The 60,948-nt window shown below is 36.5% G+C and overlaps 1 protein-coding gene across 1 annotated transcript; it reads left to right on the top strand.

Annotated features, from left to right (window-relative positions):
- Positions 1–868: 868 nt before the first annotated feature.
- On the top strand, positions 869–32,226 carry LOC139739468 (CMP-N-acetylneuraminate-poly-alpha-2,8-sialyltransferase-like). Its single transcript, XM_071650072.1, has 10 exons — positions 869–966; positions 8,598–8,859; positions 10,115–10,213; positions 11,451–11,576; positions 13,570–13,764; positions 16,217–16,262; positions 20,283–20,398; positions 22,456–22,529; positions 27,351–27,668; positions 31,915–32,226. Exons 2-10 carry the CDS (start codon positions 8,660–8,662, stop codon positions 32,148–32,150), a joined length of 1,410 nt encoding a protein of 469 aa, XP_071506173.1. The 5' UTR covers positions 869–966; positions 8,598–8,659; the 3' UTR covers positions 32,151–32,226.
- The last annotated feature ends 28,722 nt before the right edge of the window (positions 32,227–60,948 follow it).

Genomic DNA, 60,948 nt, shown 5'->3' with positions numbered 1-60,948 from the left:
TAGCCTGAGATAAAGACATTCACGCAAATGTCTATTTTCAGATCGACAAAATGGCAGCCTCCATGCAGAAAGATGAATGGATGAAATCGGACAAAAATTAAGGGTTTTAGAGCAGAATTTGTGATTTGTGTAAAATTATCTACGTATTTCCAGCTTTGACATTTAAAAGGCCAGGATTTAAAGGGACCCATGCAGGATTTTTGTTCATATAACAACTGGTAAAAAAAGGTATGCAAGCTTCGATCGTTGTAGGTCCATGCTTCGATAAACGAAGGAAGTCGTGTTGTTGCAGCATTACGTATGGATGGATACAGTATCAGTGTCGTGAGGTAGCAAGAAACGAGAAGGAAATCAAGAAAACTGACACCAGCTGCGAAACGCTTTATCAACAACTTCTGCGAACGGCAAGCGGGGTAGAGGCTACAGGAACGCAGCTAAAGCACTGAATTCAAGTGGGCTACTTGGAAATGGTGTGTCTTTCATTCCACGTCAAAGCCAGTGATTTCAGGAAGGAAATTCTGTTCCCTGGTATATTCGGGCAAAATTATTGTTAGTATTGTGTATTTACCATTATTATTGTACGAATACATCCATCCGGTCATTTTTTCAACGCACCCACCCCATAGTGCGGATAAAATTGCCATATGCAGGTGAGATACCGTTTTTCGTTTGCTTGATTGTCACTGGATGATTTTTGTACTTCCTGGTTTGATGCCTAGAATAGTGGTGACGCATACGCCACTATATTCGCGTATGCATCACAGAGAGCTGATCGCGTTGAGATCAGCATAGTAACGGGTCATACGTTTGAACTTCCATTATCTGATTAACGAACCGCCGGGCATTTTTGCTCGCATTGTACCCGAGGATTGCATTCAATTTCAACGTGATCTAGTTCGGCTCAGGCATATTCGCTCTACATAAAACCAGTAGATGCAAGACAACGATGTACTGATGTAACATTCGGTAAGTCAATTACACACTGTGGATGTCTCATGAATAATACTACATTATGTCTTCTTATTTAACATCATCAGTTTTTAGCAGGATTTCTCCCATTACTTTGACATCTTGGTTTGGTATGACACTTTTTACGTGTAGTTACGTGGGCATGTTCATGGTAATTCCTGATAATCATCAGCACATGTGGATAAAAGACATGTACGGCCGTGGCATCCTTGGACATAATGATTTAACAGACTTTAGACCAAGAGGGTTATGAGATGTAAAATGTGCTCTGAAAGATTAAGGTGAGTTGATATCATAAATCAAAAATCCGCCTGCGTGGATGACGCAGAAATTTGCCTCATATTAAAGCATAATACATTGTACAGTCTCCGAATGTTGGTACCACAAAAATAAGCACAGTGCATGCAAGATGGGTGTATACTAAATTTACCAATGTCGCTATACCCCGGAAAATGCCGCATCGAATCGAAATGATATAATGCCCCATAGCAGCTTTATTGTTTTTTATTCTTCTTCTTCTTATTATTATTATTATCATAATGACTGTGATTATTATTATGATGATGCTGATTTATTATTATTATTATCATTATCATTATTATTATCATTATTATCCTTATTATTAGTACTAGTAGTAGTAGCAGTAGTAAATAGTATGGGTGCTGTTCGTTATTCCGAAGGTTCGTTATTCCGAAGGTACGTTATTCCGAAGGTTCGTTATTCCGAAGGTTTGTTAATCCGAAACACACAAGTTCCCTATACGTAGAGGTTCGTTAATCCGAAAATGAAAAAGGGTTCGTTAATCCGAACATTTCTGGCGTTATTCCGAAGGTTCGTTATTCCGATGGCTCGTTAATCCGAAAATGAAATAGGGTTCGCTATTCCGAAGGCTCGTTTATCCGAAAATGATATATGGTTCGTTATTCCGAAGATCCGTTAATCCGAAAATGAAATAGGGTTCGTTATTCCGAAGGTTCATTGATCCGAAATGAAATAAGGTCCGCAATGAACCTTTGGAATAGCGAGCTTTGTGTCATTTTCGGATTAACGAACCTTCGGAATAGCGAACCTTATTTCATTTTCGGATTAATGAACCTTCGGAATAACGTAACTTATCACAATTTCGGATTAACGAACTTTCGGAATAACGAATCTTCGGAATAACGAACCTTTGGAATAACGAACCTTCGGACTAAAGAACCTTCGGAATAACTATTTGTAACCGCAGTAGTAGTACTATCATTATGGAGACAATGTTCAAACTATTCCTCATTGTGCTCACGTGTGTTTATTGGTAAAAATTAAGAGGGAGGGAAAGAAGATGGTGACGTCATCATTGCCTCTTTTATTTCTTTTCTGGTAATGCAGTTGCGATCTATATTATATACTATTTCGTTCAACTTTACTGTGGACACGCGTCATGCACGCACGCAGAAACTTATGTAATTCTCTGATGACTTTCTAGTCATTCGTCTGATATTGATAAAACATCGTTCCTTCTGTTGATCCGAGTTTACCCTATATCACAAGGTAAACTCAGATCAACAGATTGAAAGATAAGCTAAACTGGACTTCTTAAGTAGGCCTGTATCTGTGAAGGATGCGTCATGTAGTCACACTTTTCAAGCGTGTCACAGGTGTAGAACATTATTATACCAGTACTTTGAATTTATGGGACTGACAGTTCCTGCCTTGCATTAGACCATGCCAGAGAACAGAGTGTACCGATTCGGGACACCTGTCACAGTGGGACCACGTCGCCATGTGGTCAAGAGCCACGGGGCGCCAAACAGAGCAAACCCTATCCTTCCCCGCACTATTGAACTGAACGCAACGGGACGTCCAGAGCGAACCATGCCGCATAGATTCTGTATGATATCTGCATGGATTAGTTGATCTATGAAAGTTTTCAGCGGAAATTTGAAGGAAAGCTTTTACAATGACCTCTCAAATAAAACTGTCAGTTAATTCACTTTTTCTTCAGCGAAAGCAGCATCAACTGGACTGTTTATATGTTATATATCCATACACTCAGCAAAAAAGGTCATATTTTACATAGAAGATTGTGATGAAAATCAATGTATTATGTACCATATTAAAGGTAATTTAATTGACTATTAAAGGGATCGTACAGTTTTGGTTGAGACCTAATTTCAGGTTTCTAACATTTTTGGTGAGATAATGAGAAACCTCTTATGAAATATGAAAGAGCATGTAATTCTATGAGGAATTCAACGTTTATTTGATGAAAATTGGTTTTGAAATGGCTGAGATATCCAAAAAAGAGCGATTCTACTAAAGTGTGGGACCCACACTTTATTACGATTGCTTTGTTTTACTTTGTTTTTGGATGTTTTAGTCATTCCAAACCCGATTTTCATCAAATAAACGTTGAATTCCTCTTAAAATGGTATGCTCTGTACTACATCATAAGTGTTTACCTGGTATCTTGCAAAAAGTTTAAAGCCCAATTCTCATCTCCACCAATACTGTACCCTCCCTTTAAGCTTTTAGGTTGATAAAAAAAAGGAAACTTTACGCATGAGTGAGCACATTCGTTTTTGTCCTTCAAAGCACAAAATTAAAAATTGCAAAAATTGGCATGTTCTCTTTCATTGGCAAATGCCCTTCACAATAACGTTGACAACAAAAGACCAGTTTAACACAATGAGAGACAATACCATGAAATAGCATTCATTCTCTTTATCTCTTTATAACCTCTAAGAAAGCAAAATGGGAAATTAAAGGGGGAAAATAAGAATTTTCTGTCAAATCAAACTTCAAATGACATAGGGAATGATAAGCATATACAGATGATAAACTGAGCAGAATTTCTTTTTATTTCTTTTAATCTAGTGGTTTAAGATTTCATGAGACAAACTCAAGAACCAAAGTTTATATACAATTTCCTAATTTGAAAAAAAAAACAACTCAAATTTCTACCATTTTTGTTAATTATTACTTTTTTTAAATTCATTTGAATTCAAATTTGACATAAGATTCTTTACTTTCCTCCTTTATTTTTAGCCTTCATTGATCATTTGGGCTTAAAAGATATCATACAGATCAAAGATTTATTTTTGCATCCTAATTCATGTTTCCTTTTGTGTGAAATTTGCTGTTTGTTCTTATTGTTCTATGGGAGAGCACATACGCAAGAATGACAACTTGTTCAGTTTTGCAATTTTTACTTTTCTGCCCTGGAAGAGATAAACAAAGGTGTTCACTCATGCGTAAAATTCCCCTTTTTGTTGACCCACCAGGTTGATAGCCAATTAAATTACCTTTAATATGGTATATAATACATTACCTTTCAGCCAAATATTCTATGAGAAATATAAACTTGAAAAAGCGTTTACTTTCTTTTTTTTTCTGAGTGTATAATATTTACGCAAATATCATTACACAGAACAAATATCAATTCGTCAACAAAAGTTAACTCTGGCTTTTGATATAGATATACGCAAACAAAAATAAAGGTACGGGGTCAAGGTACCGTCCAATAAGAATAGACAGAATGTTCCCGTGCTGACATTATGCTTGTGTGGTACATGCGTGATACCGACAAGTACCACACGAGCCTGTGATACAGTACCCCACAGTTCGTGTGGTAACATATATTTGTGTGGTATACATTGTGTGGCCCTGACAAGTACCTCGCCCTACAAGCCTGTGGTACAGTACCACACAGTTCCTGTGGTAACATCGATTTTGCCAGTGTGGTCGTGTACATTGTGTGGTACCGAAAAGTACCACAGGGAGTACCACAGGACATTTTTGTTAGGGTTATACACTATTCAAGCACCTTAAATGACAAAAAATACATGAAATCTCATATCAGTAGGATTACGCAGACAAGTAATCGGAATATAGTTAGTGCAGTACCACACAGTTCAGCTCTTGCTATTATAGGGACCGAATGAGAGCCACGGATGTATCGATGCGAAACGCTTTTGGAACGAAACCTCAGACAGAACACGCCCTTATTATACACTGTGTTAGACCGTGCCTCTTAAATACGCAATGGGTTGATGATAGTACTGTTCGTTTGAAAAGGGCGGAACCAGATCTGACGCACTTAAAGTCAAGTGTTTACCATTGGGAGCGTTGATTTTAAAACTGTTCGAGATATCACACTGATGTGTGGGTCAGTTGTATCACAAAACATCCCACCATTTGAACATATTGCAATAAAGCTTAAAGTCTAAGGAGATATCATTATTTTACTCAATAAACCATATATGTATACAGTTTAGTCTAGAAACATAAAAAAAAAAACTATAGCCACTGTTCGCATTTTGTATATTTTACAATGCTCAACATTGATTATACTGATTCAAATTTTTACATTGGTTGTTTCTATCCCTAACGCACATTTTACAACTATTTTGAAGCACTAAAGCTGGATTTTTGCTTAATCTGCTGATGGTAAATAATACCTTTATTAAGCTATTGTGACTCGACGTCTGAACTTTGGACTCCGCTTTGTCATACCTTGGGACAATCCTTCGGTGGGGGAAGGAGTGGGGTGGGTGCAGGCTACTCTCACACTACATAAGGCCTACAATACAATCACTCTGTTTCCCAAGCGATTATGTTATGATGGATTGTATGGTACGCACACGTGATTTCATCATGATCCTGATAGGAATCATAATAAGAGCACAAAAAGACCATCCAACACAATCTATTTTTCTCTGTTCATATTCATATTTGTTTATTTATTCGTTTTCAATTTATTTGTGGTCATTATCATAATTTTAATTATCATTATCATTATCATCATTATTATTACTTTTAGAGATGTTGAGGCTGCTCAATCAAACAGAATGAATGCTGCCTTCAGATCGAACATTGTTAGATTACCCTGAATTTGCATTTTTTGATACTTTAGAATAATTACTGTTTATAAAGATGATGTGCATTATTTTTTTTGAGTGATCCATTTATTACAAGCCTTGCTTTTTTATGGACCACTCTTATCCATACTTTTCTGTCAACCTTCAAAGCATGCACTCTTCCTCCTTTGCCCTTTTCTCTGTCTTCCTCTGTCTTCCTGTCCCCCTCTGGCCTTTGACCTCTTATTTATTCTTTCCACGCGTATGTAAGAGAGCAGCTTTGTTTTTGTCTGTGTGTGCGTTTTGTGTGCGTAGGCGTTTTATGTTCTGTTTCCCGAGGACTATGTCAAATTGTCTTGTTGCATTATTACTATAATTTTCACGACTCACGAGGGGACTGCATTCTACAAGCTTGGCTTTTTAGCAGTCCCCTCCATTTCCGACCTTTTCTTTCTTATGATTCAGTCACATTTTGCCCATGTATTTTTTTTGCAATGTATTTTTTCAACTAGTATGTTTATTGATTCATGTAAACAAATGTCGTGTATCTAAATTTCATTTGGAAATGTAATAGTTACATTGTACTTAATTTGTTCATATGAAATTGTCATATTATATGCTTTGGTCGGAAATGAAATAAAAATGAAATGAAATGAATGCATAGTAGATATTCTATTCAAGTGTATATGCCTCTTCTACGATTCACATTGCGTTATGTTATTTCAATCGATCAAATAATATGATTGTTTCATGGATGCTTTGTATTCTGTATCACTCTTTTTGTTGGATGAAAAATGAACTGAATCGAATCCAAGTAAATTGAATCAGTTCCAGCCCTGAAAAGCCTTTCACTATTAAAGGCACCCCCTCCAATTAAGCACCAACGCACTGATGATGAAAATGATATACATACTGAGTAACGGGGAAGCCTCTTGCAGCGTTTGGTGTTAATATCATTTATTCATCAGAAAGTATGGCCAAAGCTTTCCGATATATATGATCCCAAACTCGGTGATCGTCATCACAATAAGAAGTAATGTATGAAGCGAGCCACTTTCCGAGGCTGCTGTTATGGCAACGGCATTTGCGTGCGTCGAATTACCGCGCCAGTTGCGACAGTTGCACTTTCTCGTATTAACGGTGCAGCAAAAATTCGTGTTAGCACTATATTAAAAGCTTAGCCGATTAGACAATGAAATATTTATGATCCACAAGACATTGGGCTTTGTTCGCACCTCCAAAGTGATGGCACGTTCAACTCTCTGTATCTTCATTGTCATGATCTATGCGAAGTAATCATGATCCCGTTCGTAATTCAAAAGGTCACAGGGGATATTTTTCCAGTATGCCTGATTATTCCCGAGAAAGTCAATGCCGTCATGTCGACGGTAATGGGTCATTTATCGCATGTTGAGTGTCATGGGGAAAGCAAATTATATAGTTTATAATTCCATTCCTTCTTCAGGCTTGTAAAACATACCAAAATCCAATAAAATCAGACAATAGGGCCTACAATGATGAAGAGCGGTGCATGAGGTTTGGCGAGAATGAGGATTATGCGTATATTATACAGGGTGGCCCAAAAAGAACGGAACACCTAAAATCTCTCATTTTAGCTATATTGTTGCTAATATCTCACTATTTTGCATAGTATCGGAAAGGTCATTTCTTTTCCAATATAATGACACCAAGTTCTTTCATTTTGGTTAATGCGTTGTGATTTTAGAATCATTTTTGTCAACCCTTGCAATTTTCAAAATTTGATTATTTTGGACTCTCAGAGAGACCGAAACCAGCTAGAATTCGGCTTGCCATAGAACCAGATACGTTCACAATGTGTGGAATATGGTTGTCATTGTCCGTTACCATTGTGAATAAGACGACCTGACGACAATAACTTCGTCCGCTCCACCGCAGCGTTCACAATGTGCGGAATGTGGGGCGGACAGTGTTATTGTCGTCAGGTCGTCGCATTCACAATGGTAACGGACAATGACAACCATACGAAGTATTCCACACATTGTGAACGTAACTGGTTCTATGGCAAGCCGAATTCTCGCTGGTTTCGGTATCTCTGAGAGTGCAAAATGATAACATTTTGAAAATTGCAAGGGTTGACAAAAATGGTCCTAGAATCATAACGCATTCACCAGAATTAAAGAACTTGGTGTCATTTTATTGGAAAAAGAATGGCCTTTCCAAAAGCATGCAAAATAAGACATATCTGCAATAATGTTGCTGAAATTAAAGATCTTAGCTGTTCCGTTCTTTCTGGGCTACCCTGTATATATATATATATATATATATATATATATATATATATATATATGTATACATATATATATATATATATACAGTATATATATATATATATATATATATATATATATATATGTATACATATATATATATATATACAGTATATATATATATATATATATATATACATAATTTTTTTTCTTAAATCATCAAATTCTGCCAATCACTGACTATAGTATGTAAAACGTAGGCCTCCTTTCTATTTTTGACTTAACTGAATCTGAGCGGTGTTCGTCATTGTTCGTCAAGTTTGATAGGAAATTTAGGCCAATGCACAACAATCTGGGGTTAGTGATATACATGGCTTAGCGGAAATTTTGAATATCGAATAATTTCCCATTTAATCTCTATGTGTCCGATTGCACATTATGTTCGGACGCCAGTTGGCCTGATGAAAACGGTATGAAAAATGTTGATGTATCTATGCGTTTATGAAGTAACCAATTGCTTATTTTATCTATGTGTAAACAGGAGGATCAATTTCAAGATTCTAGATTCCAGAATCAAAAAATCCAGATTCTTCATTGAGCAAGATGCCTGGTGGTGCCAAACACAACGCGTTGTTCATTGGATATCTATTCTCCCTCAGCTTCATTGTGTGTTTATGTGTGCTGATCTCATCTACTGGCACTCCACCCGTCGTGAAAAAGCCGATTCGCAGCCAGAAAGATGGCGAGCTCGAACAACATCTGAGGGAATTCGGTGGCGACGAATTATTAGTCATTCCAAATTGGTAAAGTTAATGAGAAATTCCTATGTCTTCTCCCTGTGAGAAAAACAAAAGAATTGTGATCCCAAGAGCAGACAAAGCTGAATTGAATTGCAAAACAAAGCAACGCACATGATTAGTATCCTTCAAACTACTACAAAAATATTTCTTTCACCTTTACCCCCCCACCCCCCACCCCCCCCCCCACAAACTAGGTGAGTTTGCAATGTAACTATATGTATTGAGTATATTCAGCTGTAACTGTATCCCTATAGCTGGTGTTGTATTAACACAAAATAGAGGATAAGAAACTGAAAATTCAAAATAGAAAATAACATATAGAAGAGGTGTATTGGTTTTGATCATATATTATAGATAACAAGAATCATTCTTACAATAAGAATAGCAAACATCAGATTACAACGGCAGGTGACGCATTGTTTGAAGGATATCGAAGTAGGTTACTAGTATTGTATCATAATTTAGGGGCAGATAAAGAGCATTGCAGACCTTCTCTTGAAATCCGATTGTATGAGGTATTTGAAAAATTGGATATGGCTTTATGAAAACCATATTACGAATGTATCTCTATGTGCCACGTTCGCACGCCCGACTCTTATTGAAGGCATGCCATTTTCTCTCGTTTATTAAGTACTTTGCTAGAAGGCACAACCCCGCATCGTATAAAAATCACAATATTTCCACGAGCAATTACACTCTCAGTGCCCTCAATAGAGCGTAGACTACATTACTGTATTAAAAGGAGAGGGCTTTTTGTCTCTTTATTTTTAATACAAACTGAATTCTCTAATAATTGTTAGGGTAATCACTCTCATCTTCTCCTTTTATCCATTAAGTGATTTAAAATCAGTTATTTCTCTTCAAAGAGCATATCAGATGCCCATCACCCAAAAAGCTTGTAATATGTACGATATAATCTGATATAATGTACCAGAGAATTATTAGTAATACGTTGCTGAATACAGTTGTGCTTATTATGTGTTTGTTTAGAAGAAAACATGCACCGATAAGCATTATATATATATATATATATATATATATATATATATATATATATATATATAATATTATACCGGGATATTCAAATGTTCTTATCCGTATAATTCCTGGTTCAGTTTGCCTCTTGCTGAAAGTCAACTGGGTTTCGTGTTTTTCTATTGTCTTAAACATTGCGGCAGAGCAGGTATAGATTAATATATATATATATATATATATATATATATATATATACATATTTGTTCATTGCAATCCCCAACAGCACCTGTCTATTGCCAGATGACAATGGTACAGATACAGAAAACAAGACGGTCACGAAGGTTTCCAAGGTTTCCAGCACGAAGCTGAAAGGGAAGAATATGTAAGACTTTATTTTTTCATATATATATATTTCATTAAAGGAAGTGTTCATCAGATCTTTTCAACATGTCGTCTGTGCACAAACGTATAACAGTCATGTAGTCTGGCATTTGATAAGCAGTGATAAGTGTCTCAACTTTCATGTTTTGTTGAACCAATTATGTATATTTATAGCGTTAAACTGTCGTGTCATAATCATGCACAGACAGCGACATCCAATGAATTTATGTGGATCGGTCTATCTTTTTTTTTTCTCTCTCTCTCTCCATATATATATATATATATATATATATATACATATATATATATATATATATACATATATATATATATATATATATATATATATATTATATATAATACATGTACAGTGGGCTCCCGTTATAACGAAATCCGCGGCACCGGCAGTTTTCTTTCGTTATAACCGAACAACAAAAAAAAAAAAAAAAAAAAAAAAAAATACAGCGGATAATGTTGAGGCCAGAATTTTTACTTCGTTGTAACCGGAATTGCGTTATAGCCGTGTTCGTTATGAGGGGAGTGCCCTGTATATAATATTCATTCATTCATGCTTTTATTGTCATTTCCAATCAATATACATAGGTAATACAAACGTCAAATGATAACATATCTTGTAGCATATAATACATCTTGTTTCATTAAGAACTTGGTGGAAATGAAAATAGAGGGGCTGCTAAAAAACGAACTTGTATAGTGCAGTCCCCTCACTTACTCACATTACATTACTACAATACATTAATACATAGCTTACAAAACTACAATACATGTACCGAACAAGTTAATCACTGGAAGATGTACACTCTTCATTACATCGATGATAACATGAGGGACTATGAAGATTTTGATTTTAAAACGAGTTAACCCCATTCTTGTCAATTTTAGGTATTTTGGTATGCCGACAAATCCCAAAATGTACAGATGTTTTTCTTTACTTTTAATGCAAGACTATTTCCTTGTTAATTCAACGTGTGAAGTATCATTAGAAAGGTTTTATTTTGCTCTATAACTGATGATAAAATTACATTAAAATTTTTGAAAATGACACTTAGCCCGTTTTGCGGTCGAATTCTTCATATAGTTAAGCAATATGAGAAACTATGACGTTGGCCTGGTTGTCTTGAGCGCGGATCCACGATAGAACTGGATACAATTTTTAAAAAATGACATCAGTCCGATTATGGTTTACGGTCGTATCCAATGTTTGCGCTGCATTTCAGACCGGAAAATGCTCTTACTAGTGCCTTGTGGAATTTCAAAGACACGGGTGATCAACAACTTTACCTCTACGAAAAACTGTTAATGAAAAACTGGACAATCAATGTCACCAACATTGATGCACTGAGGTAAGAAAGCTTTGTAATCACTTCGATATCTAACCACCCTTATTATTTCTCTCTGATCGTATTTTCAGCTGGGTTACATTCTTGCCTTATGCGTGTTAGTTCGTCTTAGATTAACATAAACTCTTGCCCATGTGCGACTTGAATATCGTTGAAGGTATTGCAATTTTTGTCATGACGAAGCATTAAAGGTAGGGGATACCTTTTACAGACCTCCCAAAATGCAGCAAAACATTAAATATGAACCTCAGGGGACTTGCTTAGGCCACTGCTTAGAAATTTGGAAGTCAACAGTTATCTAAAATTTGAATAATGCACAAAACTTAACTACTCAGTAGTTCTGTGTGTCAGCCACACTTAAGCCTTTTTGTTGCATTCTTCTGTATTTGTAATCTATAAACACAAATCTAAAAGTACAAGAGCTGATGTAATAACATATAGAGTGTGTGGTAAGAATGTATATAGAAATGTTTGTAAGTGTTGATGAACTTTCTTCACAAAATATACATGATGGACACACATGCAGTACATGGGTCTGCAAAGGTAGCCTAGTAATGTACTGGAATTTACGGTGAGCCCCGAAAACAATTCAATTCAAAATCTAACCGTCAAAAAAATGTACTAAATGTTACCTTCCAATTTCAATACTTTATGGGAGTTTCTAGAATGATATTCTCTTCAACCTACCACTGTATTTATACAACTCTTCATTTAAGGCGTGCAAATGGGATTCCCTACCTTTAAAAGTCTTTCGGGAACAAGAAACCTAACATCATTAAAGTCCCTCAAAAGTACTTCAAAATGATTGGTATTTTATTCATAGATCTCAAAAGTAGATTATATTATTCAGATTGCAATGCTTATAAGTCTGAACACAATTTAATGTTTTTTTAAACAACTTACTTCCATGGGATAACCTAAGTAACTGAATTCATATTCAAAACATAGATTTGACAGAATTTCTTCATTTCATGGTTAAGAATATTCATCAATATACTTTTGATTCCAGACTGTAGCACTTTGCATGTCTTATACTTTGATGCTCGCCTGTATCCTTGTGAATAGACAAAGGTTATAAGTCCATGAGTCCTTTTTACTGATTCTGAAATATATTTTCAATGTAATTTTGTCAACCTTAACTTGTGTAGATAGCAGAGCCAACTCTCAGTTTCATTGGTCCCAATACTTGCCAAAAGAGGTGAATGTATAAAGTAAATGCGGAATGAACACATGTCAGTATCCAAAACCATGAGAAGATTTCTCTCTGCAATAGATGAAGTCAGGTTTGCTTTCGTTTAGATGTATATTGATAATATTCACCTTCCTTTTGAGAAAAGTAGCGAAAAATGACATTTTGTGTAATAAACATGTTTTGTGATATAAACTTATTCTTAAAGGCATTGTATACCAGTGCATATGAAACAAAAACCCGGCCTTAGTGCTTTAAAATTGTTCTGAAAGGTGCAGACCTGAGGGGAGAAAAAAAAATCAATAGAAAAATTTTAATTTGTATAATCGATATTAAGTATTGTGAAATATCCAAAATGTTAACAATAATTACAATAAGAATGTTTCTAGAATAAACCGTCTACAGTTATTGTTTCATCGGAAAAATAGTGATATTTTCTTATATTTTAGGCTTTATTGCGAAATTTGTATATGGTAGGATGTTTTAAGATACATTGACCTACACATATGCATCAAACATGATATCTCGAACATTTGTTAATGGTTCAACCAGTACCTTGAACATGTTCTCTTTTAACATTTCACATTCATTGCAGCTGAAGAGTGGTTTCATTGATAATATTGCCCCCATTCAAGTGCAAAGAGTTTACTGGCAGGTGTAAAGGCCATTAAAACGATACCGCCAAAACGGAATCCAGTGTACGTTAAGTCTTCCGAAATGTACACCTGTACTCTGGTGTCATCCTGAGACTAATCCCCAAAATGACTGATGTTTCATCTTTTTATCTCTGTTTTCATTTACGTCCAGAACTGAAATGACTAGTTTTCATCAGAAACTCAGTGGAGAGTACCTGATGATGACTCAAACAAACGTGAAGCGTCAGGAGAAGATGAAATATGTATACAGAGACAAGATGAGAGTCACCGTGTCAAACGATTTCTTTAACAGGCTACCGAAGGTGAGTTACATTTGGTGTAAAAGTTGGGACCGTTGGGATTCATGGTTGCTTCGACTATCGTTGCCCACAAGAGGACACTGAAAAACCACGAGTGGCGCCCGGAAGTGAATGGCTTTATTTGCGCTTCTTTGCACAAAAGAAGAGTACGCGCTCATTGGTCTGGGTGCCAAAGTCAGATTTTAGGCCTCACCTTGTTTTACCGTCTGCCCGATTTTTTTTTGATGGTTTTACCCTATTTCGAGGGCGTTGAATCCGAATCTGGATAGTGCAACCCCTGAGGGTTTTGAGATATTCAAGATGGTCGCTAAAAATGGAAATTCCCGTATATTTCCTTTGAAGCAGTGAAAATTGTGAAAAATCGACGTTCTTACAACACCCTATTTTAAGGGTGCTGAGTCCGAATTTGGAAAAAACAAACAAACAAACTTGCATCCCAGACGTTTTTGAGATATCCAAAATGGCCGCCAAAAACTGAAATTCTACTGTTAAGTATTTCATTATAAATTGTACATATCTGAAAATAATTTGATGGTTTTTACCCTGTTTCGAGGGTGCTGAATCCAAATCTGCTTGATGCAACTTTTGTATCAATGAGGGATTTTTCATATCCAAGATGACCAACAAAAATGTAAATACCAATTTAAATATTTCCTTATAAATGGTGAATTAATCAATACAAAAAATATTGTTTTATCCTATTTCGAGGGTGCTGAATCAGAATCTGGTTGATGCAATTTTTTGAAATATCAAAGATTTTTGAAATCTATTTTGGCCGCCATCTTGAATATTTCAAAAACTTCAATGATGCAAGACTTGCATCACCCAGATTCGGATTCGGCAACCTCGAAAGATGGTAAAACCATCAAATTATTCTCAATTTTTTACAATTTATAACAAAATACTTCATATGTGACCGTGCACCTCAAAACGAACATAAAGTCGCACACACTGATTTTGCGTGAGGACTGAAAATAAGTGAAATGGGTCAACCTAGCCGAACTTGCCTTTTTCATATTTTCTGAAAGAGCAGGTCTTCTTTTACATTATGCTAAAATTTGGTATCATAAAACGGGCAGGAAAGTGTGTTTTTTTAGCAGTTTATCTCGAACATTTTTTGTAGAATAGTGTGATTAGGTGTGTCTTTAGAATCCCTTTTTCATTTCTGAAAAACCTTGTCCACACTCTTCACTTTCAACTCTAATAACTTTTAAAAGGATAGTGCTACTGCTCTGAAAGTTGGCGTTAATTATGGACAGAATGTGTTAATGAGGCATGATTAATTTCAGTTTAATCTGATAATCCCTTCATTGTTGTTACTCTGGTGGTTTACTTCCTGGTTTTTGTCCCATTCATCGCACAGCCAGCACGGTTTGGTAAAGATTACTGTAGTAAGCGCTTGAATAGATCACACTGTACTTCAGAGCCTCTTTTCTCAGTTCACACTTTTACTGAGTTTGTGCTTTCTTTCCAATATTTAGATAGGTTAGGAGAGTCCATTTGATTTGAGTTATAAATCATTTTAAAGCTTAAAGTCTGCTCTTTCAGAATATGGTCTTAACTAAAAATTCATGTCTGGCGACTTTTTGTTTGCTTTGAGGTGCAGGGTCACAAATTAGAATTCCAATTTTTGGCGGCCATTTTGGATACCTCCAAAATGTGGAATGCAAGAGTTCTTTTGTCCACATTCAGATTCAGTACCCCAAAATAGGGAAAGAACATCACTTTTTTCCAAATTTTTCATTGTTTCAAAAGATATATATGGGAATTTTCATTTTTGGCGGCGACGAATATTTCAAAATCCTCAAGAATGCAATAATTGCATCATCCACATTTGGATTCAGCACCCTGGAGATGCGATAATACTGCATTTTTGCGTCCAATTTTTCACCCTTTACAAGGAAATATATTGCAATTTCAGATTTTGGCGGCCATTTGGAATATCTAAACCCTCAAGGATGCAAGGGTTGCATCAACCAGATTCAGATTCAACAACCTTGAAATAGGGTAAAACCATTAAAAAAAAAAACATTGGGCAGACGGTAAAACAAGGTTCAGCCTCTGGCACCCAGACTACATCGGTTACTAGTAACGGTCGATTCCAGTCGAGATTCGTCGGCTGTGTGTGTATATAGATAAGTGGTAAAGTTGTACACAATTCGATGCGGTTATCCTCGAATATACCCGAACCGGGCCATCCCTTACCATGATACTCACACGCTATAGTTAACTTGTCTTTAAAATTACGAATATCAATCGAATGATTTCTACTCTCCACCTTTTGAGTCTCCCGCTTTGGGGGCATTATTTTTATCATAATCTCCAATTTGGGTTTGAATTTCTCATGCTCTTAGCGTATGTCTCTAACTTTATATACGATACATTTCTTTTGCTGGAAATGGTGCTTCCTGCTGCTTAACTTTAGTGTTCGACCACAACCCTATGTAGATATAGATACTTTTGACAGTTTTTATTGAATCCTTTTTCACCCCATCATAGGTGTCGCGATAACACAGTAATTTCCACACCGCGCCAAACCCCCAAAGTATCATTTTAAATATGAACAAAATATTTGCAAAATAGTTGCGAGCAACAGTATAAAAATACAAAAAGAAAACCCTAGGTGAACATAACCAATGTGACAGCAATGCATAACAAAATGTTGTAATAATATAGAAAACATAAAAGAGAAGAATACGGAAAGATACGTGAAATTGGCATTATTTCTTTATAAGAGAATGAGAGAAAGAAATGCAAAGCGCAAATTCGTTAATTTGGTGTCATCAGCTGCAGTATGAAATAAAAAACTGATTTATCAAATTTACTTCGCAATTTATGAATACATTAATAAATGATTAGTCAAATTATTACGATGTAAGAAAAAAACTGAAGGTTTCAAAAATGTGGGCAAATTATAAGAAAAAAAGTCTTCAATCTTTTTTTTTCGGGAGGTGTCGATTAATTGCTTTTGAAAATATTTTGTTTTCTCTCATTTCAAAAGATGCACATATGAAGAGGTAATACACTTTTCATCACCGATTGATTGCTTATCAAAAAGTTGGCAAAGACGTTGGTCTCCATAAATCCTTGCATATATTGGTAAATATTGGTGAACGATGAGTTGCACAACGGAAAAGACAGACTTGGACGAGACATTTAAGTGGGAGTTTCATTAAACAGTTTTCATTTCTGTTTTAATATTCAATCTAATTCAATTAATCTTATTTATAAACGGTAATAAAATTTATTTCATTTATCTCTGAGAACCAACTTCTAGAGAATGTAACAATCTTAATTTTGTCTACATTAACATATAGGGCCTACTGACCATTCATCAAAATATCATGACGAGCATAAATATATACATCTTAATTTTACCTGAAGACACCAGATTAAAGCTAGTAGCGATGTATCATCAGCTTATTACAAAGTATGCAATTTCAAATACACCAGTAAGCCCCATTGACAGCCTAAACTCATTAATTCTTTAATAATTCAATTCCATCATATTTGTCAGAAAGGAATTGGCTGAAACCATTCTGACAGAGAAAATGCAAAAAGCATATCCTGAGGGAACAAATTTTCTCCTTGTCCGACAGGAAGTATTGCAAGGGAGATTTATCTCTGCCTTTCATTACACTTTACTTTGCTTCACCGAATAAATTGTAATAATTCTAAATAACTTTGAAGAATATGCCATAAATGCTGTGTTCAGATAGTTTCAGTGTAATCGACAAAACACAATACAGGGTTTTCCTCTTAGAAAACGCAAGTCCATAAGCAAGTGTAAATCAAAAATATGACCACATATACAATATCTGTTCTGGAATCCAGCCTATTTATATCCTATCATATGCACACCTTTCAAAGACAGTATCTACTGTTCAATAAACCTGAAAACAGTTTTCATAAACAGCTCAGCAACATGATTTCACGATAATTCTTTTTTTCGCATCAGCAGGAATTCCTTTCTTCGTGAATAGGGGCTTATCATATACCTTTTGTAGAGTCTATGCAGTTGGTATAGTACTACTACCTACGATTATATTAAGCAATGTTGTATACTTATACATAACGAATTAAACGAAAACAAAAATTAAAAAATCAGAATTCAGAATAAAAGGTCATCAGCACAACTATCTTTTCAGTGATTTGATTTGATTGATTATTTCAATTCCTTCAGTGGCTGATTTGTTGACATACCAAAGGAATTAAAAGAATAATAATAACCGATCAATCAGACATATTTCCGTTTAAAATTGGAATACCAAATATTCTATAAAAGTGCATAAAAAGCGTATCTAAGCTATCATTTTTTTTCCTTTTCTGTCATTTCTACCGACTTGATAATACCCCAACAATCATGCGATTTATATTTTCTTTAATTTGCGTAATTTTATATGAAGACGTATATGGTAAAGTTATCTTCAGTATCTTCTAACATCTCTTCGTATAATTATATCAACTTATTTAATAGGAATTAGGTCCGTCTAAAACAAACTCGAGTAAAGCACTGCTTTACCAGTATGACTATATAGGGTTACGTCACTGCTCTGTCTTGATGCTATTTGCTTATACTACATAGCCAATCTCCTTATCTGCAAAGTAAATCCCTTGTATAAATATTCTGAGCAACCACTGTCTGGCAGTAAAGTTGCAAGCCTTCAGACATGTTCCTCATGATAACTGATAAATAGTATCATTTTGCTGTTGTCATGCATTAATTAATTACACAAGTGCTTCTTGTGTAAACATTCAAAACGGTGAGTAAATGATCCGGTTTAGACCAGGTGTTCTCGTAGTGACTCGTTAATATTAACAACGCCATCTTTCTTATTCCCTTCAAGGGGTATACCTCTAAGAATAAAGTCACTCCTATTGATCTTGTCTTCATGGTCACAAACATCCGGTAAAGTTCCAGTTCGAGCGGGAAAATCCCTAATCAAAATTATAGCCAGTGCATTTTTAGTAGATAGTTCACTGGACTGGTCGAGTTGTGGGTTGGTCGATGGGAAAGCACAGTGATTTTGCTTTTCAGTTTTCATTTATTGTATTTATAAATTGTATATGTTGTTTGAATGACGTGAGGTTTTAATATTTTTGTATATTTGTATACTATTTTGGATTAAATATTAATTTTCCGGTAGGCCGTGCGCTTAGAAACATTCATATCAAGCGCCTAATAAATGTATCGTTTTGTATTATTATTATTATTATTACTCTCATTATAATGTAGTTTCAAAATAACCATGTATTTTGCTATTTTATCAAATATGTCATCATAATGCGACAAATGATGGCGTCCTCCATCACAGCTTTTGCAGAATCTTTGCCCTCCAAAGTTTTGAAGATACTATATAGTATTCGTTGCTATTATGCAAACAACCCCGCAACACAATATTTCCAGGAAAGAGAGGATGCTTGCTATAAGAGCACTGGCGGTTGCTATTGAAAGGAGGAATATTATACGCACCAATCGACAGTGCAGAGTTATTTGACAGATCTAGTATTTTCCAAAACATGACATTTTGAGATGAAAACCAGTCAATTGTCTACTAATGTCGTAGTGAAGTTTGGTAAATACATACATATCAGCATCAATTAATAAATCAAAAATATTGCACAGCGATATATTGATGTCCCATGACCATGATGACATGATTACGTCCCAAACTTGAAGAAAGATACTGAATAACCGAGCTCCTCCTAATCGAAGCAGCAGCTGGACCTCGGGTACAAAGAATGTTTCTAGTTTGCTCTCTCTGTCTCTCGCTCTCCCTTGCATATTGTATATATATATATATATATATATATATATATATATATATATATGTAAAAAGAACGAGTCTCAAATACGCCGTGGATCCAACAAGAAGGTTCTTTTATTACAAAATTTTCAGCCTGCCTCAGGCCTTCGTCATTGTAGTGTATACTAAGACAATAATAAGTTTTTGCCATTGTCATTGTCTTAGTATACACTACACTAACAAAGGCCTGAGGCAGGCTGAAAATTTTGTAATAAAAAAAAACCTTCTTGTTGGATCCATGGCGTATTTGAGACTCGTTCTTCTTATAATTACAACATTCGAAGTCCAACACGTGGAAAGTTCCAAGATGAACATATATATATATATATATATATATATATATTACATATAATATATATATATATATATATAATCGCATGTGGCTAAACGCTCTGTCCCTCGGATTTGACATAAAATGGAGGTCCCGTGTTCGTGAGAGATTCACAACCCATGCACGTAAAACAACCAGCTGATAGTTCATTCATCGCAAAGAGCAGGGTTCCTAAACCCGGTGAAGTGGTCCCACCTCATATCCCGCTGGACCCCATGGTAGTCCAACAAGTGCAACTGAATATGGGCTATCCAGCCATTTTCTCATTATGGAAAATGAAGCAAGGAAGCAAGCAAGCAAACAAACAGTTTGTAATACGATTATAGATTTTATCTCTTTGTAAATACTATTAAATGATTGCATACATATTTCTGTGTTCAAATACAAGTGATCACTATTCTACTGTTTGTCTTTTATACCTTCCAAGACGAATCCCTTTACCTTGACGAACCGATTCAAATCATGCGCCGTCGTTGGAAATAGTGGCATACTAAGAGGGAGCCGCTGTGGGTCGACAATAGACAGCAATGATTTCATCTTTCGGTAAGAAAAAAAAACTTTGAACGTCAAGGCAATGTCGTTTATTATTTTGTCTCCCATACAGTACGCTGAAAAACAATATCCTTGGATTTTGCTACATTTTGGCTGTTGTTGGCAGAAGGGAAAAAAGATGGAAAATATCATGACATGTAGAGTATAAAGAGCAAAAGTCAATTCTTGGCTATGGTGTCCTATAACAGAAGCGGTGTTTGTTGTTTGTTGAATTGAAAAAAAGAAAGAAAGATTAATTTGAATTGAATTGAAAGCTTTCTAACCTTTTAAATATTTTGCATTACAACAACATAGTCAGAAATATCAGACCAATGGTTCAGTTTTGCCTTGAAGCACCGAATTCAGCTCACATGCAGACTGATTTGTTCTGAGTAGATGTTTATATTGAGCGTTTCAAAATACTATTTCCTTCAAAGATCTTTTCCTGCTGGCATAGCAGTGGGATATCTTTGAAATGGAATACTAAGACTTTCAGTTAGTTACAATATTGAAATAAGAAATGTGACTAAATTCATAGATTTCGAATAACTAATTCAATCACAGATAAAGTGCCAATCATGCTATTACGTTTACCACTGTTCCCATGGTAACGATAGTTTTTTGGAAAAATAATGTCTATGAAGAAATTTAGTAAAGTGATTAAATCAATACATTTTTGAACTGTCTTATTCATGTTCATTTTTATTCAATTTCAATTAAAGTTCTAGTCATTCTGTGATGTATTCTCCCGTTGCCATGGTACTATATTACCCGATACAAAAAATAAGAAAGCTTGCTACGTTCATGACATTTATAGATGTAGAAATACAGCGGCATTGTTACACATATTAGACCAATTAGATTTAGATATCGTACCCTTCAGAATTCAAACATCGAATACACATGTTGTACGCGCGCAGCAGCCCTGTTATGTCATTATGCATCTTTCTCCCTCAACGTAAAGACACATCGCAAAAGTCTACATTTTTTTTTTGTCAGAGGCAAACCTTGGTTCAGTTCCTCACGAGGCCGTCACAGCCAACTCAAGCCGTGCTTGTGCTGACTATCTGCTGCTGTCTTTATATTGTTTAGTCAAATTTTCGGCCTGTTATTCATGGAACCATATATATAATATCAAACATTCTTGTCAACCCGCTGCAGATTGCGTTTTGGGCCTCGCCGTCAGGTTCTCCGAATTCATCATTAGCAATTCCACACTCTACTTCGTTTCCCTCTCTTCCTCCCCTACCTCACAGCTTGACGGCAGGCACCAAATGGCTTAATAGCCGTACATGTTACTTTTTGTGTCTTACTGAACATAACCTTGCGATAGTTTTAATGGAAAAACAGTTTTATAATGTATACCAAAGGAGGTTCTTTAAGCAAATCATATTTTACCATTGTCTACCCCGTAAATAAATGATAGCTCAGCCTCAATAATGGTTCACATTTTAGTATATTTTTTCCTTCTTTTAAAAAAGCACACCCTGCTTTTCTTATTTGGTACCTTTAACTCGCTTGGTCTTATCTTCCATCCGTTCTCCGTTTCTTTTTCACAAACACTGACTACTCGGGGCTTACAGCCAAACAAGCTTGCTTTCATGTAGGTCCCGTCATACTTCTTTGTGTTCGACCCCTTTCGATTTTGACCAATTATCATTACAATTATTGATGTGTTATTACCATGTATATTGTTCATTTTGCACATTGTTTACAAGGTAAAAGAGCCTGTATTATTATTTCTGATGTGATATTCATATACGAGAAGTATGAAAATGAATGAATTGAATTGAACATTGAATTATTATATATATGTGACTTTAGAATGAATAGTGTTTGAAATGATGAGGTGGTAGTAAAGAAAAGTTTGAGAACCTGGGATCTGCAAGTACATCTGCAAATTAAAGTGCAATATTTTCCTCTCTGGTATACAACTTAAACCCTCTACAACCTGACAACTTCCCGAAACATTCAACAGTAATAACTCTCCGTCCACCGTCCTTTAGTGTCTGATTTCATTGTTTGATTGTGTCTGTTTTTGTTTTCGTTGTTGTTTTTTTTTTTCAAAGCTGCAACCTAGGAACGTTAGGACCATTCAAGGATGACGCTGGGTCTAAGAGCAATATGACTACAATGAATCCCAGTATTATCTTTAGAAGGTAAGATTCATCACACCTTCCATCATTGAGGAAACTAGTACAGTACTCTCCGCATAGTCGGGTAGGCTCGGGCAGAGCGCTTCTTACCCGATTAAGCGGAGTACCCGATTAACATAAGAACACGTCTCATTGTTGTTGCGGAGCAAGGGAGGAAAGCAAGTGTGTTCAACTCCCGTCTGTCTATTTAATTGTGAGTGTCAGCTACATGTGCAATGTTCGTTTACGTGTGGCAAGTCGGTACTGGTACATGTGTTTTCATGTTAAATCACTCCCCAAAATGATCGGTCTTCTTTGCAAATTAAGCAGAGAATGCGATTAGCCGAGGAAAATTTGACATTCATGATTTCTTAAATCATGTGGGTAGAAATTAGACTACAAGAAATTATTTACCCATTTATGCGGAGAGGCAACCCGATTATCAGGTAATTTTAATGTGCATTGGAACTGATTTTTACATTACTACCAAATTAAACGGAGTAACCGTTTAAGCGATACCCGATTACGCGGAGAGTACTGTATAACAAATCGGCCACTTCAGTTTTAGATAAGAGCAAACCGACTGAAATAGAAAGCAAAATTATATAAGACTTTCAAAGATATTTAAAGATAAGAACTACCGACTGACTAGGCGGTGAGATATGGCTCAGTCGGTAGCGCGTGTGCCTTCAGACCCAAGGGTTCCGGGTTCTATTCCCTAGTCTTACCATACCTCCATAGTATTACTGAGCAATGTTGTGTGTAAGAATATCGTGCCCTCTGAGAGGCAAAACACTCTGTCCCTCGGATAGGACATAAAATGGAGGCCCCGTGCGTGCGTGTTATCCACGACTCACGCACGCAAACATCATTCATCGCAAGGAGCAGGATGCCAGCCCGGTGAAGTGGCCCCCCTGTATGCCTGTGCCCACCCACACAATTAGTAAGCAGGCAAATGATGGAGACCCATCGTGGTTCGCAATAGGTGTTTAGCAATAAGCAGCAGACGGAATCAACCAGACACTTCGCACGATAAGCTTGAATGAATTTAACCAATACACAACTTTAAAGACGAAAACATTCCCTCCCGAAAAACAAACAACCAAACAAAAAATCTTGAAAAGCAATCCCTTGGTGAAATACAAGTACTTGGTATTTACTTTAATAGGTTTCATGCGTTCCTAACTCATGCACTAACCATCAGTTTTTGTTTGATCGAAGAAGTCTATGATTGAGATAAGTTTTCTACATCTCTTATAAAGAAGAAATCCACCCAAAAATAAATCAACTTCAAAAGAAAGAGGAAAACATTCCCTACAAAATTAAGTTGAAGATGTCATGCTCTCACAAAATCTTATTCATTTCATGCTTGGTCAAGAGAACATTCTTTCACCTGTATTACCTATAAATAGCAATTCTTCTAAATTTCATACATAACATACATAAAGAATTATGCGTGCATTCGCCCCCTTTAATATTTGTTCATTTTCATTTTGAAAGAAACCATTTTTGGCAGCCGAATGTATTGCGTGGAAGCCTGGCTTTTCTTCTTCTTCTTCTTTTGCCTGGCGGCTGATGGAAGCCAGAAGTGGCTCGAGAAAATACCTGTTAAGGCTTTTTTTTTTTTTAGCTTAATAAGCCCGGAAGTGGTCTATAAACTGGGAATTTGTAAGTTGCAAAAAGGCATAAAAATATAAAGTCATACTGTAAGCTACACATTCCAATGTAATTTTGTAAGTGAGAAAACATCTTGTCCATTGAAAAAAAAAGCCACGACAGCAATTTTATGCAAGAGATCTCATCTGAATGGCAGTGATTCTTTAATGGTATAATTTCAACGGGTTAACACCTTAGCAACTCCCTTACTCATCGCTCGTTTCTTCGTTATGCCACCATCAGGACGCCCTTTATGCACTCTTCATTGGTTTAAGATGGCGCTGTGCATCCTGGCGGTCTCGCGGGCCTTCTTTGCCTAGTGTCGGTCTCGCGACCCTTCTTCGCTTAGTGTCGGTCTCTTGAGCTTCTCTTATGCATTGTCGGTCTCGTGAGCTTCTTTTGCGTAGCGTCGGTCTCGTGGGCTTCGCTTGCGTAGCGTCGGTCTCGTGAGCCTTTTATTTTTGCGTAGAGTCGGTGTCGTGCCAGATGTTGATTATTTAGATAAAATATGTGGTGTCACAAACATAGGTATTGTCTCCATTTGAAAGGCTTTTCATCACTCAGACGAGATACTGGACAAAACCTATTCTGAATTGGCGGCCATATTGAAATTTAAGATTTCCGCCAAGCCTGATGAGGTGTAACAAAAGTGATGATTCACATGAAATTTATGGTATCAAAAATATGGGTAACGTACAATTTTATATGGTTTCCATCCCTTATAAGTACAGATATAGGACGAAAACCTATTTTTAAAAAAATGGCGACCATTTTGAAATTGAAAATGGTGGCTGAAGATCGGCTCAGAAAAAATATGGTACCCTAAATTAGCTGCCCCAAATTGACAAATTTAGCCAATAAAATCAGTTTTGGCACGCAAATTCAGCTGGAGACAAATATCTGATGTAAGGGCTTGTACTATTCGTTATCACTATAATGCCAGGGTAACCTTCTCATCGTTTGCTCATTGTGCATGGTATACTGTGCGTGGTACTCGATGTCATGTATATAATACATTCTCTTGAAAATCTGCTTCCTGATTAGATTTTTTTTTCGTTCTGCATTCGATTAATTGTTTTGGTCAAATCCTTTTACTGAGTTCTATCGTCCTAAGCTCTCTCTCTGTCTCTTTTTTCCAGCATATGATTTTGATTATGCTTGTGTTCCTCGCCGTCTCCCCCTTCAATAATATAATCTATAATCTATGCATGCCTTCTTCTTTTGTTCTGCTTCCTTGAGCCTCAACTCATGCATTCTTATGGTGACCCTGCCATGTCATCATCCTTGTTCATTGCAATTTGTTCTTAATTTTGAAAATAATCTTATTCTTCATCCCAAGTATCATAAATGCAGAAACTCGGTTCTCAGTATAACTAATTTATAGTTATTCAAATGTACAAATCTAAAAATCATCTGGAGGTCTCAGTACATTAATTTTTTTGCAAAACTCGCTCTTTATGTTTCGCCTACATAATGGTCAGTTGCCATCTTCTTTCTTCTCATTATTTCAATTCAAGACAATCTGCTAAATTTCATCTATATAATCCTAAAACAGTGATGGCTCTGAAATCTGTAAGACACATCAGACCCGACGTTTGGAATTCTCTTCCTTCTGAAATTCGAAGTTTAAAGTCCATGTTGTTGTTGTTATTTTAAGGATCGAAAGAAGAGAGAGAGAGAAATGGGGCCCTATACAAATAATTTGCCCCACAAAGTGCATGTACTCTACAAAGTCCATGTACTCTTTTAAGAAAGCTGTAAAAACAATGTTGCTTTCTGGATATTAGTAATGTCATTGTCATTGTTAGTGTATTATACACGAAATTCTTTCATAGAAATATAGACGCATTTAATCTATTACGTAATCATGTAACCGACCATGAACTGTATTAACTGGTCATCTTTACCTCGGTGAGAAAATATTTTGTCATGCATTTGCTGATCAGTGATACAGGTGAACTTACTTTGTGTAAACCTTTAGTGAAAGCAGACAGACCTCTCCTTTCTACTATCCTATCTCTATGCAAGTCATCCCTCCCTCCTATTCTCTTTCCCATGTGTATTATGTGCGGGGGCTGCACGCAAATCAAGCCACGCTTATGCTGTAGCCCCACTGTATTATTCATTGTTGTATTGCTTATACGTTTTGCTATACATTGTGCAAAGGCAATGAAGAAAAAATATTCTGTGAACAACTATGTTTATGTATGCATATTATACATGTGCATTTATGTGCATGTGCGTATACAATGATAATACAGAAACCAATAAATCATATCAAAATCAAACTTAAATCCAATCAAAATATTCTTTCATGCAACATGACTTCATTCCAGCTCTTTTTCTTGTATCCTTCAACTGAAGAGCATGTTTCCAACACCTGCTAAATCCATTATTTTCACCGTTCATTACTTTTCTTTTTCACTGTAATCTATTCTTCATCACCCTGGCCACAATGTGACACTTCCAGTTTAATGATTTTCAATTCAGAAATATAAGAATTGTAAGACATTGAAATGACTCTGTTTCCAAAACGTGCTAAATCCGTGTTTGTTTCCAAAATCAGCTAAATCCACATAATTTGAAAAGTCAAATCAATATCATATTAAAGAAACTACTGGAATGTAAAGTGGTTCTGCAATCCTTTGATGTAGATACATCTTGTGCTAAAAATAACTTCACATTAGAAAAATTGCAAATCTATATATGTAAAATAAAATACCTTGTCTATGTCTATAGTGGATTTTGGGAACAGACTATTCAATTGTTTTGATGTAGAGTAATGGAAACGATGGATATAATGATCAAAATCTAGAAAATTATATCTTATCCTATTATTTGCTTACTAATTAATTTATCAAATACAACATAACATTAAGTTAGGGACCATTCTTGCATTAAAACATAAAATACAATATCAAAATGCAGATCAGTACATCACAAAGCTCACAGAAAAAGAAAGAGTCCATTTCCCATTAGGAAAGAAATATTGCAAACTTGATTAACAATAATGACCTAATTCTATTGAATTTTGATGGTACTTCAGATCTTATCAATGGCCTCATTTCTGCATAGATTTTGATAGCACCGATGACATCATTGATGTCCAGGTGTCTGATTTGTGATTCTTATTGTGTGTTGTTCCTATACATTTATATAATCACTGGCAACAGAACTGACATTATGTATAATGTTTTATTTCGTAATACGCGCTGGTTTAATGAATAACAAAAATTTATCGCAATCATTTTCCAGGCACGTCAGCTTGACCAACAGCAAGAAGCAAACATCACTCAATAACGTATTTGCAGACTACAAGGGTTATATTTGGATTCCGTGCCTAAATTTTCCACAGTACTTCTCGGTGTCGTTACGAGCTATGAAGGCTAACAAAGGATCTGCTCCAATGGTTGTCTGTGGATACCCAGCACATTTCGAACAATCACTGAAATTTTGGGCCGAACGTTCGTTTACAAGCAGGCTGTCAACAGGTAAGCTTCCTCGTCATGGTCTATAGAAGGGGTCATCCCACAAGACCGACACTCACGAGTCATACAGCCCATGAGTTCGACATTAGGCAAATAAAGCCCATGAGTTCGACACTAGGTAAAAACAGGACACGAGTTCGACAGATACAACACGGGGCTTAATATGTCGGTCTCGTGGGCCTTGTTAGCCTATAAGAGACCCCGTTTACAGTGCGGGGCTGGCCCGAGCCGCGGCCGAGCCGCGGCCGAGCCCAGCCTCAATTGCGAGGCCGGGCCCCGCAATTTTGTCCATACACACTGCCGGGCTCGGCCGCGCTTTTGATTCAAACTTTTCAATATGTTGTCGTAGTGGCGCTCTGCTTGTAAACAAATGCAATTTGGTATTGTCTGGTTTTCAGACCCTTTGCCAAATGAATTCCGTGGCGACGAAGTCGCCGTTCGGGCAAACAGTCAGTCCGCAGCGTGTGCGATAATGAGGCACGAACGACAATTTTATTCAGAATCACGTTTACGCAGTTTGTGCCCTTGAGACTGACGAGATTTCGCGATACTTTGCGAGAGTTTTTGCAGAGGTCGCAACAACAGCTTTCATAGCTTTCGCAGTGCATTGTTTGACCCAGGATGGTTAGTTAAGTTATAGAGCTGATTATGCTCATTAATTTGATACCTAATTTCCCTATTTTTGATGTCAATATAGTAGTCCATTTTAGCATCAAAGTAAACGATTATTTTGACAATGTTCAAGAAGCTTTTAGATCATAGTTTGATGTTTTGCTAGTTCCTGACTGGTATTGAAAATAGATCTCCGTAATCTCTTCGATTTCACAATCGTGAAACTTGAGCGAGTATGATCAATTAAAAAAACGAAGAGGGGCACCATTTTTAAGGTTGTGAATTTTCCTGTTGAAAACAAGGCAAATTATGTTTTCTTACTGGAAGTGGGGTAGTGAATGAACACGCGTGGAATGTGTTGTTGATACCCAGACAATGGTCGTGGACAATGGCCAGGATTGGAATGTTTCATGAGGAATTCCACTATCGCAGCTAGTCTTTGTTCATTCTGAAATGTGGTGTGTGCAAGCACATGGAAACATGTGCTTACTTCTTTCATGTGCATGCATTTCACCCTGTGTCAAGAATTCAGACTAGCAGTGCTCGGGGCAATCCACATGAATAATTGATTAAGCATTCATGTGCTTTGCAGCAACTCGGGACAGGTGTCAGCCAGGTCCATTGTTCAGGGTCATTGTAAGTGCACACTCACATATACATCATTGGTTCCTGTGTAAAGTTCAAGTTTTGTATAGAGAGTGAAAATTCGATCACAATCTGGAACCTAACATTTAAAACTCACAGCATTGAGTCAGCAGCCAATGGATACTACGCAATGCGACACGCCGCGTCTTGCGACAGATTTCGACCAATCACAGACCCGGAATTCCGGTGCGAATGCGAGGATAATCTTTTTAAACTCGACGCTAGACATGTCTCTGAATTTTGCTAGTTCCTGACCCGTATTGAAATGAAGATGGGAAAACGTGCCCTTATTGTGATACTATATACTTTAGCGGACATAGTCTTCACCATATATTTTAGAGGGGCATGAAAGATTTCAGGTTATTTTTTTGGCGTCAAACGTGAAGGAATATTTTTGAATACAATACCGAACTTCGAGAGGGATTTTGATATTCTATATTCTTCTTTTCCGTTTATTTTGATCATGAGCATATTTGCTTATGTTTTCTCTTTCAGTCAATACTAAAAGTGTCGAAAACTGACGAGAAATACTCGTTCTACACGGATTTATTCATGACCATGTATCTGCTCATTACGTATGCAAGCACCGCTCAGCCGTGCATACGACTTGAATAAATACGTGCGTTTTCGCTCGCGCTGCGGACTGACTGCAAAGGCCTTTGCCAAAGGAAAAAATCCTTTGCAGGACAAATCCACCTTAAACTATAATAGTTTTCGTGGGAGTTGCCTGGGAAGTGCTGCCGCTTAGGGCCTCCTACTGGCGTTCTGCGTGGACCTCACCCGGAAAAAGTTTTGGTCATGCTCAAAACTTGGCTGCGGTTAAATCGGACTTGCGTGAGCACCTCCGGGCAACTACGCGCTAGATACTGTCAGGTGCGGACCAACTGCGGAGAGCTCCGGGGAGTAAATTTGTTTCCCCGCAAGTCAAGCCGCAAATCTTCCCCCTTACGGTATGACAAGGCATGAATGAAAATTCTTGTTCGCCCGCTAAAAATCTTCTACGAGCTGGAAACTATATACCTCCCCGCCACAAGCCCGCGTAGCTTGCCCGGAATGGTGTGACACGGCCTTTACGTTTACACTGAGAAAAGGCCGGGCTCGGCCGCGGCCGAGACCACCTCCAGAGCGAGGCCAAATGCGAGGCCAATTTTGGCCTCGCATTTGGCCTTTTGCGCGTTTACACTGAAGCGGGGCTGGGCCGAGCTCGCGACCGAGCCTCGCGCTGTAAACGAGGTCCTAGTGTCGAACTTACCCGTTAACTGTATTACTCATGGGCTGTTATGACTTGTTAGCTGTATGACTCGTGGGTATCGGTCTCGTGACGTGCACCCGTCTATATTTTTTTTTAGTGGAACACTGTTTTCCATCATTGTGATTATTTACTAATTTTGTTGCCATGACAAAGTGCATTATTTCTTTTTTTACGACGTCATTCGTGTATAATATAGGGGAGACCGGGTCTAGTTGTTACAATTTTCACTTTTTTAGGTCTGTACAAAAAACGAATAGAGGAATCGGCTTCATTTTTGCTTTGAGGATACCTTATTTCCTCCTTTAATTAAAAACAGTACAAACTTTGGAAGTCCAGATAATATAAACAAGATATTACGTAATCAATAAACACAAAATTTTGTAACAACTTTCCCCGATGTTGGGGTAAGTTGTTACAGCACATGGGGTACTTTGTTACACCGTAGAAAGTCAACTCAAATCGGGTAATGCAGATCTGACGTGTTAGGTAATTCTTAATATTAACCTGTCTGGGTGTGCATGTTAGCCTATGCTGGGGTGTATGAGTGTGTTGGGTGTGTGTGGGTGTGTGTGTGTGTGTGTGTGTGTGTGTGTGTATAACCATAAATTCAATTGAAAGTGCACTGGGGTAAGTTGTTACACCACTCGATTCTCCAGACAGTGCGTTGTAACAACTTGACCCAGTGCGTTTTCAAAAACTTTTCACACGTGTGGCCAACAAACAATCAAACATCACGTGTTGCTACTTTCACCAAAAGACAGCCAAAACACGCTTCTTTCAACCACATACTCATCACTTACTGGAGAAGAATGGATTTGGTGTAATAAAGAAAAATCGAATTTTTCAAAATTTTACTCGGAGAGGTAAAAAAGTGTTTTTTGGACCTACCGTCTACATGTGACGTCCAGGCAACGCCAGATTTCGCATGCAGGGATCGTTGGCTATACGTTTTGATTTGATATTACTTGTAACGCCCCTCTTTTGATAATAATAGAGAAAATGACAGTGTAACAACTTGCCCGTGTAACAACTAGACCCGGTCTCCCCTACTTTATATTGTATTGAAAAAATCCTTTATCAGACGAGTGTAAGAGAAATGAAAAAAAAGTATCACTTTGGATTATGTCAACTTTTTCTTTTCTTTTCTTTGTGATGATGGAAATAAATAAACTATTGAATTGAATTGAATTGAATTGAATATTACCGACGAGAGAAATGCTCTCAAGAATATTTCACTGGGTTAGGTTATTCAAAATTTGCCAATATAGTGTGCTATGTACACTTCAGTTGCACTTTTCAGCGATTTGTAATGAAAATTGTTTTAAGAAAATAATAATAAGACTTCTTTTTCTTTAACCAAAAAACCGAAACAAAACATTAAATTATAATGTGAGTATTGACATAAAGCTGTTCCAGAAATCCAATACATCATGCCGAATGAACGGTGGAGTAGGATATAACAATGGAAAAGTTTTTGTTTATGCTTGGGTCTGGTTAAAACTCGTTTTAGCTTTAAAGATGAGGGCAACCAAACCCCAACATCCTATCACGTTAACCAACATTCTGTTCCTCCTTTTAATTATATGGATGGGGGCATGTATATGCCACAATCTTCCTTTTGGGGGCTTATTGTTGTCATGTCACCTCGTCAAAAGACATTTAACGGGAAGACGATTTCAAAAGAATGTTGACGAACCTTTTCGCCCGTAATTTGACTGTGATTTCATTTCTTCTAATCAGGATTCTACATGGCAATGAGTGCAATACATGTCTGCGACGAGCTGAATCTCTTCGGGTTCTGGCCGTTCTCTGCGCGGTTTAGTAACGAGGAGATGGAGGTGCCTTATCATTACTATGATGACAATAGTACTCTGGCTGACGCCAATCGAGTGCACTCGATGAATGACGAGTTCTCTTTTCTGCTGCAACTACACAACTTGGGAGTGCTACGTCTGCACGGCGGATCATGCAGATAATGCACCTATTTTGCACTTAATTGTATCTTAAAACCTTATAACTATTACGTAAATTGGTACCACTTCGCTCTTTCAAAAATAAACCACACACACAACATGCTGTTGTCAATACATAGGGCAATAAAGTGACGTATCGTCAGGCATTGTTACTTGAATATTCCAGTCAATTTTAAATGACATTTTGGGAAGTATGTATAAAGGGAAAAGGTTGAAAACATTGTACAGTGTATAGTTTCTATCAAGATGATATAAAATCCATGTACTGCTATGACCAGAATAGGGAAGGATGCGAACACAGGTAGGGGGCACCTATCTCTTTCCTACTGATGGTCATCTTTCTATGCTGCACTTCTCGGAAAGTATATAACTTTACTGAAAATGTGAAGTATCTGACGATTTGACAGGCCATATGACGAGGAATGCATCATCCATGTTTGTTTATCGACCGTGCCAAGAGAGCTGTTGTTGCCAGATTTGTGTTTATGTGTGACAAAAATCTTGTTCTCAACGAATTCGTGACGCGTCGACGTCAACCTCGAGCCGACGACAACCATGCAAGCACAGTGACCCCGCGATCGCAGAATCACCGCGCGTAGCCTACCGATCTACCGCTCGGTCCTCGAAGAGGTGAGCCTACGAAGACTGCCTATGACCTCCGATGGCAGAAAGGTGTCTCCACAAAAATATTGCTCACTGGAACTAAGGTTGTATTGAAATGCATGATAATAAAAAGCTGCTTCTAACTGAAATATGTATTATGAGTAAACTGCTCACCGATCAGATTTCTTTACCCACTTAATCAACAAATTCAGACATTTTTCAGATAACTAATTGCATGTACTCCATATCACTGGGATGTTCGTTTTAAAACCCAAATTATCATGATTCAAAGGTAATAGAAGTCACGCAAAAATCATGTCGAAAGTTTTCTATTATTGCAAAGAGTAAGTACTGAATCTGTTATTTTGCATTGTAAGATACGAAACACTCATCTTTACATTTATCATGATTTTTAGTAAGACTGTAGAATTCATATAATACCTTTTTCATTGGGTGAAACTTGGTTAAACTCTGCACTCTTAATATAGCAAAGGAAGGGGTGGTGATGATCGAAAAAGAGTCAGACAAGCTTGATATTCCTTAAGGTAAATTGATTTAGATGATCGTCAACTTTCTAATGTTTATAATGTTTGAGTGTATATTTCCTTTACTGAATGTCTAAAATGAGTGCTATATTTTAGCTGACTCTCAGTTCGGCTTTGAAAAAAAAATCTCATGCTTGGCTTTCATTCTCACGACAATATAGTTCATACGTTTTACGTTTCTTCTTCTTTTTTTAAATCCCATAATGATATTATTGGAATACTGGAAAGAACACAGTGTCCCATAGTGTGTTCCCAATTGTATTAATAGTCGACTATCAATATGTGAAAACGAACGAGTTTAACAGCGTGACGATTATTTCCCACTGTGGTGTGCCTTTCTTTTCAAAAAGTATTCATATAGAGTGTCCTGTTTCACAGTGTAAATCACATTGTGTTTCACATTGTAAGACACTGTGTTTTTTTTTCCATTGGGGATATTTTTAAGAGCTTCTTTAATGATTTTTATCAGATTATATTGTTAGTAGTATTTTTTTAAATTATTACTCAAATATGTCAAGGTTAATTACATTTTTTTTTCAGATTGAGTCCACCACATTTTTAGCTCTTCCACTGTGACTTATTTTGGAAGTCTCACAATTACCCCATAAATGAACTGATATCGAGCAATACAGGAATCTTAACAAAACATCGTATTGAATTTGCTCTCAGCTTTGTTATCTCCACGACTGAATTACGGTATTTTTGCATTGGTAAATTGTTCGAAAACCCTCATCAACAAAGATTTAAAATACGTGCCATTCGAATTATTTCTCACGCTGGTTCTCTCTCCCACACTAATAAATAATTTGTAGGAATACAATCCTAAAAATAAATGAATTGTATGTTTATAACCTTGCAATATTTTTTTTTTATATAGTTCTCGCGAAGGGCAATGTTCGAAAAAATGTCCTATTGCAATGCTAAATCATCAGCTTTGTTATCTCCACGACTGAATTACGGTATTTTTGCGTTGGTAAATTGTTCGAAAACCCTCATCAACAAAGATTTAAAATACGTGCCATTCGAATCATTTCTCACGCTGGTTCTCTCTCCCACACTAATAAATAATTTGTAGGAATACAATCCTAAAAATAAATGAATTGTATGTTTATAACCTTGCAATTTTTTTTATATAGTTCTCGCGAAGGGCAATGTTCGAAAAAATGTCCTATTGCAATGCTAAATCATATGAAAAGTATTGTTCTGATGTGGCTGTATCTGATTGGGAAAAGGTTAAAAAAAATGTAGTGAAATAAACCTTATATACTGAAGTTAAAGAATTCTGGAGGGAAAAGGTAGCTCCCCTTGTCATGTAAGGTGACATTTTAAAGCTGTTGCAATTAGAGAATTCGGATTTGACATGGCGTTCAATTATGTCCTCTTTTCCAAAAAGCGCCCTCAGTTTTATCACAAGAGCGTCCATCAACTGTCTATATACCTTCAGGTGATAATCTCCGTAGATGGGGAAAAAATAAATTCCCGTAGTTATTTATGTGGTAATCATGAAGCGCTTTTCCACATATTGAACAATTGTAAAAGAGCGTTGGAACAAGAGTGATATATTATTACAGACATGACAGCATTTTGAATTATGTGAAAAATGTTATCAGTGATAACTTTACTTGTAGTGGAAACCATATGGATTTGTATGCAGATTTAGATGGTCATCGCGTGAAAGGTGGCACCATACCACCTGATGTTGTGGTTACAGCAGAACGCCCCGATATTGTGAGAGTGAACACAAGAGATAAGCAAGTTGTAATTGCAGAGTTGACAGTTCCATTTGAGCCCAATATCACAGATGCAAATAAAAGAAAAGAAGAAAAATATGCGCCCCTTCAAGCAGACATTGTATCCCATGGTTACAAGTGTGATCTCATTTGCTTCGCAATTGGCTCCCGAGGACTAGTTACAAAAGAAAACAAAAAAGAAAATCTGTTCCATACTAAGATTCGCAGATAAAGAGGCAAAATTGAAACCCTACATCCAGGCCCTGTCTAAAATATCAATTGTTTCATCTTATACCACCTAAAATGCACGTAAAGAACCCACGTGGAATGTCAAAGCTTTACTTACACAGTGAAAATAAAAACAAGCATTTGGGGTTTGATTTACCATGAGTATAATGTATGGCGGTTGATGATTTTAGATAGGATGTTTGTACATCTATATCTATTCATATTATTAGTAAAGTATTTTTTTTTGAGTGCTAAGATTCTGTTTAGGTTTATATAAGGAAAAAAAAGAATTTGAGATTAAGTTTATTGTTCGCATATGATATTATATATAAGATTTGATGTTATATGATTTGGTATTGTTAATTGTTATTTTAATGAGAAACTTAAAGTGGAGTTTTTTGAAGAGGAAATTAAGAAGGTGTAAAATGAATCAATAGGTAATGGAGTAAAAGAAAGGTATAAGAAAGATAGGAGGGGAAGGTAGAGAGAGAGAGAGAGAGAGAGAGAGAAGTTAACGAGAACGATTTATACAGTAAAACGCAAAGAGATGAAAACAATAGAATGAGATGAAGTTATCATGATAGAAAGGTATGTTTTAATATCAAATACATCTATTGCATATTTTAATTTGTTTGTGTATAAATGTATTTTTGGTCAATTTGTTTGTGAGTATGTAACTATTTGTTGAGTGTGTTTTTTACTATGTAAGATGTATTTACATGTTTTTCTGTATTGTCCTTTGTCTTTGCCTTGTACCTCCTGTTCAGTCCAGGAGACAACCTAGGTCTTTCATGTTACATTGCTTATAGATATAATAAGGAATGTTGAACAACAAAAACCATGAAATACCGATAGTTTTTCAAAACACACTAAAATGAAAGCGTTTGGTTCATACGTATCCCAGTTGACAGTATTGTCTTCCGCGTATACTCGAACAGGTTGTCGCAAATAATATAGATACAAATTCCACGATCTTAACAGTGGAGTGATTTGCCTTTTAATAATTCATCTCGGAGTATGCACCCTCATACTTTCAAACTGAAATTAGAACTGCATCTGCTAAATGATCGCCTCGTGTATGCGTATAATGTAATATACTAGTAATATATCATAATGATGATAACAATTACGCGAAGTCCATATATGTCATTTCTGGTGTATTCCACTTGTGCCATTAGGTAATTACTTATACAGGGAGTTACTCAGAACACGGTTCTACTTCTACACCTCGGTTGTGCCTTATTACCGATATTTTCCTGTTTTGTATGATTTTTTTTTGGAGAGATTCAATTCATTTCCGATCTCATGTTCCCCTGTTCCTTCACTATTTTTTGCTCCCTCTCTTAGCTCTCAGTATCACAGTAATAATTGTAAAAGTACAATTTTTACTATTATTGTTTGTTAAATGTGTTTTGTGCATGTATTTTTTGTATTTTGGGTTGAAAGGATTTTTTTCGAGATATATGAAAATAAACTAAACTGAAACTGAAACTAATGAATTGCGTTCACAGTTGTTACAAAAAAAATGAAAAACATGTATCTGATATGCAGCATTCGGTGTCGGGTAAAAAACAAACAAACAAACAAACAAACAAACAAACAAACATCTAATTCCATGCAACATATACCAAAAATAAACTGCGTATGGTTCTCGGCTCTCGTCGATTCTGACAACAAAAAAAGATATAAATTATGCATATTACATATATATTATATATGTTTATATGTCTAAATATTTCTTTTTGAGGTATATGCGCGCAGAGTCGGATGACGATAACTGCGTACAACGTTTGAAGACTCATATTAGGAGAGTAATCGTCGATCACAGGATTTGAGTTGAAAAGATGAAAACAAAATAACGTTGAAGTCATGACGACGTCAGACTGTCAGATATGAAGTCAAGATTCGACAGAAAATTTAAGTGGTGAGTCCATGCTGAAGCACGATTTCAAATGTATCGTACCGTATATCATTGTCGGTGTCAATGCAACTGAAAAAAAGATGCGGTGTGGTAGCATGCAACCACCTTTGCATTGTAGAAGATCATCGAATCTTCGACGTCGCGAACGGTGTTAACACCTCTAAGGGAGAATATTCGACGTCGGGGACTACATGGATGCATCTGTCGCGAAGTGCTCGACATCATGGACGACATAAAACCAGTAACCAGAGTGATGAGGTTGACACCAACTCTCGAGCAGTAACGACAACGAGGGGATCGACGAGATGACAAAGCATTTACGAACACAGGATTCAAATGTTTATACGAGATAATTCTGCTATATGAAAGAAATAAGGCACCAAATTTATATCAACCAGTGCAGTTTTGCTTAGGGCGGATCAACCTTTGTGCTCATGGGGATGGGGGTGGTTTAAGTTTGGGTATAATTATGACAGACAAAAAAAAAAAGAAAGAAACAAAAAAACAAACAAACCTAAAATAAGGGTCAATTCTCTCCTAACATCGGCTGACACGTAAAAAAAAAAAAAAGAAAAGAAAGAAGTCTGAACTTTTTTTTTCTTTTGATGCCACTTTTTTTCTCAAAATCGGCTGACAAGGGGCGCTGACTACACCCCAAAACAAAGTGTGTGTAAATAAAATGATACGAGCAACCCCTTAGATCCGCCACTGTTTTGATACCGGTAATAATCATGATAAAAAAGGCCTTGCAAAAATGTTGAAATGAATGCATGTACATGACAGTCTGGTGGAATTGTGGAAAATGTGAATGCAAGAGGTATTTTCACTATTTTGATATGAATAAGTTGCAAACCCATATATCTCAAATTCAAGAATGCTATAATTATCCAAACTCCGTTATGAAGCAAAATTCCATAGAATAAGACGATTTTATTTGCATAAACAAATAAGCAAATAGGTAATTGCACTTGGAGAATAATCAATCCAGAACGACCTTAATAGCTTTTGTAAATGACATTCCGCCCCCTCTACAAAAGAGCTGTTATGATCCCTAGTAGTACATGTATGTGAGAAAAGAAGCTTGAAGTCAAAACATAAAACCTGGATTCTGTTTTGACAATAACGGAGCATATAGAAGATCAATTGTGTGTCTGTGCTTGACTAGTCATCATTGACTTGACTTGATTTGGATGTTTGCATTCATTCAATAATGTTTATTTCTTTCGTTTGAACAACTATTGCTTAGTAGCTTTATGTGCATTTGAACTTCCTGTAGTTCTTCTATCCGCATCAAATTATTTGCATAATCAAGCCTTATTTAAAACAGTAAATTCCCAGCCTGCGTACATAATATTCTTGGCCAAGAACCCCCCCCCCCAAAAAAAAAAAAAAAAACAAAAAAAAAACAAAAAAAAAGACAAAAACAAAAAAAAAACAAAAAACAAAAATAAAATAAAACAAAACAAATCAAAACACACACACACACACACACAAATCACAAATAGTTATCATGATCCCTCTTTGTAAATGCATGTTATGACCGCCGATCTGAGTCTTCATGAACACAAATCCACACAAATCGAAGGGTGCAACTCCCGTATAGTCATTTTTCCCCGTTTCAATTCAATTTTATCTATTCTGATCAAAAGAAAAAAGGAGTGAAACAAAATAAAAAATAGGCATTATTTTAAGAATAATTACACAACGCAATGTACATCGTAAATAATGTAGGTATGGAAAAAGAGTGGTCCGAAAGGTAAAGCTTGCAACACGTGGAGCACTCAAAACGTAAAGGTACTGGCATAACTGGAGTAAAATACGCTTTCAGTCTTCGGTGAAGATTTTATGTACCCAACAAAAAAATGGTGAAAAAACAACAACAATATTACATAATTACACACATGCGCTTCCACCTGTTCACGAAAAAAAAAAAAAAAAAAAAAAAACAACGGCTGAATACACACACAAAAGTCGCAACATTGTACAAGGCCAACACAATGGCATTGCAAAAACGAAGCACAAGAAAAAGGACAGAAGAAGGATTTTGTCCAGGAACTGAATCTGCTTCCAGGAAGGATGGTAATAGGTGGGGATCTAAATGTTCATTTTGATCGTCCAAGTCAGGCTGATATGAGTAGAATCAACTCTGCTTTGGAGTCGTGTGATCTTGTCCAGCATATTAATCAACCCACTCATAGACTCGGTCACACTTTGGACCCCTTGATCACCAGATCGGAGTAACCACAGCTGCGAGACAGCCCTCCTCAAAGTCCAAGATGATATCCTTCGCAGCATTGACAAAAGGAAAGGGGTTATGCTGGTAGTGCTTGACCTGTCAGCTGCGTTTGATACAATCGATCATGAAATTTTGCTCGATCACCTACACAACACCTTTGGTATCAAAGGTTCAGCTCTACAGGATGGCTTCTTACCTCACAAATTGAAGGAGTCGCGTCTGCGTGTCTTGTCACTTGTCTTGGGAGTGTACTTCATTGGTTGGTATTCTACAGGGATATGTAATTGGACCCCCTATTGTTCACCATTTATACCAGTCCTCTTGGAAATCTTCTTCGTGCTGAAAAGTATCATTTGTATGCAGATGACGTGCAAATCCATCTTGAGTTTGACCCCGTAGACCCTTCCAGTGTTGAACTCACTCTGAATGCACTGTCCAGATGTGTGGGTAAAGTGCAGGAATGGATGACTGTGAACAAGCTGAAACTCAATGAAGATAAAACAGAGTTTCTTGTTATTGCCTCCCAACGCTTTTTGGAGTTAGCTTTTCCTCTGATGCAAAGATGAGCACGCATGTTTCACAGATCTGTAAGTTAGCTAACTACTACATCAGAAATCTGTGGAGGATCAGAAAATTTATTGATGCTTCAACTTGTCACACAGCAGTCCGTGCATTGGTGTTATCGCGACTCGACTACTGTAATGCTCTTCTTGGCGGAATCAGTCAGGCTGATGTGGATCGCTTACAGAGAGTACGGAATGCTGCCTCTAGACTTGTGTACCAAGTTCGTTCACGTTCTCATGCCACTCCTCTTACACGTCAACTCCACTGGCTGCCAGTCAAAGCAAGAATATCCTTCAAGCTTCTCCTACTGGTCTAAATAGTAGTCAACAATAGAGCTCCAGAGTACATTGGGGAGTGTCTGGTACGACACTCTCACTCTAGGCGCACTCGTCTTTCATCATCCGTTACCTTCACTCAACCACACACGAAAAAACTAGCTGGCGATGCAGCTTTCTCTTCTTCCGCTCCTAGGCTGTGGAATAAGCTCCCTCCTCTTCTGAAATCATCACCAACACCTGATCATTTCAAACAAAACTTGAAGACTTACTTATTTTGATGTCCCTATATGTGCACTGGACTTGTACTGTCGCTGCCTGGTAATTTGTATATATTTTATCTCCTGTGGCGACCAGGGATGACATCTCATAGCGCTTTGTATCCATTGGAAAAGGCGCTCTAAAAATGTCTACTATTATAATTAAGAAAGGGAAAAGAGCAGTATACGGAATGTATGTAGAGAAGTCTGCATATTTCAAGAGAGCACGACACTCCATCGTCAGGACTAATGAAAGCACGAATGTTATAATGTATATAACAAAATATCTATTGTTATGTGCTGAAATCAATGTATTATCAAATGTTTTCTTATGTTAAATGTAATAAGCTTACAATGTTCTTTTCAGCTGTTGCCAAGGTTATTCCAAAGTTAAGGTCAAGTATAAACGAACTTATGTTTGGTTTGTACTGTTTTGAATAATTGAAGATGGAATTCGATAAATTGGATTGTCGCGTGGGATATTTAAGCACGTGACTATTTCGATGAAGAATAATAAATCGTGAAATATCCCAATTGCAATGCGTACAAATCTTTAACAAAATTACTGCTCGAATGTATATTACTCTTTCAAATATTTGCAATTGCAGTTAACAAAGCTATTGGTTTGTGATTATTGACGTCATCATTTTCCCCTTTCTCGTGAACTGGAATAACTTTTGCGATCTTCATTAATTCATTTGGCACGACGCCAGTTGCAAGAGATGATTATTTTGTGCACCAAAGGATCTACTATGTAATTTCCCAAGACATAAATGCACTAAAGCTATCGTGTTCTTTCCCTTTCATATACTACCATATTGCATTGCCACTACAGCCCTAGAAGATTTTTTTTTTCTTTTTCCCCCACAAAAGTTTGTGATGTTTGCGTTGATACCAAGCTTTCACGGTTGTGTCAGATCAATAATATTTGCGTAAGTATTTCGTGCAATACAGGTGTAATGACAATACTCTCTCCTTCATCTGTACCACTGACACGTTATCTAAGCTTGATTTTTGCTGACATGTACAATACTGTACTTGAATTGCTTGGGACAATACATATCTGACATGACTAAATGAAGTCATTTTATTGCAAAAGATGATGCTCAGCATTGATGCTTTGTTTTCTGACAGTAAAACTGAAAATAAAACATTTGTACTTGGTTGCTGCGCTCAGATTAGAAGTTCAAATAATTTGATTACTAAATGAGAAAATCACGCAACAATATTACAGAATTTAGCTAATGTGACACTTTTTCTAGTGACTTCAGATAGCTAGCCAAAGTATCTCCATATTTTTCTTTATTGAAAATCTCCCGAATATTCCACTAACAAGTGCAACAGATTTTTAAATTACAGTTCTACAAGTGCAAAAAAAAAGAAAAGAACAGAAGAAACTGCCTTTCCTGTGTGTCCCCACAAACACTGATGTTGTTGTTTAACATTCTTTACTATATATGAACAAACAATGAGACATAAAGGGCCTAGGTTGCCTCTTGGATTCATGGTAAAGACAAAGGACAAAACCGAATAACATGTAAATACATCTTACATAATAAAAGGCACACTCAACAATTACAGTTACACAATCACGGACAAAGCGACCAAAAAAAAAAAAGAAAAAGAAAAAAAGAAGTAGAAATACATTTATACGCAAACGAATTACAGTATGCAATATCAAAATTCTAAAACACGACATGAATTCCACAAAGAAAACATTTTCTTATTTCATACTAAGGCCATGAACTCGATTAACGTCTATTGCACTCCTTCACATTATTTCGTTACAAGAAAGAAATTATCCTGAAAGAGCTGGTTGATATCCTACGCCAAACACAAATCCATGAAAGATGGTGCTGAACTTAGTGTAGATGATATGCTAAAACTCATAAGTACTCGGCATAAAGGCACGACGATCAAAGAATTTTCTTCATGTCTGATGCATGTGTCAAACAAACCTATTGGAAGTGAAAAATTAATTCCTCTTTCCGTTTAAACATATACCCCTTCACGACCGTACGCAGCTCAGTAGTAGGTCAACAATTTCCAATTTTGTTGCACGTTCACAAAAGATTCTCTTTACAGGCCTGAGTCAAAAAGAATGATGGTTAACTTGCATACACTCGTATCATCATGTTAACACGTCTTGAGAAAAGAAAACACACATGACACACACGAATGTGTAGGCAATCTCAAAGGTATAACTCGATTAATGTTTCAAAGTCCAAGAGGGAGATTAAGTATGTGTCTATTAGCCCTTTAATACAAGAGTTGGGTCTACGTGAAATGGAAGCTGGTAGGAAGGCAAGATGACAAGTTAAAACGAATACAAAAGAAGTAACAGAACGCCTTGTGAGGACGCGAAAGCGTAAATGAACGTCACTTCACGTAGATGTACTGTGTCGTGGACGAGAAACAGGGGCGACACTTCATCTCACCCCTGCTCTTTGTTTAGGAAGACAGAAGGCAAAAAGGCGATGTAGTTCAACTTGCCTATTCAAAGGCCTGGTTCAAAGATACATATGCACACTAACGTCTCGGCATACACATGGCATATATTAACAATTGCTATGGAAACCTATCCGATGGCTTCGGTGTGTATCTGTTTTTGGATTAGACGAAACCCCCACTCTCTCTTGCGGTTTAATTTCCAGAGGCGAGGAATTTTGTCCTCCGGATGTTCTTGTCCTGACGTTATCAGGGTACAATGTTAAAACATAGCTTAAAGACATTGTTTACTATCGGGAACAGAGATTTAAAAAGTCACATTGTATTGTGTATGTCAGTTGGCATAAAGCCAAAAATATAAGGAAATATCCATATCTGTGTAAAAAAAACACACATTACTGTAGGGGGTTGATTCTAAAATAATTGTAAGAAAATATTTGGGCTCATTTTGTATATTTAAGAATACAAAATATTCATTACTAGTATACAGATTAATATTTTTACAATGTGTGTTTCTCCCCCAACCTCACAATTTACAGAAATATTTAAAGCCGGTTTTTGCGAATGATGGTAATGAGTGCCTTTAATGATCTAAAGCCTCGTTTTTATCACTGTCTAGCTGCCATTTGTACTGAACTTTCTGTGTCGCCTCATTTCAGCTGCTAAAATTACCCGTGTTTACGTCTCCCACAAGGATGACATCATACACAAAGTGCATATTTATAGTAAAGGTTCCATTATTTTGAGCGTATCAATTAAATCGGGCACCAGTAAAAGACAAAAAAACGAACCAAAAAAAAAAACAACTAGATATATCGCTACGGCTACTGATATGCCTCCGCCATAATGCATGGTTCTCCTAATAGGTCTATAGTACAATGTCTTGACAATGTGTGATGACAGTTTCACACAATTGGCAAAATATTAAAATGACAGGTTTGACACAAATAAGCTGAATGTTCACTTTCCTAGAACTAGGTTCAATTGGATGAATGATTAAAATTACTTGACTTTTGACCCTTTTATAAGTTTATGCATTGAGTAATTTTCAAGGTATTGAGAAAAAGTATAATTTCAGTATTGAATGCGAAAATAGCATTATCTAAACCTGGCCTTTGACCTTTGACCTCACAGTTCCAAAGAGAATCACTGTTAGGTTGAACATGCATAAATATGTAAGTTTCATGATGATACCTTGAGTTACTCTCGAGATATGGAGGAAAAAGTGCAATTTAGCACTTTCACTTGACCTTTACCTTTTGACCTTTGACCTTTTGGCAAGAAACTTCCCCAAAAATATATATTGGGTAATACATGCCATACATCAAGTTAAAAAAAAAAAAAAAAACTTCAGGCATATTGCATTTTAAGGAAAGTAGTGATATTTTGAGGAGCTGATCTTGACCTTTGACCCCCCTGACCTTTGACCCATGACCCCCAACTTCCCTAGATAATCACTGCCCATCGGTACAAGCATATATACTAAGTTCCATGAAGATACCTTGAACCATTTGCGAGATATGGAGAAAAACATGAAATTTCATTTTTTTTCCACAAAATAACCTGTGACCTTTGACCTTTGACCCTGTGACCCTAAAATCCACACAAAGTATTATCCCCCAAGGATATACCCTCATACCAAGTTTGATGTAAAACCACCACACGGTTCTTGAGATATCGACAAAAACAAAACGGGACGGACGGACGTACGGACGGACGTACGGACGGACGTACGGACGTACGGACGGACGGACGGACGGACGGACGACCCGAAAACATAATGCCTCCGGCCACTTCGTTGCGGAGGCATAAAAACTAACCAAAAATCAACAGTTTGTTTTGAAAGACCGAAGTAATGAAGTGATACTTTCCTGAGACATCTCCATCAAAAATTACGTCTTGTCGGAAATATGAACGCGACATGATTTGCTTTACTTTTAATACATGGAAGTGGCATCTTCTTCTCATTTCCAAGCAATATTGCTTCAGAAATATTTGATACGAAATTAATGCCGTCACACAATAACACGCCAAGATAAGTGTAGATCATCATTTCTTTCCCGACGCATTCTCAATGATTTAGAAAAGTCTTCTGATTCATTCCAAGATACGAAGGAACCAAAATTCACCGATTGATTGAACGATTGATGAAAATGATGTAGAGTTTGCAATAGCATTGTCAACGGGGTCATCCCACAAGACCGACACCCACGAGTCATTCAGCCCATGAGTTCGATATTGAAAAGAGGTCCATAAGTCATACAGCTCACGAGTCATCCAGCCCATGAGTTCGACACTAGGCAAATAAAGCCCACTATATGAGTTCGACAGATACAACACGGGTCGGTCTCGTGGGCCTTGTTAACTTAGTGTCGAACCCATGGGCTGTTATGTCTCGTGAGCTGTATAACTCATGGGCTGTATGACACATGAGCTGTATGACTCTTCGGTGTCGGACTCGTGACTGCATCCTTTCTTAACTACGAGGAATTGCAGATAAGACTGAGATGTACTGTACCATCTGACATTTCTTGCGTAGATTGTGGATATGAATACAAACTGATTTTTCCCCAGACACACATTCATAGCATTTTGAATGCATGTATATGGAAATCATACTATATCCATCTGCGATTCTTTTTTCTGTATGAGGTCCTAATCACTGATGTCTACAGTCGTTAATTATCTTTATTGACCCCTCTTTATTCCAGTCCAGTAGTAGTTGAAACTCCTTGGGCATTTTGTGAACTCTGCTAAAACCCTTGAGAGACACATCATAGTAATGCGAGGGCACCGTGCGGTTGCCAGGGGCTGTGTTGAATGGATAGAACCCAAACAGGTTGATACTGCGGCAGAACTGGGTGGCGGCGGCAAAGGCAGCGAAACCAGATGAGGGCATGTAAACACCAGCCAACCTGCCAGGTGAAAGGAAATAGAGAAGTTTTTAAATATTTTTTTTTTTTTTTAAATCTAGGTCACATTCTATAACACAATTTTAATACTGACCGCTTTTACCCAATAATGATAATGCGGTCAATATCTTGTATACGTAAGAAGAAAAGTATTCCATTGTTAATACATTGAGGAAAAAACAAAACTGGCAATGAGACATGTAGCTATTATGGTGACTGCATGTAAAGGGCCAGAAATCAGTTTCATGTATAGATAACTCACATGCTGAGTAATGAAACGATATTGATGTCATAAAGCTTACACTTGTAGTTAAGTTAGGGCATGCGTATATCAAATACAAAACAAAAAGAAAAGATCTAAAGCGGGTAGAATAATGATTAACATTCTTGTTTCACGTAAGTAATAACATTTACAAGGAGAAGGGGAAAATAATGATTAACAAGCATGTTTCACATACATTTCCTGAATGTGGTAACATTTGCAAGAGGAAGGAGCAAGGGTCCTTTGAATGTTTCACCACTAAAAATTGCACGCTTAAAAAACGCTTCGCTAAAATCAACTGTTTCTCGTCTGATTCTACAAGTATGCTTCAAATAAAAGTAAGGTGCATTTTGACGAAGCATTACCTCTCATCAAGCCAGGCTACGGCCTTTAATGACTTCAATTATCCAACTAGAGTAATGATTTTTGTTTTGTTTGATATTTCATTCAACTTTTTTTTAATCGTTGGGGCGAGAAAGTGATGGGAACGATCCCTTCTGTCTACAGGTGTGAGACCAATAATTAGTCTCTGACTTATCTCCTCACTCTTTTACCTCGTCGGCAATCAACCGATCATTCATTTTGTTGTTCATAAACATTGTGTGTTTACTATTGACCGTTTCTAAGAAATTTAACATATTTTCATTACATTTAAAGGGTGTGATATACACCTGACATTAATTCTGCTGTACAGTGCGCTCCCGTCTTAACGAACACAGTTTTAATGAAATTTCGTTACCAAGCAGGAAAATTCAGATCTCAACATTATCATGATTAAAGATGATGGGACAACATTCACTAACAGCAAACACGAGTGCAGTCCACAAAGAAAAACAAATGAAATGTGCTCGTTATAACGAAATGCCAATCGCTTACGAAAATAAACAGCAGTACAAACTGTTTACAGAGCGTGTCTGCATTGGTGATGTTACATGTCACATAATATAAGGTCCGTTATTCCGAAACGCTGGAATTCTATATAAAAACCAAGATGTAAATAAACATTTTCAGAATTTAAATTCAGCCATATGGTTCACCCTTTCGATGGAATATTTGAAAAATTTCAATATTTGTGATTTCATTTTATTTCATTTTTTATTCGGGGGGGGGGGAGAGGGGGTTTACTTTTTGAGTATATTCCCCTTACAAAATCAATGAAAATGTAAAAATAGAAAAGAAAATTAAGATTATATGCCTTGAATGATCAAGGAAAGGGATGGGGAACGTCCCCCCCCCAAAAAAAAGGAAAATACAAAGTCTTGGATTAAAGGGACTGTACAGTACTGCTTGAGGTAGGGATTCATGTTTTGAACATTCCTAAGTGAGATAATGACAAGCCTCTTATGAAATATGAAAGAGCATGTAATTTTAAGGAGGATTCAACGTTTATTTGATGAAAATTGGTTTTCAAATGGCTGAGATATCCAAAAAAGTGCTAATAATAAAAGGCGACATGCCCCAACTTTATTAATATCTCTTTGTTTCACCTTGTTTTTGGATATCTCAGCCATTTCAAAACCGATTTTCATCGAATAAACTTTTGATACCCCTTAGAACTGCATGCTCTTTGACATCTCATAGAGTGGTTTCTGAATATCTCACAAAACGTTAAAAGCTAAATCTTTACCTCGACCAGAACTGTACACACCCTTTAATCTGGACGGAGTTGGTCTTGGTGTTATACAAATGCTTTATCGAGCATTACATCAATAGAATGTAGCAAAGCATTCGTGGTGATAGACCCACCCTCTTAGTATCTATATCCCTATACGCAAGAAAAATTAATCTGAACTTATTTCTTGCTTACGAACAACAATTTAAACTGTCCAAGCAGAAAATGAAAAGGCAGCCTCATTACAAGTACATAAACCTACAGCTTTGATAGGCAAACCGGAGGTCCAACTTCAGAGGGGGCCTGAAGTTGGCGGCTAATTGATATGTTAAGCACAGATTCTGAAGGGAAGTACAAAGCATTCCCAAACATGTCAAATGAATCATGCAGATCATGAATCAATGCCGATTATGAAATGATTTTAGCAAGGTCCCAGTTAAAAGGATGGTATAGTTCTGTTAAGATGATGGCTTCAGGTTTCCAACTTTTTTTGTGAGATGATACAAACTCTCATTAATATGAAATAGCATAAAATATTCTAAAAGGAATTCAAAGTTCATTTCATGAAAATCAACAAGTGGTCTAAAAAAAAGGGGAGACACACCTTTCATAAAGTACGACCACTTTGTTTTAACTTTGTTTTTGGATATCTCAGCCATTTCAAAACTGATTTTCATTAAATAAAATTTGAATTGCTCTATGAAAGGTATGTTCTTTCATATTTGAAATATATAGGTGGTTTCCAGATATGTCGCAAAAAAATCTAAATCTTCCATTTTAACCAAAACTACACAATCCCTTCACTTTAGTAACTTAAAAACTCACTTAGACGCCGGCTCAATCGGCATTACGGGACTGTAAGCGAAGCGGAAATCTAGCTTGTGCGTCACTTTTAGGACAGACAATAACGACTTCATCTCCTTAAACTGCGCCCGATTCCGCTTGAGGAACCACATGACCTGTCCCCCGCGGAAAAACTCTATCTTTTTCAACAAATTTTCACATTGGGCTTTGGTAAGCTTCTTTTTAGGAGACTTCAAGACGAGGCATATGATGAGGCCACGGATGAGGGAGAGGTTTACGGTCATGGCGTCGGTGACGGTCCCGACATCCTTCTCGTATTTGCGGTCGAGACTTGGCAAGTTATTCCTGATTACGAAATCGGCCGCGTCGATGACGCTCCCGCACTCGCTCTCCAACAGGATCCCTGAGTTACCGACGAGGGAACAACTGTCTTTCATTGTCACGCAATCGGTCTGATTGCGTTTCAACGCCTTTTCAGCCGAATCCTCCATGACTATACTGCCCGGCGGAACGTGGTCTCGATAGATCGCCAAAGCTCCACATTGGGTGATTTTTGCAGCAATTTTCTTCCTACAGAAGGGCAAAACCAGTCCAAACGAAACATTCAGAACAGATATCAAACACAAATGTAAACGAAAAGAATTGTAATATCGTTTTGATTCATTTAGTTCATTTGAACCACCGGTTGTTGTTGTTTTTTTTCGAAAAAAACCCCAACAACAGCTGTTTTTTTGCTGAAATGAAATAAAAAGTCGCGTCTTGTCGGCAACGTCTTGTCGCGTATACATGTCCCAGTAAAGTGGATATTTAGCCATCCTTAACTGTCTGAGTACATTGATACGTACGCGATTTGAGAGTAAATTCAATAAATTACCTGAAATGAAATTCAACATTTTTCGTTGTTGGTATTGAAAATACCCCAGCAGGAATGAATAACAAAGAATGTAAAAATACTGTATACACAGTACTGTAACACACTTACCCTTGACAGCATTACAAATCGAGTGAAATCGCAGATAGCCAGATAGATTAAATATATATACATATCTGTATTCATATAAGTAATTCGCTATAAGGTGACGCCAGGGGTTGGCCTTATGTATAGCTGTTTTATTCGAGTGTCGCTCAATATTGTGTGTATGTGTATTTCCCTTGACATGTTGCCCACTTTAATAATGATAAAGCTACTTTTTGAACGAATATCTTTTTATAGATAATCTAAAGCAAACATAATACTTTCTCATCAATCTTGCATCACAAGCAATGATAGATAGGTGGATAGGTGGCTCACACAGTCAATTATTCATTTTGGTTGAATTGATTTTAAATATAAACAGTGCGCTCATTATACGTTTATGGGATTGAATGGCAATGATTGAACTCGGAAGTTTATTGCCCAACAGATTTGGTATATATATTGATTGGAAGTAAGCGTCTTCCTCTACATTTTCTTTCTTTCTTCTACATCTGCTCTAATATTCGGCAAATGGAAAATTGTTTTTCTCGTAATCTTAGACTACCATATCCAGCATGAGATGGCTTGTACTATGCTACGACTGGAACTTAACCTCTGACTTCATAACACGTTTAAATTATGTGATTGAAAAGTAATGATCTAATTTACTGTTCAACAGATTTGGTCTGTTTACTGGTAGGAAGAATGTTTCTTAATTCCTCTATTTTTTCCCATTATGTCCCAATACTCGGCTATTGGAGAAAAAACATGTAAAATGTGATATGCTTTTTATCGCAATCTGTGATTATAGTATATCCGACATGAAATAGTCTGTACTGTGTTATGACTGAAACTATTATAACCTTTTGTCTTTTTTCTTCACAATTCCATGAAAATGATAACAAAATTATAATTTACACGTAATGCGAAAAGAAGTAAATCGCAATAATGTCTGTACTTTGATTGCAAAGGGATTTTTCAAGGGTGAGGGAGGGAGGGTGGCTGCGGGTAACATCTGGAGAAAACGGTCTAAAGAAGACATGTATGTAAGTAATTTTTTATTGATTATGTATCTTTCTGTGTGTTTTAAGTACTCACACGACACAGCGATTGAATTTCATTTCAACTTATGATTTTGTTATGTGCTCAACAGTGTTTGCATTTTGCCTTGACATACATTCCATGTACGTAACATCAATATCTGTCTTACCTGGATATATTAATTTGATTTTTCACAATTGTGCCAAGTGCATACTTATGAACGTACGTATAACCACTCGTATGTTTAGATTTGAACTGAGAACTGTATTACCATATCCACTATGTAAAGAACCAGTACTCGGTATACCTTTTTACATTGTTCTATGCACGCTCACTGTGCTTTCTCTCCTGGCGAAATTCACAAAAATTTACATAACAGTGTTAATGAACTTCCTATTGTGTATGCAAAAATGTGTTATGCCGGTGCTCTCGACCGCTATCAATTTGTCACCAGCTTTGAGCAATCTGTCATCCTTGTGTATCCAAAAATGCATTATTCCGGTGTTTTTGACCTCGCAAATCAATTCACTACCTGTTCTCAGCTATTTGTTATTGTACATGCAAAGACGTGTTATCACGGTACTTCCGACTCCTCTCAGTGATTTGTTATCAATGTTTATGCAAAAATGTGTCATCCCGGTGCTTCTGACTCCTCTACGTAATTTGCCTCCTACCCTCTGCAAACTGTTATCATTGTGTAGGCATAAATGTGTTGCTATGGTGTTTTTGTTCACCCCCAATTATTTGTTGTCTGTTTGCTCTGGCATTCGCTTCTCTGAACTCTTCAGTGCAATTCTGGCCTCATATAGCCTAGCAACAACCTCATTCCCTACTTACTATACTGGTGCAGTTACCTTTGAATTTTTGGCATGCATTGTTTTATGTATGGCCATTGGACATTCTTTTCCCATATATTATCAGGGTGAATGTTCTCCCACTTGTCTCCCTATAAAACCAAGCAGCAGATGTGTTTTTAAGAAGTTATTTCCTGTTTACAGCCTGTCTTCATATTCACCTGCCTTGTATCAGTCACAATGATGAATTCAAATACTACTGTAAACTCGAATGCCGCATCAGTTGCCACCCTTTATCCTCAGTCATTTGCTGATATGACACCAGTAATTTCAGTAGACAGCGAAGAGGGTGAGGATTCCGACATCGTCACTTTCTTAAATATGCAAACTCCTGAATTAAGACTGGATTTTGACTGTAGCGATACAGCAGTCCAAAATGTATTCACTCACTACCACACAGAGGATGAGCTTACCTCACTCACTCATACCGACGAAAATCAACTGTTTATTTCACATTTTAATATCAGAAGCTTAAATAAAAACTTTGATCAATTTCTTTCTTTTGTGAGTATATTAAAATCCAAATATAATATTATCGGGCTCAGTGAAACTTGGCTGAAGGAGACATCACCCTCTTCGCTGCTTACTATAGACGGTTTTAAACTCATAACAAATAATAGAACATGGAAGAAAGGTGGGGGAGTCGGATTTTATGTGTCACAGAATTTAGACCGTGTCTTCTTAGAAAAATACAGCGTGATGTCAGATACATTTGAGAGTGTATTTATCGAGGTCAAAACTTCAAACAAAGGTAATATTATAATTGGGGAGATTTATCGACCCCCAAGCTCAAACCCTGCTGAATTTTTAGATTTATTCTGCGGCCTTGTCTCGAACACTTACTTTGACAGTAAGACATGTTTTGTCATGGGTGATTTTAATCTCAATCTCCTTAATTACAGTGATAATCCCTTATGCGCAGATTTTCTTAATCTTATGTTGTCGAAATCATTTATTCCCCTTATAAGGAAACCGACTCGAATAACTGATGATGTATCTACTCTTATTGACAACATTTTTGTAAATGATTCATTTTCTGACATTACATCTGGCATAATAGTTTCTGACGTTACTGATCATTTCCCAATTTACGCCCTTGTGTCCAGTTTTATGACTGCTAATGCTTCTCACACTCATAACCCAGGTATTCGTGTAATGTCGGAATCCAACCTTAATAAACTTAGGGAGAAGTTAAGTTCAGAGGATTGGTCCACCGTATACAGTCTAAGCGACATTGATTTAGTCTTTGAAAATTTTATAAATATTTTGATTGCTAATTATGATTCTTGTGTTCCTCTCCGTAGACCTCACCATTCTAATTATAAAAAAGTACCACGACAACCATGGGTTACAAAATCTCTTCTCAGGTCCATTAACCGCAAGAATAAATTTTTTCATAAGTATCGTAAAGATCCATCCCCTTTAAACAAATTAAGATATGTTCGTTATCGGAATATATTGACATCCATAATACGTATAGCCAAGCGAAATTATTTTTCCCGACAGTTTGTTAAATATAAATCTGATGTGAAGAGTACGTGGAAGGTGATTAATGAGGCGCTCAAACATAAAAACAATACTGATCCTCCTAAATATATTTCAGTGGACGGCCGCCAGATTAACGACCCGGTCAATATGGCGGAATCTTTCAATGATTATTTTGCAACTCTTGGTCCACATCTTGCCAGTAAAATCCTGAAATCATCAACTGAATTTTATAGATACTTAGGTAATAGGAATTCTCGATCAATATTTTTTGAACCTATTGCTGAAGAAGAAATTATAGCTATTATTAAGAATTTGAACGATAAAAAAAGTTCAGGATATGATGGAATTACAAATTTTCTTTTAAAAAATGTTTTAAACGAAATCATTACTCCTCTTACATACATTTTCAATCAATCCTTACTTAATGGCAAAGTCCCCAATAAGATGAAGGTCGCAAAAGTTGTCCCTATCTTTAAGAAGGGACAGAAAGATTTGGTGAATAATTACCGACCAATTTCTTTGTTGACTTCAATCTCTAAAATTCTCGAAAGGGTGGTTTACACACGATTATTAAAATTTCTCACAAATCATAACATTCTGTCGGATTCTCAGTTTGGTTTTAGAAAACATTACAACACAACACATGCTTTACTTACTTTTATAGACAAGGTAGCTCATGCTATAGATAGTTTTGAACATACAATTGGAATTTTTCTTGATTTTTCTAAAGCTTTCGACACGATAGATCATGAAATCTTGTTTTATAAATTGTGTCACTATGGAATCCGCGGTACCCCCTTAGAATGGTTTAAGAGTTATTTAACAGAAAGAAAGCAATTTGTTAATATCAATAGCCATGATTCGCAATTAAAGCCTATTTCATGTGGAGTCCCGCAGGGCTCCCTCTTGGGCCCACTTTTATTTATAGTATACATAAACGATCTTCCAAAATCATCGCAAATTTTGTCATTCATTTGTTTCGCCGATGACACAAGCTTGTTTTTTTTTCACATCGAGACCCTAATGCATTAATAAATATGATGAATACTGAGCTCAAGTCCGTGCAATCCTGGATTTATGCGAACAAATTGTCCTTGAACATAGAAAAAACTCATTATATGGTATTTAGTAATTCTTTGAATGTTGTTCCATATGATATCAAAATAAATGATTTATGTTTAAAGCAGGTTAATAACACAAAGTTTTTAGGGCTTTGGATTGACCAAGAATTATCCTGGAAAACTCATGTTAATTTTGTAAGTAAAATTTTGTCTAGAAATATTGGGATTTTGAATAAGCTAAAACATTTTTTTCCTGTTCATATTTTGCAGAGTATATATTCTTGTTTAATATCTCCACACTTCAATTATGGAATTTTGGCGTGGGGAAATGCAATTCACTCATTACTAGATTCCCTTCTCCGTATTCAAAAGCGTGCAATAAGAATCATAAACCACGCCGGATATTTTGCCCATACCAATTGTTTTTTCCATCAAAACAGAATTCTGAAAATTTCAGACTTATTTTATTATAATCTCGGAATTTTCATGTATAAACTAACAACTAATGAATTACCATCTGTTTTTATCCACATGTTCAAAAGGAATCGTTCTATCCACTGTTATCCCACTCGCCAGAGTGACGCCTATCACCTTCCCCGTACTCGCACTATTTTTGCAAAGAAGACAATTATATTTACTGGACCCAGATATTGGAATGATCTCCCTCTAGATATCACTTCTTCCTTATCTTTATTCACCTTCAAACGCAAATTAAAACAGTTATTACTTAGTGGATACACACTACCAAGCCTTTAGCAACCTTTTTACGCTCCCAGTCTTTTGTCCTTGTCCGCAGCACCAAGTTACTTAAGTTATTTCATGGTACCGATACATCTTTTAATAATACAGCATTTTTGTTATTCAAACACTGCGAGATTTGTATGCAGTCTGGTTTGTGCGATATCTATGTGGTTCATTAGTTTATTACTCATCTATTTTTTTTGTACTGGTGTAATTTTTGTTGGTCAAGACAAACATATCCGTTCTCCGTGTAAAATTATATGCCTATGAACTCGGGAACCTACAGTTTTACAATCAAAAGACATGATTGTATATATTTTGTACTCTTGTTTTGTTGTCAATAATTTTGTAATGTCATCATTGAGAAAATGGAAATATGAAATAAATTTGAACTGAACTGAACTGAACTGATAGATAGATAGATCTTGGTGCATTTCATCAAAAGGAAAGAACATAGCAGCCCGTAGCTGACACAATTTTAGACGGCGATGACGTAACCGTGGTAAATCACAGACAATCAATGCATTTGCGTAATTTACAAATGAGGGGCCAAGCATGAGACGACATGAACGTTTTTGGAATTTTTCTCAATTTCTTCACTTTGTTTCTTTGTCAAACAGGAAAATAGTTTAAAAATAATTGTTGCAGTCCAAATGCGAAAAATAACATAAGTGTGTCAGTCATTTTATTTTATGCTCCTTATAGGCCCTATGTCTACACACTAAGAAAAAAAAAAGGTTCAATCAGGGAGCTAGAAGGGTTCGAAGTCGCGGAAATGGGTGCAAGTTACACGATTTGCGAAAATGGTGGAACTTTGCATCTTATATGATTCATTTGGGTTCGATCTTGCCACGGTCATTGACGGTGCAGTATTGTGCCCCAAACTAGTCTGAAAACAAAGACCTCCTATGGTGTTGCTCGACACTAAAATGCAATATTACATATCCTTTTTATATTTTTTGATATCAGGAAACTTAATAATTCTTTCATTTTCTATAATCATTCATCGAGAGTATATTTTCAAATTAAGTTGAGTCCATGATGAAAAGGGTCTACTAAAAAACTAACGTAGAATACCTGATTGCTTGTCTGGTATTGACAAATCACATTGTACACATATATAGGAGGTTAAACAGATGAAGTTCCAACTGGCTGTAATAGTTCAAATAGTCGTCAGATTTCTATTGCTGTACAAAACAATTCCACAGGTGCCTTCGCTGATCGGGATTCGATGCAGCAATCTGAAGATTCATTTTGGACGTTAACATAATTTTGGCTATATTTTGCTTGTTTATCTATTAAATAAAATGAAATCCTACTTTAAGATAAAAACATATAAAGCAAAAGTCAATTCTGAACAGAAATATTATTATGCAAAAGTGTAAATCAGAGCTGTTTCATGTGAAAGTGTTTAAACAGTACCCTGGATAACCGGTTTTATTCTATCACTTTTCCTCATGATTCTTTCAAATCAAACTGATAGGAATCTTCAAATATAATTCTTTATCAATAGATATATTAGATTACTGCCCAGGCATGCCTATTCGAATAATGATCTTTTTATTCTATTTTTTTGGAGCAATTTCTATTCGTGTACCCGAATTGGTTGGGATGTCGAAACGTAATTACCATTACAAAGACATATCTTCCTGTTTGTGGTTCATTCTTGCTAAGGCGCAATATTGTGCCCATAACTGGTCTCAAAGAAAGACCTAGGCCTATGTGGTGTTGATCGACACTTGAATACAATATTGCATACCGTCGTGGTGCTACTATGTACATGTTTTTTTTTAGACATCATAAACTTGATATTCTCCCATAATTTCATAATCATTCATCGGAGCATTTTTAAATGAAGCTGAGTCCTTGATGAAAGGGTCTGCGAACAAGCTAACGAAGAATACCCGACTGCTCGTCTGGTATTGACCAATCAAAATGAAATATGTCACAGCATTCCCTGCATGCTTACTGTGCGATGATGGAGTCAAACCCTACTACACGCTAAAGATTTTCGTTGCGACTCGATCTCGGAACAGCAAAAAAAGAAAAAAGAAAAAAAAAAGAGTCAATATATTTGAATTCCATCCACTCTGATGCGAAATGTAAGAAAACGGTACAAAGTTTTAAGAAAGCTTTCAAGCGTATTTTACTTGAAAGGTTTTCTGGAAGTTACCAATATCATTTTACGATTTTATAAGAGACTAGCAAGATAGGGTGTGTTTGTGAAAATGACATCTTGCGTATTGCTAATGTGCGCTGGTCCATGTTTTTGTCTGTGTATGCATGTGTGTATGTGTGAGTGTGTGTGTGTGTGTGTGTGTGTGCCAATGTTTTTCTCTGTATATACGATGTATTTACTTTTAGTTTTAGATAAGGCCAATTGCCTTCTCACTCACCCCCTTCACTTGATATCTTTTGCTGTTTGTTTGCTTTGTTTGTTTGTTTGTCACATTGTCATTTTACACTTGTCATACCATTATCACATTTTATGTATGCATATTTTATTTAAAAAAATGAATGAAATGATAAAATAAAATCATTTCGAGAGCAAAATCGCGGATATATGGGTGCAAACTACACGATTTATTTTTAAGGGTTGATTTTTTTTTCATTTTTTTTTCCATGGATTCATGCACATGAAAAAATGTAAGCACATGTTTAGATGCATGTGCTTGCAAACATCACATTTCAGAATGAATAAAGACTAGCTGTGATGATGGAATTTCCCATGAATAATTTATAAAGCATTTAAACCCTGGCCATTGTTCAGCACCATTGTCAGGGTGTTAACCACATACTCCAATACACACCCATTGACCCCTGTGCAAAGTGAAAGTTTTGTACAGAGGGTTGGAAATAGAGCAATCTGTAACCTAACTGTGAAATTTATCATGGATTTCATGAAACTGATTTATGTGTTAAACCACCTCCAACAAAATTGTACACTATACAGTTATCACTCATATCAATGACAGTGTTATCTGATATATAGTTATTGAATTTATATCAAGAATCAAAAGTGGAAAATGTTTTTTAAAACGCCTAATCCATAGAATACATTCGATGCAAAATGATGACATGGATGTTTCCTCAAGTGTCAATTCACGAACCCAGTTAGTCCATGGGCCAGGCCAGATATTGGTACCATCTGAGGTGGCAATACCTTTTTGGTGTCATTTTGTTTGTCGGGCATAGATATACTTACCACTCTATGATAGCATTTCCAAATGAGTAGCTTAGTCATAATAAAATGAATTTTAAACCAATTTGGTCTCGTTGTTATATCCCTGTACTTCTGAATCGAGACCAACCGCTATACAAAGAAGAGCACTGTCTTCTGTATTTTCACAGGTGTTCTGTTGTAAACGCGGTGCGCTTAGTCTTTATTCGAAGGCAGCGAAGGGAATATCCAAGGGTTATGATGTCCACAGCGCTTAGTCTAATATTCAAGACTTCGAAGGGAATATCCAAAGCTTATAATACAGTGTATATCCCTTTATCTAAAAACAACAACAAAAAAAAGCAATTTCTCGTGAATTTTAGCGTATTTTTCAATTATTTATCATTTCATCTGACTTCAAAATTATTTTGTCCACTTCATAATATCAAGACCCCGTAGATTCCTACTACGTGGAAAATGGTGAGTTAAAACATTATCGTAAAGCATGATTTGAAATATCCACAATGTTCTCGACCAAGGCCTTGTGACTCTCGATATTACCCTTCATCAAATTTCTTGTATCTGTTATGTTTTTGGTTGTATAGCCATGTCTTATAATGTAGGCCTGTAGGCAGTAATATTAAAATGTTAATTTTAGAGTTCTCTTAAAATTGGCTAGTTTTGTGCGTGCTGTTTTCTGTTTTATTTTGTTTTGCTTCGTAACCATTCTGTGGAATTATATCAGGTTTAACGATAAAATGTCTTGCTAAAGACGTCATGCCATTCCGATTTCAGATTTCAGATTTCAGATTTCAGATTCATTTATTGTCCATTTAGGAAATTCTTTTTGTTGGCATATGGGCGTGCACATAGGAATATCTACGCTATACATGCATACATATATTCATGTACATGTACACATTATAAATGATACAATTTTCACTACGTGCACAATCATACAAGCATAATTTATACTCACAATACAGTGAACACATACATCATCACAAATTTCAAATAATTCGTTATATTTACCGATCAACAACAAAACAAAATAGTTAAGAAAACGTGGAATCGGATATTCCTAGGAAGTGCATGTATCCTTCACATAACCTTTACACCCCCTCCCCACCCCCCCTCCACACACATCCCCAAGGATAATACATCGCGTCGTGCCATACCACATTTGATTAATAACGAATAAAAGGAACGGAAGTTGTTGAATTGTTGATAAACTTATGGATAAATAGACCAGTGTACTAACTAAACTTATAATGGCAAACATTGCACGCTTAGATATGCTGGGATAATTCTCTGTAGTCAGGTAGTGTTAGTGGTGGACTTAAGTACACCCTGTATGCAGCAAGGCAGTGCATTAGAATTGAACTATACCTTCAGCTGCCATGGAGAGAGTTATGTAGTCACATTTACACAAGTCAGCTCTTCTGCAAAATTATTACACACGCATGAGCAGTGGCCTTGAACTCATGACACTTGATTTTCCTTTTCATGTGTTCAAGTAAGATACAATATGATGAAGTTGCGCGCATTTTTCTGATCACGTAAACATTATGCAATTCTGAAGGACAGAGTGATTCCTCAACAGAATATATGTAAGTTTCATTAATGGATTAATCCGTAATATATGTATTAATCCGTAATATATGTATTAATCCGTTATACAATGTATTTGATTCATCTAGATTATCAGCATGTGATATCCATGAAGTATATTATATCAAAGCTTATTATTACACATGAACGCAGTTTTATCAGTTACTATAACGTATAGCCACCGTTTAGTGGGTTGCTGAAAAATTTGATAAGACTATAGTGCAATTTTTGATACCATCAATAATCGATAGATAATGTTACTCAACTGAACCATTGCGATCATTCATCCTTGCCTTTTCCGTTCTACGTCTTCTCAGTTTTTTTTTTGGATTTTTTTCCCCTGAAAACTTCATGATGGATTGTCACTCATACAGGCAGCACCTCTACCCCGCACGAATCTTCAAATGCCCTGAATAGCCCCCTTTTTTCGGGGGGGGGGGGGGGGAGGGGTTAATCTTCTTTTCTGTAACCAGTATTATTAAAGTAAATCAAATCAATGTTCTGAATAAGTAGTGGGGCTATATTTTCCCTTTGTTGTGTGGTGACAGGATTAGAGGTGTCAACCACAATGGGCATCATTACACCCATTGCCATGGCCAGCACCCGGACCATCATCTGTGGCAAGCTCAGCAACGGCTGAATGGCTGAGGTCTATATAAGTCTTAATCCTTTCCTAATTGTGTAAAATATACAGCAAACTGATGTTAAATTGGCATGTAATATGATGTTGTCTTACTGTGTTATTTTATGTTATGAAGACTTTGAGTTGGTCAGGAAAAATGTGGGAATATTTGAATATGCCTTATGTCTTAAATGTGTGCAGGCCTACATAAAAGGTATGTATTTTCATCTCAGTCCAAATTCGCCACATTTTTTTTTCAACATGACTTTACTCAGGCTATTCCACATCTATTCTTTTTTTTTCAGCTCTATACTAACATAGTGATGTCTGCATGCTGTCTCCTAATTCCCTGTCTTCTTGGAGAGGACATGCTGTATGTCTGTGACAAAGTAAGTGCTGATGCATTTTTTTTTTTTAATGGGAGACGGGAATTCCATCTGCTTTGTGACTAGAAATATAAGAGGAATATTTCTTTGCACCATTATCATGTTTTACTTATATGACAAATAGCTAAAATAAATCCATCCAACCGGATGTGTTCAGAAACCAATATCAAAACTTTAACTTTTTGTGATATACCAAGAAACTACTTACGAAATAATAGAGAGTATGCCATTCTAAGAGGAATTCTAAAGATTATTTGATGAAAATTGGTTTTGAAATGGATGAGGCATCCAAAAACAAAGTAAAACGCAGCGATCGTGATAAAAAGTAGGTCCCACATTTTATATTATTGCTCTGTTTTGGATATCGCAGCTATTTCAAAACCATTTCTCATTATCTCAGCCAAAGTAGATCTCAACAAAAACTATGCAATCAATTTAACTTTCCATTTTCTGGTCAATGGTCATAGTTGCAACCTGTTAGT

This window comes from Diadema antillarum, unplaced genomic scaffold, assembly GCF_040938485.1.
Source record: "Diadema antillarum isolate AM-2024a unplaced genomic scaffold, OU_Dant_1.0 seq00000799_RagTag, whole genome shotgun sequence".
Taxonomy (NCBI): Eukaryota; Metazoa; Echinodermata; class Echinoidea; order Diadematoida; family Diadematidae; genus Diadema; species Diadema antillarum.
Note: the sequence above shows the minus strand (reverse complement) of the source record. Positions and strands in the feature narration are given on the sequence as shown.

Bases quoted from the DNA above. Each gene is read 5' to 3' on its own strand.
- LOC139739468 (XM_071650072.1), top strand. From the start codon at position 8,660: ATGCCTGGTGGTGCCAAACACAACGCGTTGTTCATTGGATATCTATTC. The intron at 8,860-10,114 runs GTAAAGTTAATG...AATCCCCAACAG, and splicing joins TTATTAGTCATTCCAAATTG to CACCTGTCTATTGCCAGATG. The intron at 16,263-20,282 runs GTATCATTTTAA...ATACCTTCCAAG, and splicing joins CACCGCGCCAAACCCCCAAA to ACGAATCCCTTTACCTTGAC.